At 37.7% G+C, this 50,625-nt stretch overlaps 5 protein-coding genes across 11 annotated transcripts in view; 1 reads left to right on the top strand and 4 right to left on the bottom strand.

The window, feature by feature from the left end:
• Positions 1-6,959: 6,959 nt before the first annotated feature.
• On the bottom strand, positions 6,960-12,992 carry EMB2184 (Ribosomal protein L31). Of its 6 annotated transcripts, XR_015969158.2 has the most exons (5): positions 12,793-12,991; positions 12,401-12,717; positions 10,270-10,340; positions 10,038-10,132; positions 9,021-9,967 (listed from the first exon to the last, which is right to left on the bottom strand). XR_015969158.2 is itself a non-coding variant. In XM_088705120.2 (4 exons), exons 1-2 carry the CDS (start codon positions 12,871-12,873, stop codon positions 12,403-12,405), a joined length of 396 nt encoding a protein of 131 aa, XP_088561246.1. In that variant the 5' UTR covers positions 12,874-12,991; the 3' UTR covers positions 9,021-10,132; positions 10,315-10,340; positions 12,401-12,402. The 6 variants fall into 6 exon arrangements, 4 of the variants coding, with proteins under 4 accessions (XP_088561250.1, XP_088561246.1, XP_008797525.1 ...); XR_015969155.2 differs by having other exon boundaries at positions 9,021-10,132; XM_088705120.2 differs by having other exon boundaries at positions 9,021-10,132; positions 10,315-10,340.
• Positions 12,993-15,144: 2,152 nt separating this feature from the next.
• On the top strand, positions 15,145-28,257 carry LOC103712708 (7,8-epoxymelianol synthase CYP88A154-like). The gene is made up of 9 exons (XM_008799304.5): positions 15,145-15,414; positions 24,071-24,398; positions 25,257-25,406; positions 25,837-26,085; positions 26,166-26,252; positions 26,336-26,414; positions 27,423-27,529; positions 27,764-27,885; positions 28,009-28,257. The coding sequence occupies exons 1-9, from the start codon at positions 15,167-15,169 to the stop codon at positions 28,100-28,102; spliced, it is 1,464 nt and encodes a 487-aa protein (XP_008797526.4). The 5' UTR covers positions 15,145-15,166; the 3' UTR covers positions 28,103-28,257.
• A 1,254-nt stretch (positions 28,258-29,511) lies between these two features.
• On the bottom strand, positions 29,512-31,831 carry LOC103712709 (putative pentatricopeptide repeat-containing protein At3g47840). Its single transcript, XM_008799305.6, has one exon. It carries the CDS (start codon positions 31,794-31,796, stop codon positions 29,643-29,645), a length of 2,154 nt encoding a protein of 717 aa, XP_008797527.4. The 5' UTR covers positions 31,797-31,831; the 3' UTR covers positions 29,512-29,642.
• Positions 31,832-34,816: 2,985 nt separating this feature from the next.
• Positions 34,817-38,553, bottom strand: MAN7 (Glycosyl hydrolase superfamily protein). The gene is made up of 5 exons (XM_008799306.6): positions 37,966-38,553; positions 37,651-37,845; positions 36,561-36,683; positions 35,745-35,944; positions 34,817-35,472 (listed from the first exon to the last, which is right to left on the bottom strand). Exons 1-5 carry the CDS (start codon positions 38,281-38,283, stop codon positions 35,016-35,018), a joined length of 1,293 nt encoding a protein of 430 aa, XP_008797528.3. The 5' UTR covers positions 38,284-38,553; the 3' UTR covers positions 34,817-35,015.
• A 6,088-nt stretch (positions 38,554-44,641) lies between these two features.
• Positions 44,642-50,625, bottom strand: part of LOC103712711 (GTP-binding protein Era-like protein) — a 7,896-nt gene continuing 1,912 nt past the window's right edge. The window contains exons 2-10 of one of the 2 annotated variants that reach the window (XR_005511508.3): positions 50,457-50,602; positions 50,188-50,328; positions 49,999-50,112; positions 49,668-49,793; positions 47,926-48,024; positions 47,718-47,819; positions 46,001-46,195; positions 44,915-44,995; positions 44,642-44,813 (exon numbers count right to left, since the gene is read on the bottom strand). Coding sequence is in view for 1 of the 2 variants with exons in the window: in XM_026806775.4 (XP_026662576.4) it covers positions 44,727-44,813; positions 44,915-44,995; positions 47,718-47,819; positions 47,926-48,024; positions 49,668-49,793; positions 49,999-50,112; positions 50,188-50,328; positions 50,457-50,602 (896 nt within the window). In the remaining variant the exon portion in view is untranslated. The remainder of the gene's footprint in view (positions 44,814-44,914; positions 44,996-46,000; positions 46,196-47,717; positions 47,820-47,925; positions 48,025-49,667; positions 49,794-49,998; positions 50,113-50,187; positions 50,329-50,456; positions 50,603-50,625) is intronic. The other variant, XM_026806775.4, reaches the window with a different exon arrangement.

Below are 50,625 nucleotides of genomic sequence, written 5' to 3'. Positions count from 1 at the left end.
ACTATTTTTAAGTATAAAATAATCTTATTATCCTCTTGCATTAATATTCTTAAAAATTTTATTTAAAAATACAGCTTTTTTCCAACGAAATTGAATGTTCATTTTTTTCAAGGGTATTAACATAAATTGGGGGAGGGTGTAAAATGATACTCAAAATAGTTACTTATTTACAACATTGGCAAAAATTCAAAAGTCAAGATCATCCATGCAAAATATACGATGATTTGAAGGGTATATATGTAAAAAAATAATTTTTTTTGAAGGATAAATATACAATAAGCCATATTTACAAAGGTTATATAAAAAAAACTCTATTTTATTTAACTGTGGATGATCAAGTTCATACTAAGCACAATATCTTTAATTAGCATATATAGAGAGAGAAAGATTTAGATCATTCAAAGATGTCATATAATGTTACATGCTTGATATGTAATTCCTTTGTTTGGCTCCTTATTGGGGTTTATAGAGTACCATTTGAGAAGAGCCAGTATGAAAGTTACAAATCAATTGTCTAACATTTTATGATGAGTAGCATGTAGTTCTAGCACATGTCTAACCTAAAATATGGTTAACCTTGAGTAACTGCACTTTGTGCTAATTTCTTAATTTAATCTATGCTTATATTAAGGCCTAGTGCAGGAAAATAATTCAAGTGATTTAAGCTATATATTGTATGGATGCGTGTGATGTTTGTGAAGGTTGTTTGTTTGTTTAGCATGTACTTTTAATATCATGGCGGCATTGCTTTATGAGACAAGATTTATACTCCAAAAGGATGCCATGTCATGGAAATGGTGCTTGTCACGATGTAAGGCTTACTATCTACTTTATTCCCAAGCCCTTAGTAGTGCTCAATTATACAAAGAGTATTAATGATTGAGATACCCCCTAGCTGTAGAGGGAATAACTTGCATGGTCGCAACAGATTATAATTCTAACCTTAACGTATTCCAGCCTTGCTTGGTTAAGAAAGACTATAACCCTAACCATAATATATCCGAGCCCATTTCTCTTAATTTGTCTGGTTGATCTAGCTAAATTCAGCCTCAATCCAACCTAATCTTACATGATCCCTTTCATTCCAACCTCTTTTTAGCGAATTTATCACCGATCCAACCTAATGCAACCTAATTACACCTGCTACAATGCAAACGAACCAACCAATTTAACCAAATCAGAATTTGATCATGCCAAATCATATTCAGTCATAACTGATCATAACCCATCCAAACTGTTCATAACCTTCCTAACACCTCAATTCTTAATTCAAGTTACCTCATCAATCCCTCGTTAAGCCTAAGATCTAATGGGAAGAAGCTATTCAATCCTTGTATCCTAGCTATTAGATTTAAGGCAATCACTCTCCTCATTCAATCTTGGCCTTAGGGTCTCTTCTCCTTTCATATGGGTACCCCCTCTCTTCTCCAAATTTATAAGAGAAATCGCCTATAAATTAGGCATAAATTGGAAAATCCTAGGAGAACCTCTACCATTTTGAATATACCAAACCCTATCCCTTTTCTCTTTCATTACTCTCCTCCTCTAGCTCTATGAATCTTAAACCTTTGCCTTCCACTAGCAACTCATCAAAGAATGAGAAAGAGCATTTAGGAGTCTTGGTTTGTCTACATTCAGCTTCTTTCTCACTCTTTCTGTTCTTTTTTTTTCTTTCTTTTTATTTACCAGCATGCCTAAAACCTAATAATGAGCTGGAAAATCCTCTTTCCTCTAAGGCCTTCTCATAGGAGGGGTAGTGACGATGCGTCCATAAGCTTTTTTCCACCATTAACATAGATCTTTTCCTTATCTATAGATAGTTTCGTAGCTAGTTACCATAAGTTAGGTTGCCACTCCGAAAATCCTAAGAAGGAAAAGCCCACGATCACCAAAGTGGGCAGTGTCCTTCTCTTGTAACATCTATAAATAAATTTTTTTGTGATTTTCCAATATCTTCTTCGACAAATAGTTTCAAGTATCCTGACTAATTAAGTTGCTTAAAATTTTTAATAAACTAAGCTTTTTTTTGAATAACACATTTCATATTTCAATCATGGATTTTTGCTAAAATATAGGTATTTTAGTTTATTGGACCAATCAACTATCATGTTAGGGCCAAGTTACAAAATGCTCTCCAAAGAATTCTTAAAACATTCTTGAATTTTTATTGGCTATATACTCTAGAGTATTCAAAAATTATTCAATTATTATGCTTATGCTATGGCTTGTCTCCTCTCTCATCTTTCTCTTTTATGAGATTAGTAGTGGGTGTGCCATCATTTGGGGACAAGAAGCAAGAATTATTTGCGTTGAATGCTTGGCAAACACTTCCCAACATTTAAAATATAAAACTCCTCCCTTTTCTTTTAAATCTAGCAGCTTTATTTTCTTCACTTAGTTATACCTTCATAATAGTTTTTGAAATGTCATTAACCAATAATTATCTGGATTCTTAAGTTATCCAATCATTCCACCACATAAATGGGAACCTTTTATAGAATAAGCTAGGGTTTGGAAATTGAATATTGTAAATCCATGGTAAAATAGGTTCGTTTGCAACATTGTGGGATGGTTCAATATAAAATTGTGAACAAGGATATCATACTAAATGCATTGTGGTTGTATGGGCTCCAATATATCTAATTTTCCAATAGCTTTCATCTCATCGATTTGGCCACTTATCTAGTTTATGAATTTCAATTTCGCCACAATTTGATTTTAGAAGAATGTGAAGTAGAAAAGGCAGAGAGAGAGAGAGAGAGAGAGAGAGAGAGAGAGAGAGAGAGAGAGAGAGAGAGAGAGAGAGAAAGGGATTATTGAAGAAGCAGAATGGTTTCTTTGGTTTCCTAGTTCTACTGAATAACTTTGGCCTATTTTGTTGCAAAAATACTAGTATATGTAATCAAATACTAATCACAACACATAATAATGGGTTATTAATTGGTTGCACTCGATCCTTACATTGCACTAGGAGTTAGCCCAACTTTCTCCCAAGGATTATGGACAAAATAAAAGTGGGGGATTTCATTTTGTGTCAGCGCATCAGTGATCTCAAACAAACAACAGTATGGTGCATTATGGGATAAGGAAAGAGAACACTTAGCCTTCTTGCGCTAAAAGTAAAATATTTTTGTACATGACATGTATGTTACTACATTTAATAGTTTCTTTAGATAGTCAGTGATCATGTAATAGTTATGATGAAATATTACTTGTACCTACCATAGTTCTTTTTAGAGCAAACAATGCTCGGCCAAATTATGAACGTAATAGGAGTTCAGGGTCATGATCCAAGGATCATTTTACGTATTTCTTTTATGAATTTATTTCATAAGCAAATCTAATATAATGATTTCACTACTTATGCTTCCTAATTAGTACACATTTGATAAATATAAAAATACAATGATTCTGTGGTAGATGCAATCTTGACTCGGAGGCACAAGAATAACATTTGAAGCTTCTTAGGTGCTCCCCATTATTAACATGTTTTTGAGTTGGATCAGCCAGATTTTATGATTACTTTGCAAAAGTTAGACCAACGTTCAAAAGAAGATAATGATTTTTAAGTCAGTAATCATCGGATTAGTACCAATAATCCTAGGGTCAAGTCCCGGTCTTTATTGTCATATTAAGGCTTCTGGGTTTCTGTTCTTGTCTCTTCCAATCATTGGCTTATTAGTAAGAAACTCCCAAGCTGAAAAAACAAAAAAAAAAAAACCTCTAAACAATCCATCCAACGTAAAACGTTTTTTAAAGTTTCAAGGGTTGTTTGATTAGACGTGCACACGAGTGTTGTGTTCTTTTTACTGATGACGAGACTAGTCAAAGCAACTTACTCCACTACGTAAAGCTACTGTGTAACGGGTGAAGAAGTTACTACCAATTCTATAAACTATAAATAAATAGCGTAGTACAACCCACGAATTTAAAGATTTTATCAAAGTTTAGTGGCTCGGAACTCAAGGTACCAATCGAAGCACTACACGGAAGTTAAAAGAGTGATGGGCCAGCTCACGTAAAGATGGGCAGGCAAGGCCACCACCTTTTGGCGCCTCGCCGATCATTAATGCAAAAGGGAAGGTAATCAACAAAATGAGATTAATCCATCATTAACAGCACTAATGCCATGATGTTATTGGATCTCCACTAAAAATGTCTGGTGGAGGGTAGGAATATTTGAACAACTTGTTTGTGTAACAGTGATGCTTTAGGTGCGAGTGCATCATCGAATATTATCTTATAGCTAAAGAAGAAGTTATTAAAATTAACTTTGCTGATGAGACTTTTGGAGCAGCATGTAACATTAGTAATATTTAATTGATACCAATACACCTCTAATTAGTGCGATTTACTAATTTTCTTAGGTAAATTTTAGTATCGCAAGAAATGTATATATTAAACAGAGATATATAATTTTTGTTGATCAGGATAAATAAAAGGATAGAAATAATGAGATACATCTATCTTGACTAATGAATTCCGCCCTTAAGAAATTGTTTTTTTAATAGTAGTAAGAAATTGTTTTTCTATGGAGAAAATAACTTATGTCATAGAGCATCCAATTGCAAAAATTATATATCAAGGATAGATTACGATGTTCAGCCAAAATAGCTCGGATCTTCTAGTTTGGACGTTTGGTTTTGAAACAAAAAAATGATCCTAATAAAAGAGGGCTAGTATTTAGCTAAATCAGGAGCTAACAAGTCATCTAAGCTGGTTGTTTAAATAACTTTCATGTCATATTATTTATATTTTATCGAGAGGCGGAAAAGTCGAAGAAACTGAGTCCTTCATAGATGGTACCACGAAGAGATGCACACCATATAATATTTGCAGTACAAGCATACTGCAGCTTTGCAAAAAGAGATTGCCATCCATTATTTATGTTATTACTTATATACATATATTAACCATTCAATTTGATATTTATGATCTTCCAAACTCGCAATCCGTGAAGTGGAGTAACTGGAGCTTTGAACCTGAGCCACCCAGCTACTCAACTAAAGTCTAGGCCTAAGTGTACGGCTAACTCCAGAGTCACGGGGTTCATACAAACACCGGTAAAGAAGCCTTCTTTCAAAAGGAAATACGATTCCGAGCATAGATTGAATTCAAAAGAAAACATCTTTCATGCACGACGACCTCGCTTGGAAGCTCCCCTCCGCTGCGGAAAAACGTCTGAGGTGACCTTGCGAGTCGTATCAGCTCTCTCTCACAGACGCCACGTGGATTGATTTAGACCCATTACACACGTAAATTTATGGGACCCACACCTTTGCGAACGCGCCAAGTCCACCAAAGAAAGTAGGCTTTGTGGCACCTAAACTCTCACCGCCCACTCGCTGTGGGGACCCACGGGAGGGTGTCGGCCGTACTTAACGAATTGGTGTGCGCGTGGGTGTTTTATTTTTGGTATGCGTATGATTTTCTTTTGTGCTCGTCCTAGTGTTTCGAGCCGTTCCTGTGGCACCGGGATTCGTGGAGTGCGAGCGGCGCTCCGTCACGCACGGCGAGCAGGCTCCACTAAAATTGTAAAGGGCAGCCTTTCCTCTCGTGATAACATGTGGCCTCAGCCTCCCCGGCCCAGGTACTTGCAACTCTCCACCTCTCACACACTTTGCATGATAGAGTACTCTAGGTAGCTATGATTTATTTTATTTTTTTGTTTCAAATCAAGCAACTATGATAAAGGTGGATTTGACAAAAGTTTACCTTTCTTTTTTCATATATATGCCCACCAAACAAATCTACATACTTTAAAAAAAAGAAAAATGAGGACAAAAGCTTTATTTAATTTTCTATGATTTTAAATAAGGATATATATGTATAATATTATTTTAATATTTTTTTGTAAATAATAAAAATAAAATTAAAATTAGTCTTTGACACTCAATTTGAAGCTCATCCTATTTATATAGAATCTGTTATCATACTCCCATCCTTTTTGGTAAATTGTCCGATTCAACTCAACTCAAAATTTTAATTCGAAATTAGTCGGAGTTGGCTATATAATTTTTTATTCTTCATATCACTCATCATGTTTGATGACACAAGAGAATAGAAAATAAAACATAGAAATGCATTTATGTTTTTATCCGTCATCGGACAAATAGGATATTGGCTTTGATGTTAAGCTTTTCTTGTTATAAATTAATTGGTGTCTGCCATATAAACTGCCTGGAGAAAATATTGTAAATGCTCATGTCCATGCATGAGAGAGTAAACAAAAGAAAGTATCACGTCGTTGCAAATATAAATATAAAAATATTGTCGAAGACAAGAAGCGGAGACGTTCTTTCCAAAGTCCCTCTCCACTTCAAAGTTCCAAGTACATCACAGTGGGATGGTCATAAAAACGATAATGAGTGCTCCGAGCATGCTATTTTAACATCAAGTTCCATGCAAACCTACTTATTGCACCTAGATCTCTGAATGTCAGGGCCTAATGAAACCTTTTCCTTCTCTGAGTAGATTATAGAGACTTTTCAGCCCTAGCCAGAAGAGAAATTGCACGTGATAGGATCATGTCGTAGCCTGAATCCAGTAAACCAGAATCCAATAAGCATTCCCTTGGGTTTCCGCCTCGAGTAAGGATCCTATGCGATGCACACGTTGCATGACAGATCGAGAGATGAATGGCCATCAAATAACACAGTCCATTTTCTGATGGTAGCCATCCATTGATGCTCAACACTCTGTAGTACATGAACCGAATCGCAGGAGATCCTAGTTGTTCCACCTATGCTCGAACAGAAGTAACCAACCTAATTGTCTTCCACCTGACAAGCATGGTTAAAGCCTGCATGATTCTTGACTCTGTCTTTGATCTTGCACACTGAAGGGAAGTAAATTCAAAAAGGGAGAGAACAAATGGGAAGACACTATAAACTCAACATCACAGTCATCTGTTTTTGTATTGTACTCCTGCAGCCAGCTAGTGCTCTTGTGAAGAACAGTTCTCAATGCGAATGTTGTTCATTATGTTTCAATTTGTTGTGCTAATTTCTGATCTCCTAAGTTTGATTTGGACACCAGTGGCTTTCTCGATCACTTTTGAGCTTGGATCAAGCTTAGGCTCAGATATTCTAAGATCAAGCGACATGCATGATCTCCATGGTTACATGGAAAAAAAAGGGGAAAAAAATGTATCACCTCGATAGCAGTTCATGTTGGACTAACACTTCTTTTGGTGCTCGCTTAGCCTTGTTCGGTTAAGTTGAGACCTCCCTGCTAGAACTCAATTTTATCAAAACTGAATTGCAAATCGATCACATATAAAACAAACATATGATACATGTCGTGCAGTCAGCTAGCTTATCTAAGCCCGATGAGCACGATGGACTCTGCCTTCCTGTAGACCAGAAAAATGCTTGCAAGCTTGAGCTATAGCTACCAAGCTCAGTTTTGTTCTAATCATGTTTTATTCCATTTCCTGTTTAGATGACAGATAGAGAAGATGCTCTTGGTCATAGATGCTTTAAGTTAGATGATAGGCAAGTGTCATGAACCTCTCGTGATTAAAACAAACTCTAAATGAAGCCATTTGCGTAGTGGAAATGATTTGTCCTTGTACTTCATCAATCTTAGTATCACAAACTGCCTGAAAACTAGAACCTGCTGAATCCGAATCGGTTCCCTAAATTCGATTCCATTTGTGCAAGTAGGCCTGAATTTTAGAACTTGAATTGTAAACCGTGGGAATAGGATGCCATTAGCAATACTTTTTCATCAACTTTTCTCAACCACTTGCTTCAAGAATCTCACTTCAGTGGGGTTGCCTAACCTCGCAAGTTGATGTATCTAGGCCCTCCTTGTCTGTCTAATCTAGAACATCTTTTCTCTTGTTGTATTTTGTCGCAGTTTTGAGGTGTGATTGGGGCCTGCAATTCATAGTTCTTTCAACAGCAATGTGAGGATGGAGAAAAGGAAGTTTTGGTGGTCACTGCTTTTCTAGAAGCTTTGATCTATGTCGTGGCTTTGGGCTGAATTCTAGTTTGTTGAAAAGAAGTGATCCCTTTAACTCGATGATTGCAGCATAGTCATAATTCCAAGTACGCCTTTTTAAGATCCTAATGCTGACTTTCTTGCCTGAGAACAGCCAAAGATCGCTGCGGGAGCACTCCCAGGAAAAGTTTTTTCCCTGTGTTCTCGTGTCATAGGCTCCACCAGACCGGTATTACTTGACAAAATGGCTTTATGGAAAGCTAATTGATTTTTTTATAAGAGAATAACGTTATGGAAGCACCATAACTCTATAAGAGAATACTGTTCTCACTGCAACATTTGGGCTTGAAATTTCAATCACCGGACAAACGAGTTTTGATTGATCATGGATTATATATTGAGATTAGAAACCAATGAGGCAGAGCAAACGCAGAGGAGGCCATGCAAGCTGCAACGCTGTTATTTCAAGGCGATTATATTAACGCAATTAAATCATCATCAAACTTGACACATCCACAACCGCAACTTGAAGAGAGTTTGATCATTAATAACAAAACCCACAAAATATATTGCGAAAGCAACTTTTGTTTGCAGTGAAGGTCTTTAGATAGTACAGTGTTCTATTTATGTTGCAGTGCTCGGTGCACCAACAGCAGTAAAAATGGGGATCTGAAAGCGTTAGGCCTCGGAGTCAGTCGAGATTAAGTTCCATCATTGACGGAATTTAATAAACTCTGCAGCATTAAACAAAGGCGAAGGCATTAGCCATGACAAATTTACTAATAAAGGGCTATCATTGGAGTGCCAGAGTCATTGTATGCGAAGAAAAGGCCATCTAGTGACATCTTGCTGTCCTTGATTAGATTGTAACTTAGCTTTAAGCATATATTGGTGCACAAGGAAAGATGGAATGGACTCATTACTTTACTTCTCATTTGACCTTTAACAACCTTATGAGCATTTAGAACTGAAACAAAGGAGATCAATGTAACATAACATGGTTTCTATTAGATGATTAGATGAGAAACGAGGTATCAGGTTCAGAACTAGAATGAAATCACATAGACTACAAATGAAGAGAAAAGATTAGATATCACAATCAAAAGCTTCATTCCAACAAAACTGAGAGTTACAACAAAAGAAGGCATAAACATTGCAATACGAATCAACTGCCAAAAAGAGGATCAAAACCAGCTTGACATTGGCTTAAATGGTCCTTATTCAAGATTTCAAAGTGGGTCTTCTAGACAGGATATCAGAGTTTCTAATTTGTCTTTGATTGTGTTCGACCCAGACAGCCTAAAAGCAAGTCCAAACACAATCTCACAGAACCTACAGTTGCGCCATGCCTTTAGCTGTGTGATTACTGAGGAAATGAATGACGAATTTCCCTTATCTGGTAGCCATCCAGACACATTAGTTGAGAAATGGGTGAAATAGACTGAAACACCAGCATTTCTTCTTTAATGTTCATCAAAGTTGCTGCATAAAAGCCCGGAAAGAAAAATTATGGCTTTAAAGAAAATATTGACCCTTCATTTTTCTCCTTTCCTCCCCCCTTTACAAGATTTCTCAAGTTCATTATGTAACTTTCCCTTTACTTTTCTCAGCAGGCAGCTGAAACCTCAAGTTCATTATCCCACAAACTGAAATCGTGTCAGATTCTTTGAATATGCCCTCTTACTAAATTTTCTAAACTCCAACACAGCACACAAATCCTGCACCGCAAACACCATAACAGATTTTGATGAATAGAATAGTCCTTCTAAGCCTATTGCTTAGGATTTACTCTCCAATCCTTTCACAGGACTCCTGGACTCCAACAATAGTTTTAGCACTTTTCAGGTGGGAGCAGGCACTGCACACCCACAATAAAACAGTGAAAAACAGCAGCACGCTAGCCCACACAATCCAACATCCATCTGCTTTGGAGCCAACCACCAGTAAATCTACCAACTTCATGACTAAGGTACGGTTCAGAACCTAATGTTGTTATATCATCGATCAAACTTTCACACAGCTGTAACAACAACAATTTAGCGAGAGTGGCTTTGGGTAGTATAAAACTTAAGACCAAGAACCAACGATACCTGATAAGATAAGCTCCCTTTTCCAGCTAACAAGATCTTGGACAACTTCCAACTCTGAATTATCTGTGAGATTCCATCAGGGGTATGTCGACAATCTGATAGTTCAAAGGAGCAACTCTAAGATTATAATTGCAAGAATCCTGCAATAATTCTTGAAGAAGAGCCATTATGACTGCCACAGACTGTGTTTAGACACAGTTCATAGTAAGTAGTTTTCATTCATATCACTAACCAATTATCCAAGGACCACTAACAACACCATGTGCTTGACTCTAACCTTAAACAAGCCAATCCTGTGCGTTGCTGCATGGATGGAAGAATTATTAGCATCTGGTACAAGAAATGCAAGAGTGTGCTAAGAAATAGAGGTAGCCTACAACGTCCAATAAGATTATGCATAAAAGCTAATAAAACTGGAAATAAGTATGTGAACTGCATCGAAGAATGAAATCGACAGCAAATATAAGTACAACAAACAACTAGTTAGGAAGTTAATGCAGCAAGTGTTTCTTCATCTACTTTTGACTTTCTTTACAAAATACGGACAAGTAATATTTCGCAATAAGCTGAACTAACAGGGAAAAGCAGAGTTCGAAAGAAAAACCTTGACAAAGAGAAGACACAAGACTAAACTAATTTGTAGCAAAAGATTCATTACATGAGTTCTCCTTCAATCCAAAAAGCAGAACCTTTCTTTCTAATGGGAGGAAACTCCAATGAAATTGGTGCCAGAAAAAAAAAGGCAAAGAGAACACATGAAAATCTAAATAGCATGGCCGCTGCCTTATTGAAAGGGATCCAGTATTCCTGGTGTTCAAAACTGAAGACAAATTAGCTGTAGACTTTTGTAGATTCATCAAAGAACAAGTCCCAATGCTTAAAAACAAACACCAAATGAAGCTCAGTTTTCAAGGAAAATATCTACAATCAAGCCCAAATGTTCTGAATAACAGACTAATACAATGATTAGTATCCAAACAAAGAATCTTCTAATTGCCTCCTCCAAAAGAAGATACTGGTGAAAGTATCAGTCAAACACTTTAGCATTCATAATAATCATCAGGGTAATCAATACTGCCACTTGTAAGTCCAAAATATATAAATGAATAATACAAATTAATTCAAGTTCCTTTTTATTTTCTAAGAAAAGATGGTCAGTTCATCACCATTCATTACCACAATAAATAAGGTTCACCAAATTACAAAGAACATCATGACACGAGAAAGAGACTAAACTTGCAGGATGGGTGAGGGAGGAGGTAGGAGGGAAGGGTTGTGAAATGCCGACATAAGCATATGGCCTGAAGCACATTAAAGATCTTCTCTCCATCCCCCCTCTCCTTATCACCCAGGAACATATGATGAATCACACAGATATTCAAACATCCCTTTGTTCCAAGGGTTTCTCCAAGAAATCCTTGTTTTTATTTCGAGAGATGCACGCCATACCAAGGCAGCCATAAAAATGTTGCAGACTCGCCTGAATTTAGGTGCAATCCTACTCTCACTCCAAGTCCAAACTCTATCCAAGTTTTTCCTTTATAAAGACGAAAATTATAGCATCTATGACCACTAGGAGATTTCATAAGTAGAATCAGGAGACAGAAGTCTAAAATATAAAAAGGAGTCTCAAAGCTGTAGACTTTTACCTATTCATTAACCATCAAATAGCAAGCCCCAATGCTAGTGGTAAGAATCAAACAAACCCACATTTTGAACAAAAAACAATGATTAAAGCCCAGAAGTTCTGAATAACAAATCAATATAGCGACCAGTCTTCCCTACAGAATTCCCAATTGCTTAAGTTCAAAATAAAAAAAATAATGGCAAGAGGATCAACCAATCACTTTGCTCTTCACAATTATCATCAAATCAATCATTATTACCCCTACAACAAATATCATGATTCTGAATAACAAATTAATAAGGACCAGTCTTCCTAACAGAATTCCCAATTGCTTAAATTCGAAATAAAAATAATGACAAGAGGATCAACCAACCACTTTATTATTTTAGTTATCATCAAATCAATCATTACTACCGCTGAAACCAATATCTTTTTTTTTTTAATTTAAAACCACTAAAACCAATATCATGATTCCAAAACTAACGAATTTCGTCAAACATTATAGTTTCATCATTAATATCATAAGATTCCATAAGTACGTACCACTCGGGATGCAATAGAGCATCAAAAATGTATCTGAAAAGATTTCCTTTCTAAAATTCCATGAGTAACACCAGTATCAACAGATTACAAAAAGTAAGAAAAATAACCCACAATCATACAGATACCCAAACTAGAAGCAATCTATCCAGATCACCAAAAACATTAAACAAGATCCGATTTTAAAGATGATTACTTTTATTTTTTGCCCTTGCCCTTGCCGGAGGCGGATTTCTTCTTGGGTGGGAGGAGGATCTCGCCCTTGAGGACGGGGATTTCCATGAGAGAGGAGAGCTGGCCGTACTTCTTTCGGAACTTCTCGACCTGGTCGTCTTCCATGAGGAGCGCAGAGCGATTCCCTAGGTAGAAGGGGTGGTTCCCGGACCACACGTCCACCGTGTACTCCGGCTGGGTCCCGCCGGTGGTCATCACCAGCTCGCCGTTGCAGTACACCCGCGCGTCCTCGTAGAACTCCGGGTGCACTCCCTTCTTCCGGCACGAAAACCTCCCCACCTTCAAAAGAAAATAAGAAAACAAGGGTGAGAAGACAGCCGGTTTCGATCGAAAGCTAGGGTTTTCGAGGGGTACCTCGAGGCGTTGAGGGAGTTTGGAGGTGGAGGTGGGCCTCCTCATCGCGGGAAGGAAGGGGGTTTTGAGGCTTAGCGCCATTTTCTTTTGCTGTCGGGCTTCCTCTCCTCTGCTTCTAGCTCGTCCTTTCCTTTCGCTTACGGGGCTTATCGCCTCGTCTCCAAGGCATCGAGGGTCGGGCCGGCACTGGATCTTCGACCTATTTTCATATCCGATTCGGATCGGATTGAATATTATTTCTTTTTTTTTTTTGTGTCCGATTCGGATATGAATTTAAATAGTCCTAATACAGACACAATATATAGATATATCTAATTTTTTTTTGGATTCGAATCAATATATCTAATTTTTTCTCGGATTCGAATCAATATATCTAACTTTTTCGATTTTGAATTCGGATCCAAATATCCAATAGTAGTAATAATAACAAATTTAAGTTAAGTTAAATTAAAAAATTAATTAAATAATTAAGCAAATCTAAATTATAAAAAAATTTAAACATTAGATGACCGTAGATGATAACACGGATACGGAATATCGATTTGAATATCAGATACCGTTTTGTTACCTTATTGCTATCTGGTTCCATTTAGACGTTGTAAGTTGGAATTTCTTCAAAAAATAAATAAAATGAAACGATTATATCAAAATCTAATTATTTTTATTAGAGAATGAAAGTCAATCGATGGGGACAAGAGAGAAGTACATCAATAAGAACTATTGAATTGCTGTCTCCTTGCTGCTTCTATCGAACAAAATCCTGTGTTCCTTAATACTAGATAAAAGAACTAAAAGAAACGAACGGCAAAGAAAAGCGCTCCCAGAAACCATGAAACAAGGAAGCGTAGAGACCTAAATCCAGGAAAAGATGCTTAAGCTTTAGTTTTGCCCTGTGAAAAGTTTTCTTGGTCCGATTCTTTTAACTAGAACCGATTCAGCAGGTTACGGCCGAGTGGCTTTTTGAGTTGCATATCAGAGTTATTAAAGCATTTTTGTTTCAGAAATGCCCAAGCCCGACCATCGGCATAGAACTAAAAACTGAGCGTAGAACAGAACGGACTACTTTCGATTACAGCATAAACTTTATTGACTCAAAAATAAGATATGCCATCTCGATACTAGACTCCGGTAATGATACTATTATATTACTCTATTGATATGTCCAATATAAAAGCCGGTTCAGCATATCAAATATCAATACACTCTTGTACCACATATCGATACATTCAGATTTAGTATATTACATACCGTTCGGTACGATACGGTATAATATACCTTATTCAAAGATCACATCCATCATTAAATATTGAAAATGGTGCAAGCTTGCCGGACAGGATCTAATTGGCTCTATTTTGCAATCTAGGCCCAGCGGAAGGTCTTAAATTGTGATGGACATAGAGTGCTCTCAATCTTCTCAAATCAGTGGAACTTCTCCATTGGAGTTACGATCGTGCTACCATCAAATAAATTTTTTGAAACAAAATTAACAAACCCAATAGATGGATTGATGATTATTAACAAAAGGTATCTTACAAACTCTGATGCCATATTCACCATCTGCCAGATGATTTTAATGTCCTGCTTCCTATAAAAACATTTGCCATGAAAGCATAGTGCAGCTCACAATGATATCTACGGAGTTGGTAGGAAAGGATTTATGAGATGGTGGAAAAAAAGATCCAGTGGTGAGCAAAATAAAGGATCTATCTAATGATCGCCCGATTATCCCTTCCTGGATTCAGACAAAATGTCGGGCTCTGACCATTTCCTGCGTGGGCAACGCGAGGGAGCAAAATGTCAAACACGAGAGCAAAATGTTGGCCTCTGACCTTTATCTTAGTCAACGCCAAAGCGGGCGCGGTAACTCGACCTTCTCCTCCTTTCTCCCATTTTGCACCCAAGAACATGATTTAAGATAAAGGTCATTATAATAGGACAACAGTTGTTGTACATAGCTTCACATATTTTACCGTATAATCGTCATAAGATCCATTCGAATAATAGTTGTTATTTAGCCATTATCTCATTATAATGACTAATATATAATAAAAATAACAGTCATTACTTATATACGTTATTTTTAATAAAATAGTATTTTCTTCAAAATTTATTTTTTTATTTTTTATTAAAAATTCGAACCATTGAAAAAATAAAAAATTTGCATCAAATGAATAGTTATTTGGACGATGATATTGTTGTTCTTTTGTTATTGCATATTATTTTTTGTTATAATATTTCTTTTATACGTTATACCGCCGACAGAATTCTAGGCTGCAATCCGGGCGGTAACCTCACGTGGTGTCCTGAGGACTCAGCTATCCCACACTATAAAACCCTGGCTGGGTTTAAAGGAAGGCTGAACCAAGACACGACGATGGAGAAAGCCCCTGGGGCCTGGGGCGTCGCCATGGCCGTCGGCGTCGTTGTCCTCTCCTTCATCGCGTGGTTCGCGAGATGGATCCAAGACCGACGGTTCGTACGACGAATCGAGCGCGATCCTGGCAGCGCCCGGCTTCCTCCGGGCTCCATGGGTTGGCCGCTGATTGGCGAAATGTTCGACTTCTTGCGGTGCTTCAAGTTCTCGGGGAGGCCGGATGATTTCATCGCCAGGAGGAAAGAAAGGTAATACCATTTTCTCTTCTCTTCTTCTTGTAAAGTAGTTAAATCCGGATGACTTCAAGTCTTTTGATTGTTGGAGCTAAAATCTGGGTGCGGAAAGCTGGTTTATTTGGAAATGATTGGGTTGAGATTGATAGAGTTAAATTTCTATCATTTGAATTTGAAGCATTTCCTTGTGTATAACGTTGATATCATATTATAAAATTAATGTGGTATTTTTCTGAGAGGGCTTTGGCCGCCTGTTGCGCTTGATTTATTTTTAGTCTAATAATTGTGTTAACTATCACCGAAATAACCTGTCTGACCCTCAGGGTTCAGATAAACGAATCGTCGTTCTTGGGCGATTGATCAGGTCAAAAAAGAAAAAAGATGCTTCTTTACCTGTTATTTTAAAATGGTTGGTCCTCCTGCATTTTATATTTTCACAACCCTTTTTCTTGCCTTGGATTTCACATGTTGTTAGAATTTTTAATTTTCTAGTTAATTTTTTTTAAAAAAATAATTTGGGTTTAAAGTTATTCTGATTTTTATTTTGGTTATTTGATTTTGCTTGAGTTTCAATAAGCTCGCCCTAGCAATCATTTGGTTGTCTTCTTGATCTCTTAGCCTCTGTTATTCTTCAATTTTAATTGCTCAAATACTCTCACTGGGATTAAATTTTCTTGCTTATGAGTGGGTGATATGCAAAGTTAGACCAAGAGGCTGGCAATTCTCTATTAAGATATCAAATTGATAGTCCTCATTTAAGCATATGAAGGAAAGGATGGAGGGTTTGATCTTGTGAGAGGAAGCGTTGGCAGTTGTGACACCCCATATGATAATTGCACTCCGTTTTAAATGGTGCACTCCCTTTGTTTACCTAGTAGAAGAAAAGCCTAAACTATTTAGAGTGCACTGTTTATTAAAGAGGAGTACGTATAGAGCACCTAAGGGACGGACAGTTGGCAGTATTTTACATCAACAAAAGGCTTGGGGAAATTGGATGGATGCCCAGTGTTGTTTATGTTATAATAGTAGAGATCTTCTAAGAGTTAGGTAATACAAAAGAGCATGCTCATATGTTGAATGTACTGGAATTAAGGATGATAAAGTGGATCTTTGGTCAAACTAAAAATTCTATGCTAGTATTATCTAAAAGAATCCAAAAAAACTTCTATCATTCATAGATATTTGAAGTCATAAGAATTTGAAAATGTGATGTTTTTCCATAAGCTTTCTTTGTTCAAAAGCTCAAATTCCCGTTATTCCCGTTATCATTTTTAATTGATTGTGAGTTGAAGTGTATGGCCATCAGGTTTTCTCTTGCTTGGATATTGAGTTGTGGCAGTCAAAGAGGGTGATGAGGATATCATTTGAGGAGTGGTGTTGAATTCCACTTCTTCAAGGAGATTTACTAATACACTAAGAGTTGTAGTTGGTAAGATTTTAACAAAATTTAGTTGAGGCTCTGGCCTAATTCATTCCCTCAAGAAAAAAAAAACCCTTTCTGTTAGTGACCTAAGCTGAAAGCTAGTGGAACCTTGGGGGAAATATCTCTCATATTGGCCAGGCAATTTACTAAGATTTTTCCATTCAAGAAATCTCTAAAAAGATTATTGTACACTAAGTACATTTTAAACCAATAAATTCATAAAATACCACGTTATTTGAAAAAAGGAAACATTTGGTAAAACTTTCAGTCCTAATTTTGAAATCTCTAAATTGCCTATGCTTTATATTACAAAATCATGTTAGTTGTGTACATAGTTAATTACATGAATGAAGTATTATGCTCACATACACATTCTTACAAAAAAATTTATGTAGTGATGTGCTGGATACATTTATAAACCACACAGATTCATGCTCAAGAGTGCACAATGAAGGTGTATCAAGTTCATGAGTTTCTCAGCCAAATTATGCAAAGAGATAAGGTGCACAATTCAAATTGAAACTTCTATAATCATCTTGTTAAAGATCTATTAATCTCGCAACTCTATATGAGCTTTCAGGAAGTCATAGGGTGTAAACCATTCCCAGACACTTGCTAGGAATGTTGCATCACACTACTTCCATGTTATCGATCATGGCAAAGGAATTTCACAAGCTTCCTAGATCTGAGGAAGTTCTTGCTGCATATAAAGGAACTCTACCATAGAAGAAGATACTAAAAGATTGTATCTATCAAAACAATAGTAAAATAAGTTTCTTAGGTAATATTCTAAAATATAACCTGCAAGTTTTTCATGAACATTTTTTGATTCCTTGTCTACAATGATTATTCCTCGTTTTTGTTCGAAGAAATTGTCTACAAGGATAGTTGGTCAAATTTTTGATAATCTTCAGGTAGAATATCAATGTCACCAACTTCAGTGTTAGCTTAAAATGTGACAAACTATAAAACAAAAAGCTATGATTCCTCTTTAAGCCCTCTAACCCTATATACATGCACACGTGAAAAGTTTGCAAACATCATACTAGAGGCCAACACGAGTAGCAGAAGCATTAAAGAAAAAATCATTTTTTTCGTTGCATCCATAGTGGTGTATGTATTGCAGTCATATGTAAGTGCATTATGATGGATATATATAGACGCGAACCTTGTCAATATTAGGCAACTAATGGGTAACTTTTCATAACATCTTTTATGAGAATAACTAGTTTCTACAATTTTTTTTATAAGATAATTAACTTTCTTTAAACCATAAGCGCTTGCTTTGATGATATCATTCATTGCCAAAGGGTTGAGGGTTCTATTGGAGTCCCCACTAAATAAGTGCATGGGCATAGGGGATATTAAACTCCTATGCTCAAAAAATAAAATCTTGTAAAGTATTTTTTAAAATAATTAACTACTTATAAAATTTTAAAAAAATTTTAGAATTCTATCTCGATCTATCCAGTCATTTATTTTCTATGAATCCTATTCGTATCTATCAAATAATATTTACTTCCTATGAATCCTATCCCTATCTATCCGGTAACATTTACTTCCTATGAATCCTATCTCTATCTATCTAGAAACATTTATTTCCTACAAAACAACCATTGTAGTCATAAAATCATAATCTTTTAGTATAAGAATAATTAACTACTTATAAAATTGAAAAAAAACTTTTAGAATGCTATCTCGATCTATCCAGTCATTTATTTTCTATGAATCCTATTCGTATGTATCAGCTAACATTTACTTCCTATGAATCCTATCCCTATCTATCCGGTAACATTTACTTCCTATGAATCCTATCTCTATCTATCTGAAAACATTTGTTTCCTACAAAAAAACCATTGTAGTCATAAAATCATAATCTTTTAGTGTCTTTTCAATATAAAATTCTTCCTAAAAGTCATCCTTATCTATCCAGAAACAATAACTTTTTGCTTCTAGATTATTAGGATAAACTTGTCCTTACCATCAGCTAATTATTGATTTCATCCATTGTCATCTTTTAAATAATGATCATGTTTTAGTTTTTTTTAAAATTACCATATTCTAAACTGTTTAGATGAATGATTCATTCATTTCTTTTCTTTTCTTAAAACAGTATATTTTATTACTAAAAATTAGAGATGATTTCTAAATAAATGACAATCAACCAAATCATTCATCAACTGAGTTCTAAGGACCATCGTATCCTAATAAACAAGAAAAAGGTGCTATAATATTTAGAAAAAATAGGGATCATTTTGAGATTGGGTTGGAAAAGGAGGACTCACATGCTAATATGTCAAAGTTGCTTTTTGTCCTTTTTCTTTTTTACGAGCAAAAGACAAACGATAATCTTTTTCTTGTATAACCCTCACTATTTTCTAAATAACATAGCATTTTTGAGAAATAAAATCTTATGAAATTTTGTCTCCAAACAAATCTGTACAATCTCGAAAGAAAATAATTTTAGTTGAGTGAGAAGTGACTTGAACAATAATTTTTGTTATTCTTCTTTTATTTTTCTCATTGTTATTTATTACACCATTATAATTTTAGCATTTTAATACTAAATAATGCAAAATCATGCCAAACAAAGCAAAAAGTGGATGTTATAATCATTATTATAACAGTTAATATAACATTCTAGAGGTGGTTTGCTGCAATAGGATAATGCAATGATAAAAATCTAGCCAAAAATTTATACATAAATCAGTGAGGGGTTGAGATCTACTAGAAAAAGTAAAGAGTCAATCATGTGTATGAAATAAGATGAAATTAAAGTTTACATTATAAGAAAGAGAAATTCATGATGGGGTTGCAATTTAGGACCCAACCCCCTAACTCGCTAACAACCGGCTTATGTTAAGTAGGTTCAACTTTGGCATAATTGACCAAACAATTTATCCTCCGTGCTTTAATAACTGAAAGCTACAGGTTCATGTAATAGGTCTATCACAATAAGCAAACATGGTGTATATCTGGTCTTCATTTTATTTTTATATGTACTACGGGCCATATAAAGTATATGGATTGCCTAGTCTCCCTAAGATTGCTCTTGAACTTGAAGTATCTATAAATCTCATAGAAATGCAGTGTTGGTTTATAAATTAAACTATCATTCAAAATTTTGAGATTTTAAAAATAGTCCCACATTGGATATCAAACTAAACATAAACTTGCTTAAGTATAAAATCTTATCTTAGATGTTCAAATAACTAGGCCTCTTGAATAGATAAGGTTAAATGAAAAGATGCATCCGATGTGGCCTTTGTGAAGATGATTCCAAGAGACACAATCCTGGATGAATGGATGGATACAATCTGAACAATATGAGTAAGTGTTGAGAAGAGAATTAAAATACTCATGTGCAACCTTATGAGAAGAGAGGATTAAGTTAATATAAAAGAGGAGGTTCTCCTAAACTCTCGATATGCCTTGCTATTCACAGAACCGGAGCCCGACTTGTAATATGAGGGCTCAAATTGAGCCTTATGCCTGGCCACCTCAATCTGTTGTCACTGATCATCCAGGCTCGTCTGAGTGCAGCCTGAATTTATGCCTCGTCATCTGAAGCGAACATCTCCTCTGACTTTCTGGAGTGATATCTGATCTTCATTTATTTTCATATGTACTACGGGTCATATAAATTACATGGATTGCCTGGTCTCCCTAAGATTGCTCTTGAACTTGAAGTATCTATAAATCTCAAATAAATGCAATGTTGGTTTATAAATATTTTAAAAAATTAATTTGAGCAGAACCCTACAATGGATATTACATGTATTTTTCTAGGTCCATGGGCATGCATCAAAGGCTATTTATTTTGTACAAAAAAAAGCCTATTTATTCTCAATTTTTTCAAAATTTACACCTAAACCACTATGCTTGTGATCGCATCAAAACTTGAATAAATGGATATCAAATTTAGCTGGAAATTTGCTTGCATGCCCTAAAATACGCTTCTAAATTGACATTTTTTGAATTTTATTTTATTTTTTTATTTTTAATCCAAAAATATATTTTTAATTTTTAAAATTATATATAATCTGAAAATTAAAATTTTTTATTTCATTGTGTAGATCATCCATAGATCTACAACATATCATAAAATCAAGCTAAAATCAAAATTTTTGGCATGATCTTCTCTTATTTTGCAAATTTCAAGATATCTTTTGGCATCCAAAAAAAGAGAAAATGGGATAGGAATAGGAAGCATACTTTATTTAGGGTTGGATCCTTCTTGAATCATGCTGAATCAGCGTATTTTTCGACGTAGGAAAGGAGGTCGAATAGGTTGGAAAGGCTTGAGAAACTTCTCGAGCCTTCCCAACCGGCCTTTAGTTTGAGGATTTTGAGTGACTGTTAAACTTGAAATTAGATGGTTGTTGATCACACCAATGAAGATGGAGATGTGCTTGAGAAGTTAAAATGGTTGATAAGAATTTATGGAAAACAAATGCATATGATGGCTTTGTAGAATTTTCCATATGTAATTGGTGCAAGGAAATTGAACATCAATGACAGGAGCCTTGGATTGTAAAATTGCTTAAGATGACAATCGATCAGTTGATGGTCTTGTTGCTTTATCTAAATCAATCTTAGGTTTGCATGTAAAAATTATAACCTTATTGTACTTGTATGTACGACAGAGGACACAAGAAGGATTATTCTAATGCAAAAAGTATAAATTGCTGAAAAATTGTGGCCAATGAATTTGTTGATCTTGCTGATAAGCAAGCAACTGAATGTATGCCTTGCCATTTCAAGTTTTCTATACTTGTTGGATTGTATTTTTTTATCCTTTTTTCAACAAAATTTGTTCAATTTTTGTCAAGAGATTTCATTTATGTTAGAAAACAATATGTCTGCAGATACTCTCATTTCCTCGGTTTCATAAGTCTAGTCACATTAGCTTATTCATCCAAGGATTCTTCTACTAATGTCTATAACATCATGAGTTCAAATATTAATAACTATATTCCTTCTCTGGAGCATGGTGTGTTATCTTGTTTCTTTAGCTGATTGGCTAAAGTGTCATGGTTTTATGAACTAGGAAGACCCTCCTAATAGTATTATGAACCAATGGGCTGATAAGAATTGGTAAAAATTCAGCTTTTCCTAGCATGGGGCAAGCATGAAGCGTTAAGAGGAGTTTGGAAAAGGGAGAAGAGATAAAGGGGGTAAAATTCCCAAGTTTCTGACAGCATGAGTGGTCTATTGAAACATAAACATCTACTAGACTATCCACCTTCGAATTCTAGAGCAGTTCCCTGCGTTCAAAGCAAAAGGCTGAACTGGGCTGCAGTTTTTTCTTTCGTTCTTTGTGTGACAGGGTGTATTGAAATCCAATTTACATTCAAATAAAATTAGTGCCTAATACATCAGCATTTATAAGATGGAGCAGATAAGCAGGAGAATTCTGTGCCTAGATCTGTTGACAATCCGAAGCAGAGGCTAAGTTGACTAACATATACATGGGCTGGTTGCCCTCTCTCAGAATGTGTGATGTGTCAAAGCATTCCAAGGATCAATTGATAAGCTGGAGATATGCTGGGCAGCTTTAGTGATGTGAATTCAGCAAGGGTTGAGTAAGAAGGATTTATGCAACCTTTATTATGATCCGAGGAAAAAAAAAAAAAATTGGGCAGAAAGAACTTTTGGGGTCTCCCCTTTATCTTTAGATGTTTGTTGTTTGGGGCATAGCTTCTGGGATTGGCTGAAGTTGGATGGAGCCTGGTAATCCTAGGCCTGGTAGGGCTGCCTACAGCACGGGATTTGGGATGTTGTTGAACCTCCACATTACCATAATGTTTATGGATGCCCTGGGTCATCTAAAGAAAGCCTTTATTTTAACACATCCATGAGGTAGCTTGAGTCATTTATTACCAGATGTTACTTATATGATGTTAATGTAGAATGAATTTTCCATGACGCATTTAATTTTCCACACTGTTCACATAGAGCACTCAATGGAGGTATATATAACATTTATCTTGTAAATGAAAAAACTGAGGACAAACAACTTTTCACCTCGATAACAAATTTTATAATTTGAAATATAGGAAGCATGGACACGGATATGATATATGGATACACTATATGGCAAATCAGAAAAAGATATGTACACACATTTTAACAACATGGTTGATACTTTAAAGTTTAAACCTTAGTGTCAACTTTCACAAACTCATCACTTAATCATCATTCAAATCTATAAACCATAATCCATATTCATGCTTTATTATCAATGTCAGAAACTCCAAAATCAACCATGCATCATTGAAAAATTAACATTAGCATAAAAAAAAGAAGGGAAAAACCTCCCCCCTCATTCTTGGAGATATCAGGGAGTATCTTGAGTGCACCCAGAAAATATCCAAAGTGCTTTTCAAAAAAAATCTTGAAAAAATTCTTAAAATAAGTATTAGACACATATCATATAAATATTTGATGAGTATTGGTTTCTGATTCGTTTCTGATAAAGGCACAACATGTGATTTAAAGTATTTGTGCTTCTTGTTTCAGATAAAGCACCTTAGAGTACAACCTCTGAAATCAACTCTTTTTTTTATTGAAAATCATGTTTCTACTATGCTAATCCTGTCGGATAGCCATATCACTCTTGTTGGTTGATTAACTTTGTTGTTATTGAACACAATTCTTCTTTGTCCCCTTCTTCAATACCTTTAGAATGGCAAGCTTCTTCCAATGGATCATATAAGATTTCCCCCTTAGTCATACTCAACCTTTTCTTCTTGGTTGAATGGTAAAATATAGCACAATTCTTTCTATAGCATGAGTAACCAATACTGTTCAGAAAACCACCAAATTGGCTAGTGAGCAGAACACTGTAAAGTAACATTTTTTCTGTGTAACTTTTGTGTGCTAGGTTTCCATGTTATGCTAGCACTCTATTTTGAATAGCGATAGTGAAAGATAGGAATCCCTCTCCCTTTCTTACTAATCCTTTTTATTGTTTCTGTTTTAGTCAGGACAGAGAGAGAGGGGGGGGGGGGAGATTGACGGAACAACAATGGACAGCATATTGATAAGAAAGATAATGCATATATTTTGAATTGATTGTTGACTTTCTAAGACATTATACATCTTTCATAACTCTTTTCCTTTTTCGATAGTGCTTGTGTCACCTTTTTTTTTTAAACAAAATGGTTGGAATTGTAAAGAACTAAAAAGTTCCTTTGGTACTTGGTCTTCCTCCATCTTTTTTATGTTGTTCCTTTTCTCTTGCAGGTATGGAGAAACTGGCATTTATAGGTCCCACTTATTTGGCCATCCGGTGATAGTCACATGCTCTCCGGACTTGAACAAGCAAGTTCTTGGTAGCTGGACTGAGGAGGGGACTTTTAGTACAGGTTGGCCTTCAAGCCAGCTGCTAGGAAATGCAGTCGCAAACATTGATGGAGTTGTCCACAAGAGGATGAGGAAGCTTATGATGCAGGCTTTCAATAGCCCGAGAGCACTTGATTCCCATCTGAGTACTGCACAACCTATCTTCATCTCGACTTTAGAAGATTGGATATCGAAAAAAAAAATAGTTGCTTATGGTGAAATCAAAACTGTGAGTATATGCTTCTTAAACAGTGTGATATATGCAACAGTTTTTTTTAAAAAAATCCACATGTATACAAAAACTTAAGTGCCAGTAGCATGCATCATGCCGGAAGGTGGCTGGCACAGCATGCATCATGCCTCGCTAAAACCAAAAGATAAAACTTAAAAAAATTGAAATGACTTTTAATTAAAAAACATAAGTAAATGATTTAATAAGTGCCATGGGGACCCAGTATCAATGCCAGTGTTGGCTTGGGATTGTATGTGATAGACAGCGCAGACCAAGACACATAGCCATGTTGCATAGAGGCCCCACCTCCTACAAGTCAAATGCCTCTTAACATGTAAGTTTTTGCTTCACAAGATGAGTGGGCATATAGCGATTGACTCCAATTCTTAGTTCATTTTAAGTTTTTGCTTCACAAGATGAGTGGGCATATAACGATTGAATCCAATTCTTAATTCATTTTCTTGTAGCTTTAGATGTGCTAAGGAAATGCAACCTACAAAAGCAGCTGATGTATCTTCTTTCATCAACTGACACATCAAACCTCTGCCTGAATATGGTTACATGTACCTGTAATGTGTTGGTTGTTTCTAGGCAATTTTGTAAGTTGTAACATATACTTCCTATGGAAAAAGGAACATCTTGGAAATCAATGCATTTCAGAAACTAAAACACTAAATAAAACAAACTTTTAGTTTTGAAAATCTCCGCCATCACATCTCAAAAACCTACCAGTATTTTTAAGTTTTCTTGAAGAGCGACAACTCAATCTGTGACAGTGACATTGAACTTTTAGCATGAGTAAATTTTGGCAATACCTTTCATGTGTTTTAATCAATTCAGAAACTATTCATTCAGATGACATTTCGCAACATCAGTGATATCCTGGTTAGTTTCAAGTCACCAGAACTTCTGGATACAATGGAACTTCTGTATAGAGGACTTATGGCAGGACTTCGGTCAATGATAATCAACATTCCGGGAACAGCATTCCACCATGCTCTTAAGGTAGTATTCTTACCTTCCATCAGAAAGAAAAATTGAAAAGGTAATTTCTTGCTTTTACATCAACAAGAAAAAGGAAAACAGTAACATTCTTGAAGAGTTGTAGAAGATTTTGCGGCTTCAATTAGTAACATGCCACCCTGTCATTGGAACTTGGATTGGCCACAGCAAGTGGAACTGATTCAGAAGATTGGCGAAGTGCATTCCTTGAAAAGAGAGCATACATTTATGCATGTCCTACCTAATGTGGACAATCAGTATAACAGTGATTGCAGTGTATTCAGTGGATCCAGTATACAGAAGCAATATAATGTCTTAACTTTGCTATCTCAGCAACTTAGCAGTACATAATAAAAAAATGGAAACCAGTAAGGGCCCATGATGTTGTAGAACTGACATTCTTTGCTTTTCTTCATTCTATTGCAATTTTCAGTGCAAGAAGAAACTGTCCGGCATCTTGTCAGACGAAGTGAGGAAGAGGAAAGAACTGGGAGTTCAGAAACATGATTTCATGCAAATCTTGATTGATTCTGTTGATGACAATGGGAATAAACTGAGTGAAGTAGAGATTGTGGACAATATTCTCTCACTTATTTTGGGAGGTCATGAATCCACCTCTAATGTGATGACATGGGGGCTTTACTATCTGGCTAAGTATCCTGAAATACTTGAGAAGCTTAAGGTGAACATTGATTGTATTGATAATTAGTGTAGTTGTTGCTTTTATTTTTGCTGGTGCTGATAGAACCTTTCCATAAGCAGGAAGAAACTTTGTCAATCAAGACAGGAAAGGCCATAGATGATCTTCTGACGACTGAAGATATCAAAAGTATGAAGTATACCTCAAAGGTAAGCTGTCAAGATTTGAGAGAGATACAGTGGCCAACAGACTTGCTGCTTATCTATATGAGATCTCTTCTTCTGGGATTCAGGTGGCAGAAGAACTAATTCGCCTGACAAATGTTCCGCCCTTCATATTCAGAAGAGTTGTGAAAGATGCAGTTTTAAATGGTGAGTATAATGAAGAACCGGGCATCTCTTACTCTAAAATCGAAATCAGTTGGTCCTCTTTATGCCTACTGATAGTTTTGACAAAAGATGGTACACTAAGGGTTTGCTTGGTTGCCTGCGATTGGGAAGTCAAATATCCAAGTCTGGCAATTGGAGTCGTAAGCAGCCTTTTGCAATTATTTGATTGCCTGCAATTCAATTGCAGCTTGCATTTCGTATTGCATTCAAAATCAACAGAATACTAATTGCAACTTAAGTTGCAAACTCTATCCCACCCATCTCTTATTCTGTCACCCTCTCTTGATCTCATAAGAATATATATATATATATATATATATATATATATATATATATATATATATATATATATATAATGTTATTATTAGAATATATAATAAATTCATAATATAATAATAAATATGTTATAAAATATTATATCAAATATAATAAATGTAAATAATATAGTAATAATATATGTTATATTATTGTAATATTGTAATATTTATTAGGGGATAAGCTTACCAGGTCATTTGTAAGATTACCACACCTCTTTCAGCATTGTACAACCAGATAGCTGCAAATGCATTTGTAGTTCTCAGCTACTAGCAACCAAACTTAAAATATTTTTTGCAACTGCTTGCAGCAATTTCAATTCAAATCCTACTGCAGTCAATTGGACTTGTAGTCAACCAAACAATCCTTGAAAAAGAGCACTTTTTTATGAGGAAGTAACATGATACTAGATCACAAGATGCTTGTTGTTGCATCCTTTATTGGCCCATCGAATTCCAATAGAGCTGTGATAATACAATTTTAGATGTGTTTTCCATGCTGTGTCACGTACATAGTTTGACGAGGACACAACATTTGCTTAAAAGCCAAGATTTCTCAAACTTTACAACATAGAAAACTATGAGGCTTATTCATTCATTTAAGCATCCAACTATACTTTTTTTTTGAGCTGTTTGTTCTGTTTTCTATATTTATTGGATCCTTGTGTTCCAACAGGTTATAAGTTCCCTAAGAACTGGAAGGTGCTTGTGTGGATTCGTTCCATTCACATTGACTCTAAATACTATGACGATCCATTGGCATTCAATCCAGACAGATGGGATGTAATTATCGATAAGTCTACTTCCTAACTTTTAATCCCAGTGCTAACTCTGTAATGAAATATTTCTAAGAACAATTCTTTGCTCATCTCTGGAGGCATGAAGAGAAGTAACAAGAGACAGTTCTTTAATTCAACATGCATTTTAGTATGACATTTGCGTTAAATCTAATGACTCATCAAACTGAAGGGAAACCGAAACTAACAAGAGAGTGATGCAATGCATATCACTGTGCAGAATTTTATTCCCAAGCCAGGTGTTTATTCCGTTTTTGGTGGAGGTCCGAGATATTGTCCAGGCAGCAACTTTGCAAGGCTTCAAATAATGATGTTTCTGCATCATGTGTGCCTCAAGTATAGGTAAAAAAATGAATGTCTGGGTTGCTTTGATGACTCATTTGCACTTTGTGAGAATAGTCAGGGAGTTCTGTGGCATGATGTTATATCGAGGACCTGGTTGATCTGTAAGTTTTGTTGGAGCAGGTGGGAACTTCTAAATCCAGAATCTGGTACAGCATTTGATCCACATCCAAGACCAAGGGATGGAGCTGAGATGTTCTTCAGTCGTGCATCTTGAGAAGAGATACCGATGCTCTTAAAATTTATTCAGCTAATGATATCAAGCTGAACTTTTTCTCTTTGAGCGTTTCTGTGCTACCTGTACTTGTCGTACTAAAAGAGTGAACCTTTATAACATATTATTGGTAAATACATGGATTTGGATGTACTAAATGGGGGAATCTTTGCAAAATATTATTGTTAAACCCACAAATCTAGATGTATGCAGTCCAATAGGAGAAAGAGAAACGTCTTGCAAAACTTCTATGCTGAATAGATCCAAGGCAGTCTTAACGGTTCTACAGAAACAAGCACTGTGTCTTTTCGGGGTACTGGAATCGCATTTGTTTTGCTTCAGGCCTTTACAAAAATGAAGAGCTGAGTTAATGGGTTTGGCAGGATGATATCAGCAAGATTTAATCAGTGGCTGTCCATTATATCAACTGCAATCTACTTCAGGTCATATATCTGTGACTGATAATATATAAATATTTTGCAATATCCATGTCAGGCTTGTTGATAGGCTATTAGCCTGAATAATCTGCAAAACAAATGCTGAATGTTTTGCATGGACCCTAATTTGCAAGCAGCTCAAGTCTCGTCCCCACCTCAGAAAACCCTGTGAAGCAGTTCACCCTGGTTTTCTGGTGTCCGACAATGGAATATCTGGTTCGGTCACAGCTGATTCAGCAAAGGATGTGGCAAAGAAATCGCTGTTAAAGCATTTTAAAAATATACGAAATTTGATTTATAGTTTTATATTACAAGACAGATTATGGGCTTTTTCGTTGAAACTTTGCAGGTTTTTAGAATATAACTTGGCTTATGACAAAAACAAACTTACGACCAACGAAGTGGAAGAGGAACAGGTAACTCATTCGACCCCGGTTTGTTGTTGTCCGCCAATAGAAGTCTGACACGGTCACAGGTGATCCAGCTAGGGATATGTAAAACAAAATATTTGTTAAGCATTTGAAAAATGTATGAAATTAAATTTATTTATTTATTTTTATGTTTCAAGACAGATTATAGGCTTTTTCCTTGAAACTTTGCTAGTTTAATATAACAATTTAAGAGGGAAAGAAATAATTCATTCAACTTCTGATGAATTATAAATTATTTGCAGGCAGTTCATTATTCGACCAGGTATCAAATAAGAAGATATCAAATACACTTTCGATTAATTCAAAATAATAATGAAGAGAACCATCTAAATCAATAAAAAAACTCAAATAATCGGAGACATGTTAAATAATCTGTTGAATATAGCCGCTATCTTCTTTGCTCAAATCACCATCAAATCCGTTGCGCTTGTCATAATATCGTGTTGCTCTGCTTCCTCAGTTCAAATCCTCCTGTCAGTCTGAATCTTAAGTCTAAACACGCACATAACCAAAATTGTATACGGTAATTTAAGGCTAGCACTCATTTCAAGCCTCCATGAATCACTGTTACGAGCTATGTTGTCGCAGGGAGATCCGGTGTTCCAATCCAAGTTTTGAAATCGTTACCGTCCACACCCCACAAAAAATGATCGCATCCGTCCACACCCCATCCTTCTATTCTTCTTCGGTCTCGAGGTCCAGCTCGGGGACGTACCCCGCCCTCCTCGCCTCGTAGTACACCAACGCCAAGACCTCATAGATATCCTCCCTTCTCGCATGCGAACGATCGCCGGCGACGAACACCGCCCCGCCCTCGCCGCCGCCGACAGCGACCCACGACCACCCGGCCCCCTTCCTCACCCCCTTCTTTCTCATCCGCTTCCGCTCCTCCGCTGCCTCTCCCCACCGCCCCTTCCCTGCGTACAGATTCGCCAGCACCACGTGCGCCCCCGCCGCCCCCTGCGGCTCCAGCTCCATCACCCTCGCCGCCGCCCTCCTCCCCGCCTCCTCGTTCCCCCTCGAGGCCCACCCTCTCATCACCGCCGTCCACACCACCCCGTCCGCCGTTCCCACCGGCATCCCCGCTGCCAAACCCTCCGCCTCCGACACCCGTCCCGCCCTGACCAACATATCCACCACGCACCCGTAGTGCTCCCTTCCCTTCTCCACCCCATACTCCCCCATCTTCTCAAAATACCTCAACCCTCGATCTACCATTCCCCCGTGGCAGCACGCCGTGAGGACCCCGATGAACGCCACCCCGTCCGGCTTCAGGCCGGTCGCGGGCATTTCATGGAACAACTCGACGGCATTCTGGCACCGGCCGTGCTCCGCGTAACCGTTGATCATCGCCGTCCACGACACCACCTCGTCGCGCCGCCGCCTGGCGAACACCCTCTCCGCCTCCTCGATGCTCCCACTCTTCGAGTACATAGTTATCAGCGCGCTCGTGACCATCGCATCCGCCTCCAAACCCTCGGCGATCGCATGCGCGTGGATTTGCCGCCCGGCGTCCAGCATCGCCGCCCCGGCGCACGCGCTCAAGAGGCTCGAGAGCGTGAACTCGTTCGGCGCCGGTCCAGTGACCCGCATCTCGGAGAAGAGGGCGAAGGATTTCTCCACGTGGCCCTCTCCGGCATGGCCGGAGATGATGGCGGACCAGGATACGATGTCCTTAACTGCTGTCTCGCGGAATAAGATATCGGCGGCGTCGAGCCGGCCGGTCCGGGCGTAGAGGGTCACGAGCGCATTGGCTACGGATTTAGACCCGGAAAAACCCCGCCGGATCGCGTGACCGTGTATCTGCTCCCCCCACGTGAGTCTCACGAGCCCCGCGCAAGCGGATAGTACAGCGGCGTAGGTGTACTCGTTGGGGTCCGAGCCGTCTGATGGGTGCGCTCGCATCTTAATGAAGGCGTAGATGGCGTCCGTCTCGCGGCCTAATTGGACGTGGGTGGAGATGATGGTGGTCCACGCGGCGACGTCGCGGGAGCGGAGCCGGTTGAGGACGGTGAGCCCGCGGCGGAGGTGACCGCAGCGGAGATAGAGGGCGGCGAGGGTGTTGGCCACGAAGGGGGTGGCGTCGAGGCCGAGGCGGAGAGTGCGGGAGTGGATCTCGCGGCCCTGGGGGAGGATGGCGGCGTCAGCGCAGGCCTTGAGGGCGACGGCGTAGGTGTGGGAGTCGCAGGGCACGCCAGCAGCCAGCATGGAGGCGAAGCGGAGAAGAGCGTCTCGGGGGCGGGCCGCGCGGACGAGGGTGGCGACGGCGCCGGTCCAGGAGACGGCGTTCGGGTGGCGTGTCTCGTCGAACACCTGGAGGGCCCGGACCGGGTAGCCGGACTTGGAGTACATGTCGAGGAGGGAGGTGGCGACGAAGACTGAAGACGGGTGGACGCCGGTCTTAAGGACGCGGGCGTGGAGGCATTCGCCGTGGGGGCGGAGGACGGGGTCGGCGGCGCAGGCCTTGAAGGCGAGGCTGAGGACGAAGGGGTCGGGGGAGAGGGACGGTTCGGAGAGCATGCGGGAGAAGAGAGAGAGGGCCCCCAAGGAGTCGGCGGCGCGGACGTAGCCAGAGATGAGGGTGGTCCAGGAGATCTCGTCCCGGTGAGGCATTTCGTCGAACAGGCGACGAGCATCGCGAAGGCGGTCGGATTTGACGAGGGTCCTCAGGCGAGCGTTGTCCTCGTAGGGCGACGGTGGTGGACCAGACCGGATGGGTTCGGCAGAGAAGGGGCGGTTGGCCAAGTGGACCGGAAGAACGAGGGAGTTCTTGCCTCTGGGAGCTGCGAACCGGAGAGTTCTGAACCGGTGCCGAATGGGCAAGACCATTGGTTTGATGTGGAGAGGGGGCGGGGAGGGATTGGCGTTACTATTATATGGGGGAGTTTTCCGCAAGAACATGGGTACTAGCCGTTTGCTAGGAACCGCTAGGAGCGGTATTTCAAACTACGATTGTAAAAAAAGAAGGAAACAATGTATAAAAAGAACTGCAGGCTGTCGTCATTGGGCCTGACCCGTATCCATCTAGTTATCTTCATGATATATCAAATGATGGTCCATTGAGATCAAGTCATGTGCCAAGTTGGCTATCTGGAAGCAAAATTTTGGCTTGTAGATTAGATCTAGATGCTGCAACTTTGTCCAAAAATATTATTGATTTTGTGCACGACATCTGAATTCGTAATAATCTTTGAAATCTTTGTGTGATGGTAAACCCGACATGAAGCGCAGGCCAAGGCCTACGGCACCAAATGCAATGCCTGCATGTCAAGAGGAACCGTTGAAATCGTTGAAAACATATTACCTTGCTTGGTTCTTGTTGTAATCGTGGAATCGCGGTAACCATAGTTCTTGTTGCTCTGACTTTAAAGCCGAGTCGTCTTCTTCTTCTTCTTCTTCTTCTTTCTTCTTTTTTTTTTTTCTTTTTTTTTTTTTTTCCGCACAACGGCAACTTATCCTACTCGAGTGTAGGACTTGCCAACAGAATCAGATACTAGAACCTGGCTCAGAAGCGAGGAAGGGGCCTTCCGATGTGGCCAAAGTATCTCTTTAGAGTGCTGCACAATGTAAGATGCAACTCACTCTGCGGCCCTGTTCGTTTTCCGGTACACGTGTACTGTCTAAAAGGTGCTGCAATTTCTCAGCATTAGCCGAGTTCTTTTATTTGTTTCTTTTTCTCAAAAACACGGTTAGAAATATCTCTGGTAACTTTGAAAATATCCCTGTACTTTCTGCAATCTAGCAATAACAATTAAAGCTTAAGAAGAATTTATACCTCTCGTTGCACTTGAAAAAATCTCCATGGCATGCATACCTATGCTATATATAAAAAATAATGATAATTTTGAGACCGAGAAATATTCCTTCTTGAGCCTATTCTCATGTTGAGAATATCGTTCTACTTATTTTCAAAAATATGTTACTTACCCGCTAATTCTCACTGTAACTACCACATGCTTTCTCCTCATTTTCCAATCACATTGATTTTTTTTCATTATACTCTCCCTTTCTCTAATGTGACTCTTGAATAGATCGGACTCACTCTTCCTTCTCTCTTCCCTGAAACGTGCTTTGCACATACCTGACTCCTTGTAATTATAACATCATGCATTTAAATTTTGTTTTTACTTTATTCATGATATTGTAATGGAAATATATGAGCATATCCAATCTTTTAAATATTAATTAACTTTCTTCACGTATCACACATTATTGTGTATAAGTTCCATGAAATTTAATCCATTAGTTTATTCTACAGAATTGAAGAATATTAATAATTTAAAATCTACTGAAATGTGTCAATCGTGATAGAAACTTGGAAATGAGTCCAAGTGGCAATCCAAAACTGGAGTCCAAGTTAGCATCCAACACTCAAGTTTGGCTCGTATGCATTTCGGATTTCAACAATTTAAGCCGGGCCTCAGGATCCATTTCTTTTAATAGACAAGGCCTGCTGACAATTTGAGGCTATAGAAAGGCACACACTTAATATGTTCACTCTTGAAGGTACGATTTGATTTCATGAACAACCATCAAAAGAATTTCTATCATTCTTTGGTTTAATAAGCTAGCTGGCACCTTCTCCCTAGAATGTAATTACTATAAGTTATCTAATCAAGTCACTTGAGCCAATCAGCACCTTTATATATAATTATGAGCTAGATGGTTTAAGAGAATCAAGCTTCTAGTTACATTTATAAGAGTTGGGTTCAAGTTACACTTATATAGAGTTACACTTTTTTTTTTTAATTGACCGATAGAGGTCCCATATTGATGATCCGATTTATTGGATGTGATATACTATTTCTAAACTACTTATATACAAAAAAAACTATATAAGTTGAAACTTTCTAGCCTATTGTCACACTTATAACCTAAAAGCTTAAGCGGCTAGGAGGAGGACTCAAGCTAATAAACTCATGTGGCATCTTTTTATTACTCAATATAGGACTATGACAATTATATCCCCCATCGATTTTTATGAGGCCCTCCCACGAGAGAGAGAGAGAGAGAGAGAGAGAGAGAGAGAGAGAGATCCACCCATGGCCTAGGTCTTACTCGATCTTGATATCTTTCAGTCCATATAACTTATAGAGGTTGCGACGCCTGGCTCTGATATTATTTATCACGGAGCCCAAAAGCTTAAACTATTAGAAGGAGAACTAGCCCAAGCTAATAAACTTATGCGACACCCTTTTTATTATTCAATATAGGAGAATAACAGATTTAAAAAAGATGTATTATTTTGTATTATTTAAAAAAGCTTAAATTTTCTTATTGTTTGTAAGTTAAAAGTTTATTCATGTAAATCAATAAATTGAGGGGCATCTCGCTACTTTTTTTCATGTAAATAAATTTAGCTGCAGCGAGTCTTAAAGCGTTTTGTAGTACGAGCTTATTTCATAATGGAAATCTTTGTTTTCTTTTTTTGTTTTTTGTTTTTCTTTTTTACTTTTACGGAGGTATTGCACATGAATGAAGCAGCAGTTATCCTTCGTTCTTACTAAAAACTTCCTTATGACGAGAACTACAGAAACTTTATTACTGAATTAATGTGGTTAGAGGAAAAGCATCTGCATCACTACATTGCATCATAATACGGACCTGTTAGAGAAAAAACGAAAATCATAATTCAATTTAACATTAATTTAGAAAGGGTGCAGAAAATTTTGATGAAGCTGTGCCGCCTAGTTATCACTAGCCTTGAACTGGAGACAAAGACCATACACACAGTATTAACGTTTGTTTTCATGCAGGATGCTTGGCAGGAAAAATTCTTTTCTTCTTTCAATTATGTATGGAAAAACTTATTCTATCATTTTTTGAGGGAACAATTTATTGGTCAACAGTTTAAACGATAAATGCTTGGTTGACTTCTAAAAGACAACAATAACAACTACATTCCAGTGCCTGCAAATATTCGGGGCCATTCAGCAAAGCCATTCCTTGGATGAAGGAAAGTCACCTCAAAGAAATAGCAAGCTTAAGCTTTCATTCATCTTGTTATCATGCCAAAGTATCTGCACTCTGTGTAACTTATTATCTAGCTTAATTTCCTACATTCTTTCCCTTGTTCTCATCCTGCCACTGCTTCCTTCTGATGGCCTTAGCCTGCTCTAGTTTCCCAACGTTTCGCATTCTAGCATAGAGCTTCCCCAAATAGCGAAGCCTGCGGCAGTAGGCAGTGATCATGTTGCTTGTCGAAGGTGTTTCATTTAGAATAACTTCATATCCATCTCTATATGAGTCCATTCCTTCAGTCAGGAGCTGCCAGAAAAGGCCACCTGCAGTCGCACCCCCAGTTCTTGCTGACCAATAGATTTTAGAATACACAGTGTTGAACAATTCATCTCTTTGGGAGCTGCTGAAGCCAGGATCTTTCCAGGATTTTCCAAACTCGGCTAGGAGCAATGGTTTGCGGAGGATACTGCGTGCATCTTGGATGTGGGAGTCAAGCCATTTGTTCAGGAAAGCAAGTTGCGTTTGATCATTTGTATTAGACAACCTGCATCCAATCAAGGAAGCAAAAACATGGATCAATACTTTCAGGAAAGCAAGTCGTGTTTGATCATTTGAATTGGATAACCTGCGCCCGGTAAAGCAAGTGAAAATATGGATTGATCCTCGACTCCTCGTGAAGGATGAGTAGTTGTGTAATAATGCAATGCATTCTTAACTGACTCAGATGATTAGAAATGGAAGAACTAGTAATTATTTGGATGTGGTTCTATGATTCAAATGCATTCCCCCCCATCTGTTACTGCTGTGTATGATTACCATTGATCGGGATAGGAATGAACGGTGGCAAAATCAATGCCAGGAATCTGATTGTTGGATATGAAATCTGTTCCCACTTGAAAGCCTGGATTGAATTGCTTCTGTGCTGATGATGCTCCATAAAATCCCTCAAGACCAGCTTCCAGCAAGTGATCACTGTCTATGGATTTCACAAAGGCAGCCATCTCCGTGATCCATGCCTATATAATTAAGAACCAAGGAAGATGGTTTAATAAGAACTGACAATAACGAAAGATAATAGCAAAAATGTCAAAGACTGATATTTCAGGTCTGCATTTTAAAAGGACTCATATCAAGAACCTATTAGTTCAGGATGATCATTTTGAAATCACCTAGTAAAAACTGTAGATAATTTGCTAACTCTTGGGAGGGTGTTTAAATTTGGGGCTGGAATCTAGTGAAGCTTATCTAATTGAAAGAAGCATTCTTTTGCGTGCATATGCATCAGAAAATAAGGGGCAGTGCTTTATATTAATTAAGAGGATCAAAATGCGTTGAATTAGAGATCTAGAGTGGTCCATATGCCAAGGATATCTTCCTGAACCTAAAAATTTCTTCATGTTATTGTAAAGAACGCCTGGAATGTCAGATCAGGAAATGATATGTCGAACGATTTCAGGAGGTCGATGAATGAGCAATAATATTCTAATTTCATCAGGAAACAAGGCAAGAAATATCTCCTTTTTTTTGAAAAGAAATGTTCAATAGGAATCCTGAAAATAATCATACAGTAAAAGAAAATGACAAAATGAGGGAGGCATAAAAGCTTCTGAAATTATCGTCAACTTGGATAACCTGAATGGTCGTTCCTGATGGATCTGATTGGCATCTTGGCTCATTCATAAGCTCCCATGCAAAGATTGTTGGGTCATCCTTGTAAGCAACTCCAGTAATGGTGTTAACTCTTGTGAGCACAGTCTTCACAATAAGAAATTTAACAAAAAAAATCAAGATTAGAAAAGTGGAGATCAACCATTGAAGGTAAAAGAACACAAAAAAAGATCACTATAAAAAAAAATTAAAGGAAATCATAGTCAGTTGCCTAAATGTTCATTAAGAATATATAGGTGGTTAAAGTCCAGAAGATATACTTGTTAGGAGGCGACCCTTCAAGATAATTATTAGAAAGTAACAGATTTTGTCCAATAAGAAACTTATTGCAGAGATGATAGCTGAAAACCAGAGAACAGAGTTACTAAAACAAAATATTCATTTTAATACAAACAAACCCAAGAGGCATTGAGCCAAATCAAGAACTATATTAGATACTACGCTAGTATATGCAAACAAAAATTGGAACCAAATATAGGGAACAAAAAACATAAAAGAGAAGAAGAAGAAGCAGCATCATTTTCTGAAGGTTTTCTGTCATTGGACACTGAAGTCCAACCTCTCCGAGCAACTGTTAAAGATCTCCACATTCAGACAAAAAGGAGACCTCAAACTTTCCTAGAAGAAGACAATAAGGACATCTGTAAACAGATCCATTATTAATCTTAAGACGAGATGGAGAAATATTACTGCAAATTTTCTTTTGACCTGGTATTGATTTTCTGAGATTTTTATATGATTATCTGACAATATTTGCTCACTAAATCATCATCAAAAACCAAGTTTGACTCAAATCTCCTTCCCCAAAAAAGGGGGAAAAACAAGTCAGTAAATAAAAAAAAATTATGTATTGCTCCAAAATAAACAGATCAACATCAAAAAGCGCGCACACACATATATGTCTCATTCAACAATTTTTTTCTCACCAGAAAAATGCAAACGTTGCCACAGAAGAGAGCATCTCCAAGAATATATAATCAAGCAGAAGTTAAGAAAGGAAAAGGAGGAGAGAAAAAAGAAAGAGGAATCAAATGTTACACTTTCTTCTTCCTACCTTGACATGATTTTTGTAGAACCCTTTAACCACAGGGTTGGTGAAGAACTCATCATCTGATGCAATGTTCTGTCCTTGATTCCTTGCCCATTGCACATACTGCTTCTTCCCTCCAAAGCTATCATAATTGTTCACCAAGCTCAATATAAGCCTGATGTTGTATTTTCCGGCCTCAGATACCACGAAATCCAAACTCTGGACATAACAAATAAATAAAAAATATTGCATAAACATATATAAGTCCGTAAAAACTCGAGAAAAAAAAGGAGATTATGAAAAAAAATGGAAAAAAAAAAGGAGATGGATTTGCGAGACCTTGAACATCTGTTCATTGTAAGAACCAGGGGAGTACTGCAAAGCTGCGCTCCCCCCATCATTGAAGGCCCAAGTCCTGGCCACAGAGAGCCCACGGCTTGTGGCTTCTCTGAAGGCATTGGAGACCTTGTAACTCTGAGAAGGATCGGAGGCCATGTAGGTGAGCCAGTAGGCATTGAAGCCATTGGCAAAGAATGGACTTCCATTCAGAACAAATTGCAGCCCATTTGTCCTTATGAAACTCCCCTTAGCCTCTACATGATGCTGTGGAGTCAACAAGAAAACCGAGAACACTACTAAAAGACTTAGTTTCTTCATCTTCTTCCTCTCTTTGGGTGGGTTTTCGAGAAGGAAGGAAGGAAGAGCAAAGCTCAGAGGAATTAATGGAATAATGGTGTCTCCTTTTGCTGTCTCAGGTGACAGAGAACCTATGGCTGAGAAAACAAAGAGTGGGCAGACTCTTTTTACAGGCCTGCGAGGTGATGCATGTGACCTACCAGTGCAGCTGCTTATGAAATGCGAAACAAGGGCAATTATGTGATGACAAATAGTGTGAGTGTACGACAGAGAACTCACCTGGCCTCTCTCCATTTGGAAGAAATGTTGCCTTTTTTTTTATTTATAAATATAACATGTGGAAAGTTGAGAGGGTATATTAGCTATGGTGTTTGTTGTTATGGTGCTAATCTAAATATAGTTTAATTGTTGTTAATGATTATTTCAAGTAAGATTTACTGGGTCAGCTAATCAGGTTGAGCCAAACCAAATTATCAAACGAATTCCTGTGATTAAAGGGATCAAAGGGCATCACCTACGCGAGGAGCGTCATAGGAGCTGACGAGATCACCATGAAAGAGATTTCGCTACAATGATCAATTGAATTCGGTACGCTGAGCCACATGTAGACGACTAACCTCTTCTTAGCGATATACGGCGGATGGTAAGAGATTGTTACTTCTTTCAGGTTGCTCATATGTACCGAAAGGTGAACGGAACGATTGATTGAATTGCTTTCTTTGCTGCCCATCGTTCCGGAGAGGTCTCATGGACATGGCCTGAGATTGTACTCCCATCTTTATGCCGCGTATTGTATCTTAACTCAATTGATTGGACTCATGCTAAATTAACGTGAGCGACCGTTTTACACAAATAAAAAAAAAAGATCACTATTTGGGCGGCCAATGCTTGTGAACATATGCGTGATGGAGTCAATTTTGGTAACAGTGATTTTTGCCGAATATGCATGCTTGATGAATAAAGCCGATCCTTTGGATCAATCATAAGCTTTCCCTTATTTTTTTTTTTTTCATTTTTTTTGAAAACAGCTCAAATAAGCTAATGTAGAAGATTCCACCAGACGTTGACGGTTTTCGATCTCTCGGTCATGATATCATCGAAATCTAAATGATGCTTCTACGTTACATATCTCATGGGCCAAGTTAATGATACCTTCAGTACTAAATAAGTATGATCTTCTAAGGTCTTCATGGAGCATCCATCAAAGGGGAGAAATAGAATCTGTTTTAGGTTTGATTAATCAACAAGGCAAACTAGAATTGATAATTATGAGGGACAGAGAGTAAATAAATATATGGTTTGAGGACGGATGATTCATTTTCTCAGGAACATCTTTATGCACAGGAACAACCTTTTCTTCAAAAAAAAAAAAAAGTTTAAAAAGCCCGGGCCTCGATTCATTTGCTTGATTTCCCAATGAATTCTGATCCTCATGCTCTACCTTATGTTGTGCATGACCTCATACTTTCTTTCGAAAGATTAAGCTGATCAAGTCAAGCCATGTAACTAGTGAAGCCCATCTTGGTCCACTTAATTCGAGCATAGCTGGCAAGACCCGATTCGTCTAGATGCCAACCGGCTCTGCAAGTGGGTCAAGTGGGGTTTGGACCCAAACGCGGCTTGGTTTGGCCTTGGATTCGCGTTCAAGCGGAACAAAAATTCCGTATATGCCAGTATCGGGCCTGGCACTCAATTATAACGCATCATATAAAGAGGTATTTAAAACGCGCCACATTATTATTATTATTATTATTATTTGATAAACAACGCGCCACAATATTATTTCTGGGATCCACCACCTCTCGCCGGCGGCCAGCATCTCTTCTCCTCCAAGCCTCCTACTTTGCCCCCTAAAAACCTTGCAACAGGACTCTCTCAAGCTCTGAGAAGAGGAAAAGGAGGGATTTTTAGTTCGGTTGTATCTGAATGCTATGGTATAAGACCGCTGCCGGCGGATTTCTCCTGCCCCAAATCCAGACTTCAACCGCCGCAGTTGAGCCTCCCCTGCTCCGGCCGTCCGCGGCGTTCGATCTCCGCCGTCTGATCTGCCTCGGGGGGTCTTACCACGTGGCAATCCCATGGATAACGGTGGGGGAGGGGTTTGCTGCTTCCGACATAACGGGGCTCCGTTAGCTGCCCCCTATAGATGCTTTAAAGTTCGTGTCGAAATATAAAGGGCTCCCTAACCAACCACGTGGCGGTCGTTGTAACGCACCGACGCCCATGTTGTGGGCCCATAATACGTGGGTCATCTTTATTCGTTCAAGCTTGCCCCTCGACCAACCACGTGGCGGTCGTTGTAACGTACCGACGCCCATGTTGTGGGCCCATAATGCGTGGGTCATCTTTCCTGGTCCTAAAAAACGAAAAAAAGTAAAACAGAGTGTCGGCGCAAATGTTAAGGACTCCACTCTTTACCTGCCACGTGGCAAAAGGAGCCTCGGACATGGCCGTATGGGAAGCACGTGCTGTGTCGGCGAGATTTGCTCTACGGGTCTCCAATGTGGGGCCCAAGGATACCCCCAGTTGAATCCCCGAGGTATACAGGTAGATGCCAAACTATGGCGACGACAACGGCAATGAAAGGGGTTGGTGACGGTGCGAGCTTTGCGAATACATGGACACCAGTAAAGAAGGAAGGACAGGGTACGAAATTTGTGGCGTTAAATGCGGTGCGGACGGTGGGGTGCAGCAAATCACGGCTTCTGTCTAACGAAAGTGGTCATGTCCACTGCCATCACTAAAAGCTTTGGCAACCAATGCACTTTACCTTGCACGTGCAAAGATATTGGAGAATGAATTTAGATTGAGATATCTTCCATGTCTGCCGTTAGATGGAACGCACATATATCAGGTGGAAGACTCTCGGAATCCATGTCGGACTATTTATTTTTTAATTTTATTGAATGATCTACATCCGATCCAACCAAAAAAAAAAAAAAAATGAAATTTTCTATGGTGAGCCATTGAAGCAAAAACATGTGAATCATTACAACCCTCCGTTTAGGCATCCACTGTTACTTGCATTTTATAGTAAATTTTATTCCATAGAATCAGTATAGAGGGAATCAAAACATGAAAACATACTTACCCCTTAACTGTCACTTTAATTTATACAATAATTAAATCTCAGGAATTTGAAACTTTCATGTATTTATTTATTTAGATGCCATTGCATATGTTTCAAAAGTTGCACAACATCATAATTCATAGAGTTTATTAAATAAAAGTGAGAAATAAGTCAGCCCTAACATTAGCCACAAGCAATATAAATGATGAACAGAAGAGAAGAACGCTAGATAAATAGCTCCAATTCCATCAATCATCACCTAGCGGACATGGTTCCATCCAGTTCATGATTTATTTTTTTTTATTTTTCATTTATATCTTATAATAATTCATTTCTGGGTTTTTTTGCTTTTTATTTTTTTTTTCTCTCTCTAGAGTTGTAGGTTAGATCCCGCATTTCCCATGCTGCAGCCACAACACGGGGAACATGATTCATAGAGACGAAGGTAGTTGCTTCTTTATTTGAAGGAGAGATATGGACAGATCTTCCAGCTCAATCTTTAATTTTCTGTTTTATGATTCCATAGATGTGTTTATTCTCGAAAAATTTAATTTAGCTGATTTATCCAGCGAGAGAGAGAGAGAGAGAGAGAGAGAGAGAGGAGACTTCCTATCTTTTGCTATCCGCTGGATATCTTTGGACGGACAAAATATGTGTGGATTAAAACGATGCGTCAGTTTCTTACTTTTGTTGAGATTGGGATGCCTATAGCAATTTGGAAGGAAACACAACGTTCTGATCCTGCCACAAGGATTTGATTTATTTTATCAGTTACTGTATTTCACGAATATATATATATTTTAAAATTTCCAAGATAATTCACGTACAATCGGCCCAAATCCTACCATTTGTGCCTTCGAGCCTGTTACTCCAAGGGGCTCTCAGCAGAGAGCCATACTATACCGGCTTAGTTTCCATGCGTTTGTTATGATAAGCAAGTTAGTTTTAATGAATAGTTATAATTTTTGAAGCTTTTTCTTTTGGGTAATTAGTGAGCCCCTCGTTTCTATAGATGAGCAAGTTTCAGAAGCTACCTTACAACAAGAAGAATAGCCCACGGAAAGAAAGAAAACAAAGCCAAGATGGTGAACGCTGAGCGGTTCTAACGCATTAAAAACGAGATATTCAACAATTTACTCCGTATCCATCGTACACAATAAGTAGCATCCCTCTTCATTGTAGCTTTAATTCTGAGAAACACTTTTGACATCCAGGATGTGATAGAACTTCTCATTAAAATCACTTATGCACAGAATTACATAGAGACTATTTACAACTATTTTCTTTTTTACTGATTGAGCAGCAAATTTTCATACCAGTTCTAGGCATCAGGTATCAGCAAGTCGGAAGCATCAATTGTCGGACTAAAAAGAACAACATAAACTTTATTGTAAAGATATTCTTAAAGAATATGAGGTTGGTGATTGGTGAAGCCTGACATTTGCAAAGAATGACTTAAATAAGTAATTCATGTGCACATATTTTTCTGAATCAATTGTTCGACTTCATAAAATGGGAAAATAAGCTTCCAAGCTTTCTAAGAACAATCCCCATAAGAAATCATACTGACTTAATGATTTTATCTTTGTAAGCATTAAAATAAAGCAAATTAAATATATTAGCTACGGTAAAGAAAAGTAATAACAGGACAAGTAAAAGATACTTGTCCCCCGAACTCCAAATTTCCCGGTAATTATAGTGCGGTTTGAAGCATAGGTCCGGAAGCAAATGTAAGGTCAAAGGTTGCCTGCTATCGTGTCATAATAAGCAGAGACAGGGGAGCAAGAGTTCAGGAAAAAGGACAAACGATAACTTAGAGATTCACCTTCATCACAGAATAAAGTAAGGCTTGGTAACACAAGCATTTCAATATTTTGTTGCAAATCATCATCTCAGCAAGGGAGAAGTACTGAGAAAGAAAAAAGAACCCAAGGAAACTTGAGATGGGGCAAAATGGATCAACTTTCTGTGCGTGTAGAACTGTTGCTCGATACCATGGCAAAATTAGCAGAGAAGGCTAGCATAAGAGTAGTTACACGGGTAGTCTAATCGTACAAGCCAGACTCACCTATTCGTAGGTGTTTCATCATGAGTAGGTTCTAACAGGAATGTCCCCTCCAATAATTGGACCTCAAAATTGTCGCAAAATAAAGTGCATAACCTTTTTTTCTTTTTTTGATACAAAGGAGGAGGTGTCCCTGAAACAGAAGAAGTTACAAATAAAACAACTTTAATGCAACTTTCATGATTCAGTACCATCCATTAGTTGGTATGAGAGCAATCATACAGTCACTCAATTATGGGTGCCGCTTTCACAAACTCATTTTATTCAAGTCCTGGCAAACTCTTTCTCCATGAGATATATCGATGCCATGGCAAAATCAAGTGAGATGATTTGTAGAAGAGTATTTGTACCGGCAGCTTTCTAATACAATGCACCAGTTGGAGTTTTCTGTTCATGATAGAACCGCATTTAACCTATGAGTACGCATAATTCATCATGAGAAGTTCTATCTAAGAATAAACCCTCTCCAATAATTCGATTCTCGAAATTGTTCAAAACAAAGAGCCTGACCTTTAATCTAACTTTTCCCACAAGTCCTTGCAAACTTTTGTTCATGAGATAAAGCAGATGACGAGCAAAAGCAGAGAACAAGTAATCAAAGAACTAAACATCATAATACAATAGCAAAATTGAAATTCTAGCCAAATGAAAGAAAAATCAGCTCTAATGAAGTGCGTACATTCTCTATGAAGCACTAAAAGCCGAACCATAAATCATGAGAGAGAGACGAGAAGCTCTATCATGGTGCCTCAACAAGCAGGATTCAGGTTGTTCCAACAGCAGAATTCATGCATCAGTTTCCCTTCATCTAGCATGCGGAATCAGAACGGGGTATGCTCCTTTGAAGAAGGGGAGAAACTTGATCGCTCAGTCACCTTACAACTTTGCAAAACAAACAATGGTGGTAGATGGTCCTTGGCTGGATTTTTGCTGCCACAAGGGTACTATCATTCAAAGCCCATTGCGAAATCTCACATAATCTTGCGAAAAGAAGCTTCCAAGTTCTAACAAGATCATGCTACAGATAAACAGAGAACAGAATTTGTACTTTTAGCAGCTACAACGAGCAGCCAGTTTCTGATTAGAGATAGGCAGGTTTTGATATTTAGATCAGACCAAATCATGCATGGACAAATACCCCTATGGCCATGCTTCTATGGACAGGATGCCAAAGAAACTGATCGATTGAGTGCAGGAAGGGATTATCCTTTCGAAAGATGAACCAAGAATAATTGGAGGCGAAGTTTTGTAATAGCACGAATATCATTGGCTTGTGTGTGAGAATAAAAGGTTACAAACAGATTAATTACGTGCGGGAAGCAAACCACTTTACAAAACTTGAATTTGACCACCATAGCCATAGTATTTCAACAAGCCTTCATCCTGGCGCCAATTTTCTTTCACCTTCACTTCTACCTGGTTCAATCCATAACAACAAAATTAGAATTCAACCAGGAATGTCTTCATAAAATACCACAACAAATCCTAGGAGTGAAACACAAGACAGGGACCAGGACCTCAAGATAGACTTTCTTCTGCAGGAAATCTTCAATATCAAGCCTTGCTGCTGTTGCCAATACCTTTAAAGCCTTCCCTTCCTGTAGTTGTACAAAAATATTTGGGCATCAACTTTAATTTTATGAGTAACATGATGAATAATGAATCTTAATTTAATGAAACATGGAACATATATGTGGAGGGGGGCACAAAGCAAAGGTACGGTAGTACTGATAATACATAAAAAAATAGCTTTCGAAAGTATGAGTTTTAAACTTAATCTACCCTTCCATCTTTCAAAATTTCTTCAACTCTTTATAAATTCATTCTAAAATCAGTATAGTTTGAACCAAACCAATCTGTTTTAATCCAGAGATCATAAAGCCAAAGGTGGGTTTTGGAGCATAAGCGAGAAAAAATGGGGAACAAACAAAACTTCGATTTTTATGAGACTCTGTTCAAGTGGAATAAGGAATAGGAGAATGCCCTGGAGCTTGATACATAAATGATTAAACAACAAGCCTTAGCAACCCTGCTTTCAGGGTCTAGACTCCTGACCAAAAACCACCACTACCAACCTTTTAAACTATGGATCAACTTCAGCCACTTCATCATGTCTACTATAATGCACCAATTGTGTCCTATAAATGCACCCAGTCTGTTGTATTTGGAACCAAAAAGGCAAGTCCAATAACAGTTGGAAGTAAGAACATGGTAGCCTCCAACCATCTCAGAATGAAGAAGCAAGTGAATAGTTGTTGGTCTCTCAACATATAGAATTCCGGGAGAATAAAGGCAACATAAGCATTGCACTCTTGCTAAAAGTCTATACATTCTTGGAAGCCATGAATTGATGACAAACTTTGCTTGAAGCTGACAACAACCACACCAAACAATAAATAGGAAGTTATCCAAATCACAGACACCAATATGGACAATAAAGAGAAACTTGACCAAGAAAACATCAAAAGGCAGAGGATCTGAACAAAATAATTCATTCTCCAAAATGCATAAAACTAGACATCCTTAAGAATATAAAGATGATGAGAACAACCGCCCCCATGAAGCACCTTAACCTTAAAAGCCATTTGCAACATATTAATTACCTATGAGAAGAAAATAATTCTCTCTCAATCAAAGGGCCCACCAAAGTTCTGCACCTTCTCACTGGCATGGAAACATCTTCCCTTTCAATATCGAATGTATGATTTTCTCCAACAGAATACAACCAAAATACTTTCATGCTTTCTGGGTCTCCAATTGTCAATCTCTTCCGCATGATACAAGACTATTGAGATTGACTGTTAAAATTCATTTTTTTTAAAAAAAAGAAACAATAACCTTGACCCGAGAAATGGAAAAAAAAAAATATTACAGAATGGCCTACTGATAAATAATGAATGGTGCTACTGCTTCCCCACTATTTTCTTACCTTTCCAGATGCTTTTAGGTCTTACAGTGCATATTATTTGCAGATTATATACTGATGAGAGTTGCAGAGTTTTCAACCGGAATACCATTATAATAGAAGTTCAAAAATAGATTAAGATAAATAGAACATGTGAACTACAGCACTAAAAGGAATATATGTGGATATAAGGTTGCAACCAAGATATGGTCAAGAAATTTATTTTGATTTCCATTGTACAAAAGCATATAGGGCAGAAAGGTAGTTCAAACAAGACCTGAGGAGGGTAGATGATAACTAAGAGTGACATTTGAGTTTGAGGCTAGATGATAAATAAGGGAGCTATTTAAGTTTGATCTGATTGTCGAATATCATTAGAACTTCGAGGAGGTTTGCACAAGACAGACATATTATGTTTCTCCTGTGCAGATCAGACTGCTGGATACTGCTGAAGCACATGAGCACAAGATTAACACAGAAGAAATGCATATGATAAGGTATACTTGTAGTAAACTAGATAGATCAAATTTTGTTCCATCTCATAAAAGATAGTAACAGCACAAAAAGAAGATAAAAAAGAAGGAGGATACATACTGGATGACAAGATTGGGATGACAATGCTAATCCCATACAGAGGGGATAAGAATATCATCATCTTTATGTCGCAATAAGATCTAGATGAAATAAGATAGTATATGTACCACAAACTATAGAAATTGGCAACATGTCAGTAAGCTGGTGTTTATACTGTTTTATAAATCATATTGCCATATACGGAGAGGGGTGGGAAAGATTGACCAAGCTCGAAAAAACCAACCCAGCCCAACCCTATTTGGGTCAGGTTTGGTCAAGGGAGTTTTTGTTAGGGTCAAGTACAGGTCGGAAAATCTGACCCAAACTCTAAATAGGTTCGGTATGGGTTAAATCTTTGACCCAACTCAGGCCATCAGGATCGAGTTCAATTTGGGTCAAACTAGTTTAGGTTGGATTGAGTCATGATCTTGGACAAGAATTTTTTGAGCGAGTGGTCTTTTTCTTGATGTTTAAATTGTTTTGGAAATTAGCCAATGAGAATTGTAAATATAGGATCTGATATGTTAGCTCGTGTTTACTAGGCATTGAATCTTGTAAAATAGATTAGATTAGGGTCAAATGGGTGACCTGAAATGACCCATGGGTGGGTATGGGTCGAGAGCTTTTGACCCGATGTTAGGTCGGATCGACTATTGGTGAAGGTTTTGTATGTTCTTTTCCTTAGCCTGACCCAACCCAACCCATTGCCACCCCTACATATGGAGCCATTTTGAAATAAATTTCCTTCAGTATACATGGAAAAGTCAGTAAGTACAATACTTTAAGAATCTGCAACAAGAAGAAATATTCAAAAATTTCATCTTCAAGATTTATTAGGATACCTTGCCAATGAGAATAATCTTTTGCGAGTTCTTCTCAACAATAATTTCTACTTGAATAAAATCTTTTGAGGCCGGCCTGCTAATATATTTCACAACATTGACCTGTAACATGCAAATTTCTGTTGAGCTGTTGGTTTTATTACACTTACACAGCAAGAAAAATAACTGTCTGCTAAGCTGATGAACGAAGAAAATGTGGGATAAATACCTGGCATGCATATGGAACTTCATTTCTATATTGCATAAATATTTTCTCCCTTACAATTTCTGCCACAAAGAATCTCTCAGGGTGTTCGCTGGTGATGTCCTGAAACCACAGAAAGTAGAAATGGCAATACTTCTAAATGTGCAGCTTCAAAGATAACTTTTAGATGACAATACTAAGAAAATTTTTTAACGAAAAGAAAATTCCAGTGCCATAGAATAAATAAAACTCATGCCCATGTTAAAGATTACCCATAAATCAGAATATGAGTGCATATATGAAATTTGCCAAACCAGTGGGTTACTATTATGCTATTAGTATATTTCAAAAATTATTATGCTATGAGTAGGATAATCCTCATTTTAGGCCCAAAAATTGCAAATTCAGGATACAAAGTTTTGCATGTAACTGGACTTCTTTGCATTTAATAGCCATTGAATGTGATACTCGTTTGCCATGCATAATAAAGCAGCAGATTAAGGTATGCATTCATAATATGTCCTTTTTCAGTCAAAAGCAAAGGGCCTTCGACTAAATTAATCAACTTGGGTATGCAGAGTTTCTTAACAAGCTGATAGTCTACATTCTTTTTTTTTTCTGATTTCTGTGTGCCGCTTGATTATGCAGAATCTCAATTGGAAGTAGACAAGGACCACATTAGTGACTTGGATAAACCAAATGTGACTTGGATAAACCAAAACAGAACCAGCACATTCAACATTTATTTTGAATCAGTATATATAAAATGTTTTGGTGAAACATCAATTTATCAGGTCCGCCCTCCCTTTCCATAGAAAATATCAAGTTATCCAAACAACAATGAACACATAAAGATATAAGTCAATTATACATATAAGATACAGAAAAGGCATAAGTCTATATATAAGACGGAGAATTATAAGATACGGAAAAGACATACGTCAACCTCTAAACACTGAACACTTGAAGATTCACTAAAATTCATGCTTAAGTCAACTGGATCAAGACAATTCACAGGTTGATACTTTTGGAACCAAGTTTTTCATGGAACTTGCTTCAACCTAAAGATTGAGCCTCCACGAAGAGGTCTAAATCACCCTTGATTCAGTCAATTGAATGTACAAAAAATTAATTCAGCTCCAGACTAGACCACCGTAAATTGGTCTTAAACTAGGCAGCTCAATCCAGTTTCTCCAACTAACAATTGTGTATTGTAGCATAGTTTTCTTGAATTTTTCCTTTCGACATGTTCCATGTACGTCCTTAGTACAGTTTTTTGTTGCATGTTGTCCTTTTCTTGTACCTTTTTTCCTTATTTGGACGCCAACCTTGGTCTTTAGGGCTTGCACAGCATAAAATATGCCTATAACCTAATTCCTATAGCTATATATTAAGACGAGAAAAATTAGTGGTACTGCTGCCATCATAGACACTGATTACTCCTAATACTAGATAATCAGTACTTAGAATGGTAACCTTAAAAATACAGCAACAAATTAGTCATTGAACTTGGGCAACAACACTTGTTTCTTGGGACGAGATACTGTCATACTAGTCTCAGTGCTATGCATTTTCAATCATATATCAAGGATTCAAATCCTCAACTTGTAAACCAAAAATGACAGCACACTGAATCTATTTCAAAAAAAAACTGTAATACATACAAAAAGAGGCATGTCATTATCTAGAACATAAACTGCCATATTTTTTTGTTGCCTTTTCACAAACGTCAGCTTTCATTAACTTGTAGGTTCCAGCATACATACCTTGGGATAATAAGCAGGACCAAAAGGGAGTTTTGAGAGTATCCAATCCTTGACATCATCCACTCCCTGACCATATTTAGCACTTACAGGTATGACCTCATCAACATTGGCAAATTTCTCATACCACTGCAAAATGTGATATTCTCAGTCCCTACAGTTATATGAATGACTTGTATCTAAAAGTAAATTAAAAAAAAACTGAATAAATAAATGAAAAACATGAATAAGTAAAAACTAAGAAATTGAAAGCAGCATTAAAATTTTTGAACTTTCAATGTGTAGTCACACACATTGCCAACATTAACCAATGGAAAATGCTTTTAAGTGCTACCTGAAGTCTCTTTGCAATCTCTCCAGGTTTAATCAGATCCTTCTTATTCAATACCAACAGAATAGGAAGCTTATCTTTGAGAGATCCAACTCCTTCTTCTAGCACATCATCAATCTAAATCTTGAAGAGTAAAGCTCAGAAAGGTGCATGAGGCTTTCAAAATGAAAAACTCTTCTTCAAAGTATATACCTTCTGAGGAACCTTACAAGCATCAACAACCATAAGCCCACAGTCAGCATTAATGGCAGCACTTCGGACATTTTTCATCATCATAGAGTCTAATTTGTGCATTTTCTTTTCAATAACACCAGGTGTATCATAGAGTATCATCTGCAAACTAACCCATAACTCGGATTAACAAACCACAAAATTTGCTCATATGCTTCATTACCATAGCCTTTAAGATCATTAAGAAAGTAATCTCAACTAAACATGTTCATTTGATGAAAGCATAATACCTGATATTCAGGGCCAGAACATATACCAAGAATACGATGACGTGTAGTTTGAGGTTTCTCTGTAACAATTGAGAGTTTCTGACCTATCATTTGGTTTGCAAGAGTGCTCTTTCCAACATTTGGCTTGCCTAACACAGCTACATATCCTGCATTCAGCAGAGGATAAGTA

The sequence above is a fragment of the Phoenix dactylifera genome, chromosome 1, assembly GCF_051530095.1.
Source record: "Phoenix dactylifera cultivar Ajwa chromosome 1, Ajwa_hap1_PhDact_Kaust_v1.1, whole genome shotgun sequence".
Classification (NCBI taxonomy): domain Eukaryota; kingdom Viridiplantae; phylum Streptophyta; class Magnoliopsida; order Arecales; family Arecaceae; genus Phoenix; species Phoenix dactylifera.
The sequence above is the reverse complement of the archived record's forward strand: the minus strand, read 5'-3'. Positions and strand labels throughout refer to the sequence as shown.

Excerpts from the sequence above, each read along its gene's own strand:
- EMB2184 (XM_008799302.6), bottom strand. The coding sequence starts at position 12,873 with ATGGCGCTAAGCCTCAAAACCCCCTTCCTTCCCGCGATGAGGAGGCCC. Across the intron at positions 12,718-12,792 it reads AACTCCCTCAACGCCTCGAG|GTGGGGAGGTTTTCGTGCCG; the intron begins GTACCCCTCGAA and ends TTTCTTTTGAAG.
- MAN7 (XM_008799306.6), bottom strand. The coding sequence starts at position 38,283 with ATGAAGAAACTAAGTCTTTTAGTAGTGTTCTCGGTTTTCTTGTTGACT. Across the intron at positions 36,684-37,650 it reads TCTACAAAAATCATGTCAAG|ACTGTGCTCACAAGAGTTAA; the intron begins GTAGGAAGAAGA and ends CTTATTGTGAAG. Across the intron at positions 35,945-36,560 it reads CATCAGGAACGACCATTCAG|GCATGGATCACGGAGATGGC; the intron begins GTTATCCAAGTT and ends TTAATTATATAG.
- LOC103712708 (XM_008799304.5), top strand. The coding sequence starts at position 15,167 with ATGGAGAAAGCCCCTGGGGCCTGGGGCGTCGCCATGGCCGTCGGCGTC. Across the intron at positions 24,399-25,256 it reads CTTATGGTGAAATCAAAACT|ATGACATTTCGCAACATCAG; the intron begins GTGAGTATATGC and ends CTATTCATTCAG. Across the intron at positions 27,530-27,763 it reads TCAATCCAGACAGATGGGAT|AATTTTATTCCCAAGCCAGG; the intron begins GTAATTATCGAT and ends ATCACTGTGCAG.
- LOC103712709 (XM_008799305.6), bottom strand. The coding sequence starts at position 31,796 with ATGGTCTTGCCCATTCGGCACCGGTTCAGAACTCTCCGGTTCGCAGCT.